Source organism: Nuphar pumila, chromosome 11 (genome assembly GCF_984573655.1).
Source record: "Nuphar pumila chromosome 11, dmNupPumi1.hap1.1, whole genome shotgun sequence".
NCBI lineage: Eukaryota > Viridiplantae > Streptophyta > Magnoliopsida > Nymphaeales > Nymphaeaceae > Nuphar > Nuphar pumila.
This window is the reverse complement of record NC_143259.1, coordinates 103,876,636-103,948,724: the sequence shown is the minus strand read 5'-3', so window position 1 is coordinate 103,948,724 and position 72,089 is coordinate 103,876,636. Positions and strand designations below refer to the sequence as shown.

Below are 72,089 nucleotides of genomic sequence, written 5' to 3'. Positions count from 1 at the left end.
AAAAGGAGAGGGGCTGCAGCCAATTGGCTGAGCCTCAAGGGGCAACACAGCCAGGTCTAGTCCAAGTGGGTCCAAGCCCTGTTGGGCTCACCCATACCCTGGTCTGAACCGGGGTGGTTCGGACCAGGTGGGTGCCAAAACGTGGGGTTCGGCTGGAACACCCCTGAACTGGGACAACCCAGGTGTTCCAGCTAACCAGAAGCCAAGACCATAAGGTCTGAGCTGACCTTGGTCTGAACCCAGAAGGTTCAGACTAGGTGCTGCCACAAGGTGCAGCACGGTCCAATGGCTGCACTCGATCCATGCCTGGTCACCCGGATGCAACACTAAGGTGGGTGCACGACTGGTGCACTGCGCCATGCCCGCATGGTCTAGTCCTTGAGGGACCAGACCCAGTTGGATCAGAGGTGTCCCTGGTCTGAACCAAGGGGGTTCAAACCAGAGTTGTAGGCCACGGTATGCGCTCAAGGTATGCGCCAACCTAAAAACCTGGGTGCAGCCTGCACCCGGTTGCTTACCTTTGCAAGTCAACCAAGAGGGGGTGCCCTAACCGAGTCCCTGCTCGGTTAGGAACACCCTGACAGGTCTGAACTCAGAGTGGTTCAGACCAGCCAGGCAAGAGCAGAAGAGGGCCACAGCAGGCCCCGGGCTGGGGTGCTGCGGCGGCTCGGTCAAGGGCGCAACAAGAGGGAGAGCACGAAAGCCCTGGGGTGACCATCTCTAGGTCAGCCTGGGTCATGGCTGCAGTAGGTGCAACTGCTGCAACAAAGGGCGTGGTGACTCAGTACATGAAGAAGGTGAAGGACAGCCTAGGCTGCAAGGTAGCCCAGTCCAGCCATGCGTTCATCCAACCGAATACCTTCAAAATGCGAAATACGGGAAACAAAACATCAAAAGGAAAATAACGAAAGAAAAAAGGAAATTATAAGAAGCATTTATAAATGGAAAAGAAGCACATTTATGGTTTCTAAACCACCACAAAACCCACTTGCATGCCATATATGCAAGTCGATTTTGGGGCTCTCATGTCCAAACTGATTGCTATTCTTAAAAAATGACAACGTAGGATAGCAAAACTCACCTTGGGATTCAGTTGAGGTAGAAGAAGGCTTGCTTGGGCTGGGGTTCCACCACACACTCACACACTCTCACCCTTAGAAAATTTGGTGAAGGGAGAGGGAGAGAAAGAGAGAAGAGAAAAAGTGGAGAAGGACAGAAGAGAAGAGTTTTTTCTCTCCTCCCTTTTCTCAAGCTCTTATTGAGTTGAGAGGGAGATAGAGGGCTGAGGTTTGGAGGGTGAGATGGTGGGTTCTCCAAGCTCATGCCCCCTCCTAATTCCCTCCTCCTTAGACTTTGAAAAGGCCCCTCCCTAAAATGCTAACCACCCTCTTTCAAGAGTACCAACTACTCTCCTCAAAATCCTTTTTGATTTTGGGGCCCATGTCTTTAGCTTTTTGACTTTTCAAAATCACCTTTTTTTTTAATTAACATTATTTTTTTGAAGTAGCATGGGCTGAACCCATGCTGACGTTGGCCTCATGCCAACTACTCCCAAATTCCTAAAAACAACCCCCTTTTCAAGATTTTTGAAAACCTCCCATTAATTTTATAAAAATTCCATTTTGACTCTTTTCGACAACCTCACCATTTTTCATTTCATTTTTCTTTTTGAAGTTATGTTTTAAATCTTTGAATGTATCATTTCTAATTTGTTATTTATTTTTTATTTTTTTAAATTACACTTAAGGCTTAAATGCATTTTCTAAGTTCCTATTATTCATAAATATTTTTTTTTTAAAAAGAAAACTCTTTTAATAAATTAAAATCCTAAAAGATTTCAAGGGTTTAAACTCAGTTGAATATATATATACGTATATATATATATATCCATTTGCTCTATGATTACACACTCGTATATATATATATATATTTACAAATATACATATATATAAATATATATATGCATATACATACACACACATATACCTATACGTATATATATACACATGTACGTGTATAGAGGCTCATACATATACTTTGAAATTCCTTTATAATTTGAATATTTTTCTCAGAAAATTCATGGGTCTTACACAATTGTTCCCGCGTCAGTCAAATCCAGTCGACCCTATTTCTCTGAGTCTAACCTGAGCTCACCCGGACTTCAAGTAGCGCGGTTCCAGTTTAAATCCATTTCCCACAATCTAGGAGTCCATTTTAGCTCATTTCAGCTTATTTCAGCTGAAATTAAGCGAAGTCCAGTTAGTTGAGCTAGTGTTTGTGTTTTAGTTTTAGTTCATCTCAATATTACTGATCTTTGTTCCAGCTCAAACCCAGTTCTTGTTCATAACTCACTTCACTCTAGTGATCATTTCTCACCATTTCTCTAAGAAATGATGTCATTTCTCAATCGTTCAGTCTAAGAGTTTAGTTGAGCCAGTGTCTTGTCCATTCATTTGAGTTTTAAAACCCTAGAACTCAGTTCATTCTAGTTCAAACCAGTTAAAACCCTAGTTTTCAGTGTCACTCTTAGCCCTGTAGGGACACAAACTATTTCTTGAATCATTTTGTTTATTTTTATCAATTTTATCACTTTTTAAACTGATACAACTGTCGATCGGGGTCCAGTACCTGAAATCCTTTTTTTCAGGGTTTTCATTTCACATGACATTCCATGTCATATCTCATTCTTTCTTATCATTTCTTATCATTTCATTGCGTTTCATCTCATTTTTGAGATCCAACACTTTGATTTTTCTAAACATCTAATCCAGATTTGATTTTAAAACCTTTCTTTCAAAAGTAATTTTAAAAATCTAGGTTTTTAAATTGACATTTGCCATTTGGCTAACCCCCAGAGCTTCATTTCAAAAGCATTTCTTCAGAAAAATAATCTGGATTCATTCCAAACCAATTTACAATCTATTTTGAACCTCAGATGAGACCCACCCAGGTGGTGTCACTTCTGAATCAATGATCTCTTTCAAAATTTGCACAATTCTAATTATTTCAGAGTCCTAGTCGGATTAGGACTCTGTCTTTTTACCCTTTTGAGCCTTTTTCAAAATTTCATTTCTATTTTGAATTAGTAGTAGTCTTATCCCTTATCCATTTCTGTCATTCTAGCCAAAATCCCAGAGTCTCAGTCGGATTAAGACTCTTTCTCAGAGTTTCAGTCAGATCAGGACTCTGCTTTTCATTGCCATTTTCACTTGTTTTTAACAAAAGTTGTCAAAATCTTTTATTTTGGTCAAAATTCTAGAGTTTTAGTCGGACTAGGACTCTGCCTCAGAGTTTTAGTCGGATCAAGACTCTATCTTTTACCTTTATTTTTACTTGTTTTCGAAGAAACCTTTCAAAACCTTTCATTTTGGCCAAAATTCTAGAGTTTCAGTTGGACTAGGACTCTATCCCAGAGTTTCAGTCGGACTAGGACTCTATCCCTATCCCGATGTTATCTTTTACTCATGTTTCTTACTTGTTTTTGAAAACCTTCTCATCTGACTTTTAAAGAGTCAAAATCTTAGAGTCTCAATCGAACTAGGACTCTTCTTCAGAGTTTCAGCCGGATTAGGACTCTATATATCTTTCGTTGCTGTTTTCACCTATTTTTGCGAAAATCTTCTAAATTTTTTTGAAAGAAGTAAAAAACTTAGAGTTTTAGTTGAATCGGGTCTCTATTAAAAGAGTCCCAGTTAGATCAAGACTCTGACTTCAATTTTGATGGAATCTTTCAAAAATATCTTTATTTATCCTTTCAGAAACCAAATTTCAAAATTGTTACAATTTTCCCACAGAGTTTCAAAATTCTGGGACTCTATCATAAAGTCTCAGTTGATTAGGACTCTGACTCCGGCCCCATATTTTTGCTCATCTTCATTAGTTTAAGAACAACTCTTTCAAAATCTTATTATTTTCCTTCAAAACCCCCCAAAAAATAAAGAGTTTCAAAATTTCAGGACTCTGTCCCAGAGTCCTAATCGAATCAAGACCCTATCTAGATTTCATTTTTTACTTTATCTTCACTTATTTTCAAAACTCATTTTTTAAAATATCATCATTTACTTCCCAGAAAACAAAAAATTCTCAGAATTCTTATCGAATTAGGACTCTTCTTCAGAGTTCTAGTCAGATCAGGACTCTGAACCTGACTTCAATTTCTATCTTATTTTCACCTGTTTTCTAAAACCCCCTCATTTGTTTTCTCAAAAAACCCAAAACTTTAAGAGTTTTAGTCGAATTAGGACTCTGTTCCATAGTCCTAGTTGGATCAGGACTCTAATTCTGATTTTAGTTTTCATCTTGTTCTCATCTATTTGCGAAAAGTTTTTAAAACCTTCTTGTTTGTTCAAAATTCTGAGAGTTCTAGTCAAATTAGGACTCTATCCCCAGAGTTCCAGTTGGATCAGAACTCTGTTCTGATTTCACCGCTTGTTGTTATTTTCACTGGTTTTCAAAATTTCTTTCATCTGTTTTTTAGAAATGCCAAAAACCTAGAGTTTCAGTCCGATCAGGACTTTGTCTCAGAGTCGCAATCCGGTTAGGACTCTATTCTGATTATTGTTTATACCTTCATTTTCATTTTCTCTACTTGTCTTTCAAAAATTAGTCCATTTTGCAGAGTTCTAGTTGATTTAGGACTCTATTGTAGAGTTCCAGTTGATTTAGGACTCTATTGTAGAGTTCCAGTTGATTCAGGACTCTATTTTAGAGTTTCGGTTGAGTTAGGACTATAACCCTAACTACATTTTCTAACTTATTTTCACTAGTTTTGAGAAAATCCTTCAAAAACTTCTTCGTTTGGCTTTCAAAAATCTAAATTTTAGAGTTTTAGTTGGTTTAGGACTCTGGTCTAGAGTTTCAGTTCGCTTAAGACTCTATTTTTCAAAACCTCAGATTTTATTTCGGTGATTTTAACTTTGTTTTAAAACTCTTTCTAATCTTTATTTTAACTTTTTCAAGAACCTGGTGTGGGGACCAAACAGTTGGTGCCATATATAGAGGAATCCTGATCCATTCAGATATCTGATAGACTCGAAACCTCCAATTTCAAAACCAGCCTCATTCTAAACCCCCTTTTGAAAACTTGTATTTTCAAGTTTTAAAATCATTTTTTTGAAAAATCAAGTGGGGCCCACTCTTGGTGGCGCCACATTTGAAGAAGTTGGGGTTAGGTTAGGAGTCTAGAAGAGTCCAAACTTGATTTTAAAAGTTATATTTTTTACTTTAGGTTTTTAACCTTGATTTTAAAGTTTTAAGAATTAAGGTTTTTGAAAAGGACCAAGTGGCGCCACATCTGAAAGAGTTAGGGTTAGTTTAGGGTTAGTCCATGTCCTAATTAGGTTAAGAGTTTGAAATAAGCCCAAATTGATTTTAAAACTTCATTTTATTTTAGTGTTTTCAAAACATATTTTTAACTTTTAAATTCAAATCTTTAAGAACGAAATGTGGGCCCATAGGGTTGGCGCCACATTTGGATAGGTTTTAGGGTTTAATTAGGACTTTGATAGATTAGTTAGGGCTAGGGTTAGGTTAGAAATTTTTCAAAAAAATTGCCCCCTACATGTGTTTATCCAAACTAATTAGGAAAGTTTTCTTTCTTTCTTTCTAAAAATAGCTTTTGAAAATCTATTTAAAGGAGGCAAAAGGGGGGGTTGACCCCTATGCTTTCTCTTTCCCTTTCTTGCTGCCTCTCTCTCCTCCCAGCACCTTCTCCTTCCTCCATTGAATCTGCAGCCCCAAAAGTAAATTTCTTCCACTTTATTTCATTAATTTTATTAGTTTTTTTTTGCATTTTTCTATAGTTTTCACCATTATCGCCCCTTGTGTATTGAATTCAAGCTTAGATTTCGTTCAAGAACCGTAAAATTGATTCAAGAAAGCAATCCAATGTTGTTTAATGACATTTTCAATGATTCTAATTCATTGAAATCGTTTAAATTGTTGTTTTTTATATTTATGCCAAATAAAAGATGAGATTTGCCCGTTTAATGGGTCGAATCCCTCTTTTCGAAGGCTAAATCAAATCCAACCATGTATTTCCTGATTTTTTTTCTTTTTTATCATATTAATGTTTATTTTACTTATTCAAGCATCAAATCCAATTTTGTTGTGTTATTTACATATTTTTTTATTATTTTTCATATTTAGATTAGAGTTTTTAATGTTTTATCGAATATTCATGTATTTCAATCTCGGGCACGCAAAAATCATGTTATTTTATGTTTAAGTTTTTTTTAAAAAAATATATTTTTTTAGGGTTGGTTCACAGGTTTGTCAGTGATTTCCTGTAAAAAAATCAGATTATTTTGGGTTCTGGAACCCTGTCAAAAAAATAGAAAACCAAACCTTATTTTTCAAACTGTGAAATCGCTATGGAGATTCGGGAACAACTTGCAGAGACAATATCTCCCTCATCAAAGATCTGATGGATGATCCATAAGTTACAGTGATTTTATATTGATGTTTAGTATTTACTGTAAATTTTTTATATTTTATTCATCTGTTTGCTATTTTTCCTCTGTCAGAAAGTAAAATCGATTTCTCAGAGCTTGTTATACCTTGTTTAAACCTTGGATCGACTTGTGTCGATCATATCTCCTTAACCAAAGATTCGATCGATGATATGAAAAATATAAAATCTTTCTATGTGTATCTTCTATTCAATGCTAAAATTCTATAATTTTTTAATGTGATTTGTTATATTTCCTTGTACCTGAAACCGGATGCATGTATTTCAACTCATTATATATTCGTCAGAATTGAACATATATTGCCAGAGCTATATCTCCCTAACCGAAGATGATTTTTCTAATATATAAAAATGAAAATCTTTGTTTTTTTGTCTAATACCTCTTTGTAAAATTTTATGAATTTTTATGGTGATTTGATCCTTGATTCAAGTCTGACACTGTGACAGGTATGTGCCTACGGGCAAAATTGCATATTTTAGGGTTTTATTTAATTTTTATATTAAAATGATGTCAAAAATATTTTTTTATTCTATTTTAATTTTAGGGTTGTCATAAGTGTCCATGTCGATTTTTATTAAATTTTGAGTTCATTTGATATATTATTTGATTAAATCATGAAAACAAGATGCCCGCAGAGTCCCGATTTGAGTAAAATACTGTTAAAATTTGCTCTTTTTGTGATATTTTGAATTTTTATGCATGTTTTTCATATTTTTAGGGTTTGATCATGTTTATAATCATTCTAAGGTGCTTTACACCCGATTTGATGTTTATTTGACCCCATTTGAGCCCTAAATCCAAAATTTTACAAAAATCTTTTCTGAAAACCCTGATTTCAAGGCCATAGTGTTATTTTCAAGTGTATTTTTATCATTTTCTCCAGAATCCAAATTTTAAAGTTGTTTATTTTTATTATTTCTTCAATTTTACATCATATTTTGTTATGTTTATCTCAGAGAATCATGAAAAAGGCTTATTCTGGATAAATCCAGTAATTTCTGGATATTACTAGATAAACCCATAAAAGCCAACATATTTTCACTAACAAGTTTTTTAGTTTTGTAGGTACCTTCAAGAGTGTATTTTGTTTTATTTTCTTTTATTTTCTTATGAAAATTGTAATTATAAATTTGGAATAAGAGTTTAAATTCCTGCTTAGATTAGGGTTTGCATGTGCATATAGTTTAATTTTTTAATAAATGTTAATTGTGTGATGGATGATGATCCATGCATATTTCAATTTCACCATGGTCTACACGAATGGCATGTGCACTAGCTTTTAGGGAGTTAATAAACTCGATTGAGTTCGTATTTATGGCCATAGTCACAATACAAACAAAATCCAGATTTATCATCTTCTTTTAAGCCACAATTAGCCTACACTCTTAGGCTATTTTAAAAAACCATTGCATATTTCAAAGTTTTATAAATATTTTCTTCTTTTAGAATTAAATGAATTAGATTCAATCCATATCTGTGGCCATAGTCAGGGATATGAGAAAAATCTATTTTATTGAAATTCTATAAGGCACATAAACTTCCTTTTTCAAACAATTTTCTCAAAAGTTTTTCAGAAAATGTTTTCTTCAAAATTGCATTCATTCATCTAAGTTAGATCACATCATGAAAGGATTTTCATAGGTCCACACGCCCATCCCTTTTGATATATTTTTCAAATTCATCTCAGAAAAATCATTTTTCTCAAAGTTATTTGAATTTTCTCAGAAATCAATTTTCATAATACATCAAGATTTCTTCAGAAATCAATTTTCTTTTTTTCAGAAATATTCTCTCAACATCGTTCACATTTTTAAAGTATCCTTTTCCAAATATTTTCAATTATTCCAAGCAAACATCATGTTTTCCAATTTGCATTTTCTGAAATTCATAGCACATGCCTAATTCTTTATGCATTTAGAAATAGAACATCAATTTAGACAAGTTGAGCAAATCAAAGCACTTGATTGATCCTTGGTTCAATTACCCTTGGTTATGATGTCAGGAACGGTTGAACCTCGTAACGACAAACAAGTCCCATTATACGGAATTTTCTCATATTTTAAAACAGAGGCGAGTTATTTTCAAAATCATTTTCAAAGGTCTGTTTGACTTGCAAAAGTAAAATTTTGTAATGATAACATGTACATTCTCGCGACCACCATCTATGCGCGCGCACAAATTGTATGTCTTCCTTGGTGCAGTGCCGATGCTATTAGTTACTTTACGGTGTGACCTTAACATAGGAGTCATAAAAAAAGGGGCTAATTCATGGTTATGATTATTGATTAATCTGCGTACTATATATTTCCCATTCGGAAGTCTTCTTAACACTATTCTCGCTGGACAACCGCTTCTTGAATCTAACTTGCTCCTTGTTGGATTTCCACTTGACTTCTTCCAACCTTGCTTAGAACAAACATATGCCTTTCTTACCACGACACCCTGTGCATTTTTTGCCCAAGATTACCTTCTAACACTGAAGTCAAGTTTTAAGGCATAATCATTGTAAAATTTGTATGCAGCTTCCTTATTATTAAACTGCATTCCCTCTACATGAATAGAGTCAAGTGTACTATCATGTAGACTTGAGGTGCCTGCACCTTTGTCAAGTGCATTGTCATGATCGTCTACCTCATTATCGAATTGCATTTCGTCTGCTGGAATATTAAAGTCAAGAGTGAATCCAATGCCTGCACCCTTCTTATCATGTGCATCATTAGTGCACATATTCAATTCTTCAGGTGCATCGATAGTACGGATGTTCATTGCTCCATGACTTCCTAATGATTGAGATACATCATCTTCACTGCAACTAGTTGATATGCTCAACACTGTCATGAGCAAAATATCAATTTGCGTTAGCCAGCGCATACGTTTACTACGATTTATTCAAGATACATATAACAACGACTATCGATTAGTTAAGCATAATAGCTTATAAATCGATATTAACACACAAAATTATATCTCACAAATTGACACAAGAAAACACATAATATCTTACAAATCGATATACGACAATTCAGCATAATATATTACAAATCGGTATACGGTAATTCAACATAATATCTTATAAATCGATATATGGTAATTCAGTAAAATATATTACAAATCGATAGTAACAAACAAAACAATATCTCACAAATCGACAATAGAAAACACAAAATATCTAACAAATCGATATACGACAATTCAATATAATATATTACAAATTAATATTAACAAACAAAATAATATCTCACAAATCGATAATAGAAAACACATAATATCTTACAAATCGATATACGACAATTTAGCAAAATATATTACAAATCGATAGTAACAAACAAAACAATATCTCACAAATCGATAATAGAAAACACAAAATATCTTACAAATCGATATACGACAATTCAACATAATATATTACAAATCAATATTAACAAACAAAATAATATCTCAGAAATCGATAATAGAAAATACATAATATCTTACAAATCGCTATACGACAATTCAGCAAAATATATTACAAATCGATAGTAACAAACAATACAATATCTCACAAATCGATAATAGAAAACATAAAATATCTTATAACTCGATATACGGCAATTCAACATAATATATTACAAATCGATATTAACAAACAAAACAATATCTCACAAATCGACAATAGAAAACACATAATATCTTACTAATCGATATACTACAATTCAACAAAATATATTACAAATCAATAGTAACAAACAAAACAATATCTTACAAATCGACAGTAGAAAACACGTAATATCTTACAAATCGATATACGACAATTCAGCATAATATTTTACAAATCGATATTAACAAGCAAAACAATATCTCACAAATCGACAATAGAAAACACATAATATCTTATAAATCGACATACGACAATTCAATATAATATATTACAAGTCGATATTAACAAACAAAACAATATCTCACAAATCGTCACTAGAAAACACATAATAGCTTACAAATCGATATACAACAATTCAACATAATATATTACAAATTGATATCAACAAACAAAACAATATCTCACAAATCGACACTAGAAAACACATAATATCTTACAAATCGATATACGACAATTCAACATAATATATTACAAATCGATATTAACAAACAAAACAATATCTCACAAATCGATATACATGTTACTACAACCACGATTTGGTTACATTGCATATACTGAGTGAATGGACGATACCGGATGGGGTAGAGGCCCTTGCTTACATCTGTAACTAAACATTCTTGTCAGGAGATCCCACCACCTTACAAATATCTTCAAGTTTCCAAGTGTTGAAATGATATAATCTACCTGCAAAAACAAAACAATGCCTTAATGACACTCGTGATGACATATGTTCTTCAACAATAACATGATGACATGGAAATATACTCACGACGCTTTAATGGCATTTGTTGGAATGTTTGTGCGTCATTGCTTTTTTCCATACTGCCTAACGAAAACGAAGAAGAAGAGAAGACTAAAAAGAGATGGCCGACAAATCCCCCTTTGACGCCCACCAATGATCAAACCAGTCGTTCGATTTATAGTTATCTCCACGAGGTAGGAACGAACCAGGAAAAGTTTTCTATCTAATACAAAAGGCGGCCATGTGTTGTAGCACAAGCTAAAAACAAAGGCAGAATGTGCAAATCTATATACGGGGAGCGGAAGAACATTTTTGTTCAACACATATCTATCTTACGAGAGGACATTTTCGTCAAAAACATATCTACCTTTTTTATATGTTATTTTATTATAAAGTCATTGTGGGCAACATTGGCATATGAATTATCGTGGGTCCCAAGATATTCTTCCGTCCACACCGGAACACGCGAATTTGTGTTCCGGGGAGAACACACAACACCCTCCTGAATAAAGAGGTCATTTTTTATGTAGTGTTGCAGCTGCACTTCTGTTGACCATCCATCTCAACATTTCTCAAGATCAAAACCTTGCTCTTATTAAAAAATGCCAGAATGAATTGCTGTCTGGCAGGCTGCTGCTTGCTCACCATGCCACGATGTGGCATAGAGTGCAATGTCTTAAACAAATCAGTCATGTCATTACTCATTTTTTTTTTTATAATTACATGGAGAAACTGCCCTAGGATCAGCGCTGACTCTGCTTGCCATAGTTACTATCACTCTCCTGGCAGCGTAAAACTTCATGGGTTTATCCCTCACCCCCAAGGCGTCACCACACTTCAGCTTGTGCAAGGGATGACGCTTATGGGATTTGAACTTAGACCGCCTACTTAGCGGCCTAAGCCCATCCCACTATGCCAAACGCCTTTGGAGCCATGTCATTACTCAGGTTGAGTCATGACATGGTTACTGCAGTTATCAAATACACAACTGTTGATAACTGCACAAGTATTTGACAGTGGTGCAACTCCCCTGGCCTCTGCAGCATCGGTTGCATGGAAGCTTGATGCATTGCAACAGTGCCAGAAGGGTTCTAACCTGCAAAATACATGCATATGTAAATATGAGTATGCTCAATCTTTGATAGATAGAAAGCAGTCTGAGAAATACCGGTCATATTTTATAAATATCACCAAAACAAGAGATGCTTTTACTTCCGTTTAAATCAGTATGGCAATATTTATGTTTGTATTGGCATATTATTGGTAAGATATCGGTTATTTTTTTTGCGCATCATTTGATTTGATATTTTGTTGTGTCACCATCCTGGCCAGTCAGATACCATCCCAGCCATTTTCGGGCTGGAAAATGGCCAGCCTAATTTTTTATTTTTTTTTAAAGTTTTTGGTGACCAAAAAAACTGAATTTCACGTTTTTGGCCTTCCAACCAGATTGAGAACCAGGTTTTAGACAAAACCTGGGTTTCTCAAAACCCAAGTTTTGCCCGTCATCCAAACAACCCTTAGAAGGCATGGTTCACTTGTCATAACACAAAATTAGTGATATAATTTTGGGAAAGCATTCTTGCTTATTTTTGCATCGTACAAGAAAACCATCACAACTCAAAAGGGTTTAAAAAACATTTGTGAAAGCATTCCTACTACTTCAAAAGGGTTTAAAAAACCACCACACTCACCGCAAGTTCATTAGTACGCACTACAAGAAAATGGTGCATCATTGGCACAAAATGAGGGTGGCGCCAATAAAAATTGGCCTTCACTGATGCATTTTGCTGTTGTGCCAATAAAACGTTGATCATTGACGCAAATAGATTTGCGCCAATGAAAACGTTGTATTCTTGGTGAAAGTATTCATGCGTCGGGAAAGAGAACGTATCGATGACGCACTTCAGCACAATGCCAGTAAAAATTTTACTTACGGTGCAACACTGAACCCCGAAATTTTTAGCGCTCCTTCTCTCTCTCCCCACCCCTCTCTCTTTTTTCTTTCTTTTCCCTCTTTTCTTTTTCCCCTTCGCTTTCACCAAGGCTTCCCGATGGGCATTGCTCAAACCGAGGCTTCCCTATGGTGGTGTGTTTCTGGCGATCGATGAGCATCTGGGAAGGTGCTCTCTCTCTCTCTCTCTCTCTCTCTCTCTCTCTCTCTCTCTCTCTTCCCAACATGAAAAGAAAAAATCAGCCGCAGGGAAGACGGTCATTCTCTTTTGGTCTGCTGATAACTCCAACATCATTGTCGTTAAGCATGCGATCTTCTAGAGGAATCCCGTGACATTCCTCTCTTGTTTGGTACCTACTTTTCTGGAACAAAGGAACCCAATTTAATCAATTGGGGCTTCTTTACATAAACCCCATTTTGATTGGGAACCCTGAGTGGATTGATAAACTCAAGGAAACGCCATCCAACATTTTTGCTCAAAATATTGATTTCCCAAAAAAAGAAAAAAAATTGAGTTTTCTTGTTCAATCAACTGTAAAAGGTAGGTTTGGTACTGTTTACAGCTTTCAGTTTGATGTCAAAAGCATATTCTGTTAAATCCCAAGAAATATTTTCCCAACAATCTTCCTATCTAAATCGAGTGTCTTCACAATTTTATGGTTGATTGTTAAACTCGAGAAAGGGCAAAACATACTGCTTATTTTTTTTATTCAAAACCACACTGCATAAATGGGGATTACGCAGTTGGACATAATTTGATGACAGAAAATAACAACAAATTTGGAGCCCCTCTCTTAGATTTGCAAGTAGACTTAAATAGTTGAGGCAACTCTACCAACTATCCTAAACATTATAGTTGGTTTGCATATTTCTAGATGGGCTTCAATTTTTTTCAGAGCTATTGATGCGCTAGGTAAATAATGTCTAGAGCATGTAAAATAAATGGTTGAAAAAAAAAAGGGTGACCAATGGTGTTTGGGATGTCAGTCGTTGCATGGATGAATAGCATTAGAGAGACCCTTACGGTTCTGCCAAGGGTACCCTTGAATTGATCCACACTCGTGTGTGAGAGATGGGGCCCATTAGCTTATCTTTGCCATGTGCTAATGGTATGGTAGCATTTTGTCCAATTTGTTCTTCCTCATTGCTAGTTTACCATTGGTCAGCTAACCATTTCATTGGGTGCATATTCTTGATATATTGCTTGATTTGTTTGTTTAGTTAAGTTATTTGTTATTTTTTTTTATTGCAAAGTTTCGGTGGTCAAGAGAATGCCAATATTAGCATTTTTTCAGTTGTTGCAAAGGCTTCTCCAAGAGTTACATAATTGTTTCATCCCAATCGATTAAAAAGTTTCATCTTTTATATGGATCACAATAAAAAGCTCATGTGGAATGTTGTTATTAGATTCAACCCTTTCTATATTTGTTCGTTTTTATGGTACCATTAACCACATTGTGCATGTCGTCTACGTGGGGATTTCTTGAAAAACATTTATCATATATTTGTATACTTCAAAGCTTTTGGAAAATTACTTCAGTAAATCTAAAATTTTCTATAAGATGGCTGCCTTGTGATGGCTTAGGTATTTTTAGATCTTCTCTTTTGGAGTTAAGGTGGTGATGAATCTTCTTGAAAGAAATGTTTGTATGTGTACCTTTTATATATATATGGATATTGTTATATGTACATGTGGATGCTATTTGGCTTATGTGGCTGGATGAAATTGTATATGTGGATATTGAGTTCTTTTATGTACAGGTGGATGCTATTTGACTTATATGGGTGGATGAAACTGTATATGAGAGATGTTGTTTTTTGTACATGTGAATGCTATTTGGTTTATGTGGGTGGATGACGTTGTATGCTTTTGTTGATTTTTCTTTCTCTTTTAATTGTGGAAAGGGGATAAATAAAGAGCATATTGTTGAATACATGAAGGTCTCTTATTTTACGCACATTTATGATTTTCTATTCTAATTATATGATGTTTTGTTAGTACTGCACATTCATTGACTGTCATTGCTTTTCAGGTACAACATACTCTCTCTATATATATATATATACACACACATACATTCTTCTGCGTTGCTACATTCTTCTTCCATATTGCATTTACTCCAACTCAGTATAAATCTCACTTTATATTATTGGATTTCAGGCTTATGTAGTAGACCCTAGTACATAACTTTATATAGGTTATACCCTACTTGCATTAATTTATGAAAAAGCGGGTATGAGTGAAGTATTGAGTAGAATAATGTCTTATGTGGAAAACATTCAAATTAAATATGTATATTTTTGTACAATTATCGTCTTTGTTATTTTCTTTGGCAATTTTATGGTTTATGTGGTTAAGCATCTCTAAAAAGTCATGTCCAACATCACAATCTTTCTTTTATTTGTCTTTATTTTCTTCAGCTTGACAGGTTCCTGGTTAGGAGGATAGGAAGCAGCTTCAATGTTGTCATATTGAAGAGGTTGTTTATGAGCAAGGTCAATAGGTAGTTGCTGAGTGATGTGCCTTCAGTTGTTGAGTTGCACATTTCAGTTATTTGTTTGAGCCCCATGGTATGCTTACCAACTATTTGTGTGTGGGGGCACTTGTGTGTTGTTTTGCTGTCAGGTGTTAGTGGTGATTTTTGGGGGCTTTTAGGTGTTGTCAGCTATTGTTGATTTAGATTAGGCGGGTGCTATTGGTCCAACTGTGAGTTGAATTTGGCACATGTCATGGACGAGTTCTTTTTAAGGTATTTCCATGCATGTTATGGACTGAGTTTTTTCTACTTTTTATTGTTGCCTACCAACTTTTTACCCAAAACCGAATGTGTATTCTACCCTATTTTACACATATTTATATGTGTGCATGAGTGTCTTATAAGAAGGTGACAACAATGGATTTAGTCATATAACATATTTAGACATGTTTCATATAATGCTAAAAATCAAAGGTACACACTATTATGTGTCTTAACATTTTAGCTCTTTAATTGTTCAATCCAAGTTCTAGTCTGGGAAACATTTGCTCTTAAGCTTTTTTTTTATCTGACTGAATTGTTCTTTTTTTCGGGTAATTACTGCAGTTGGTGAAAGGATGGTGGTACAATATTTGAATTTAAAGGAATCAATAAAAATTTGTCACATCTGTGATGAAAATTCACAATCCTTTGTTTTACTGGAAGGTATAGCAAGTGATCTTGAAAATCATATCTTAATCAATCAAACTTTAAGCTTGATGCTTCAAGGTCACATCCTCATATTGAGTTTATAATATATGATTGTATGAGTTTACAATATATGAGCTGCCTAAGTGTGTTTTGATCAAATTAGTTAAACCTGTCTTTTTCTCTAATAAAAGATTACTAAGCCTTCAGTCTGATTTCAACAGACAAGTAGTTCTCTCTGCAATGACATATTACCTAAAAATGCTAAGTGGTATTAAAGTTTCTTAGTATAACAAGCTGTGTAAATCATGTAAATTTCTTTACGTGCTTTGTTGTTATTCACTACACTTAAAAAGGTTTATAAGCTTTCACCATCTACTAACAACATCAAGATATCCACACTGAGAATTGTATTTTCTGGAATGGACAATGTTTCCCTTATTTCCTTTTCTTCTAAAGATGATTTCATTTGAACTATTGGCTGTTAACATCTTAATTTCAAACTATCCTCATCATGATCTAGGCCTTTGCTTACCATACTCGATACCTTATTTCAAATTGTTGAGATGGTTCACTAGCTGCATATTATTTCACTGAGTCACTAAACATGGGCTGAATTTAGATATTTGATTTGGTTGATTGATCATTTGCTTGGGTTAGGATTTGAGCTTGGATCAGAGCCGATCTGTTTTCAACTTTGGAGGTTGGGTTCACTTAGAAGCAGAATCTGAGATAATCATGACAAGATGAGAAATTTATCATCATGGTAAGTGTTAAGTGGAAATGCAGTGATGTATGGCATCTTAAATAACTAGTATGGATGTGAAGCTCAGTCCTACTGCAGATTCAGTTAAAGTTTTTCTCACAAACTGATGTAAATGCTTTAGGGGTTGGTGGAATTCAATACTTTTAACTGTGGGGTTAGCATATGCAAAATATTTTTTTGACACCTTTTGCACAAAAATACAGTCACACAAGCTCGACAAAACATCTGTCATCACTATGATTTGGTATGATATATGAAACTATATCATAGTGTTTTAACTTAAACTAATTTTCTGTTGAATAAATCATTCTGCTTTTGCTGGTTCGGTTATAGAAGTTAATTTCATGAATAGTGTGTCGAAAAGTAAATATTTTAACTATGCCTAATTGTAATGCATAGTACTTTGTCATTTGGTTTGTACAATTATTTGGTGTATTAATTTCTTTTGGCATATGGGTTGAAAATTTGTTAAGCTTCTCTTTTACCATTTGTCATGTGCTTGATAACTAAGAACTAATCACTCGATGGATGTGAACATGTTCATTTGTGTTTGGTTTTTTTTCTTTAGCCTTATTATCATCTTTTCTTCATTAAGTGCACACCTAATATGATGCTAATGTTTAATGTTTTTCAATGTAGGTGGTTGCAGAATTAGCAAAGATGGTGAGATCCAAGATGGAGTCATGTTGCACCTGTGCATAGTGGAGGTGACCACCAATTTCATGGATGGACTGTTGGAATTGGAATTATTGTAGTTGAAATCCATCATATATGAGATGTATTTTTTTTTTGTCATTGGGCAAGCATTGTTGAATAAAGCTTGTAAACCAAACACAAACCTTGTAACTTGATGTATCATTGAAAAACTCCATGAATAAAGCTGAATCAAATTGTCAAATTCTAGTTCCAATTTTGATTTATACTAGTGTTAATAGGTGTATTATTATTATTCATTAGCAAGTGGTTCAATTGTAATTATGATCATTTGTATATTTAAACAATAGTAAAACAACTTTACCAGCGTAAACTTGCGTCAATGAAAATTAAGGTAAAGACAATGGCATAGACCTATACTGACACTAATTTGTGTCATAAAATGGCAATTTTGTCACACAATTGTGACAGTAAACCTACTTTAACTGGCATAAATTTGCATAAGAACAATTTTTTATCAACACATCTTTGCGTCAAAAAAGGAACATATTGGCACAAATATGCGCCAGTAAAAAGTTCACTAACTGGCACTTCCTTGCGCCAACAATTATCTACACTGACACAAACTTGGCATCAGAAAATGTGGGGAATCAAATTGGCTATAGCCATTACTGATGCATATCGAGCGTCAGGACAAAAATACTAACACAAAATTGCGCTAGTAATAAGAAATTCACTGGCCCAATTTTTGCGCCAATAATGGTCCTACACTGACATATTTGCTGCAGCAAAGAGTGAAAATGAGGTTGGCACTACCTTTTACTGGTGTACAGTGAGTGCCAAGAAAAACTATCATTGGCGCAAGAGTAGAGCAAAAAAAAAAGTGCCATCACTGGCACACGTTGCATACATCGTTGATTATTCAGGACGGTCAATACACCGGCGAGTTAATTTGTGCCAGTAATAGCTTTCACTAGCACAAATAGTGCGCTAGATAAGGGTTTTTTTTTCTTGTAGGGAGTGTAAAACCCCAAGTCCTTATTATCCAGAAAACACACCCAACTTTGGCCATGCAGCAAAGGATACACACCCATTGGATTCTACCTTGGTGACATTCATAAATTGCCTATACCAAATAAGCAAAGCGCTCGTAGGCAAAAGGGTTTAAATTTTGTTTGATATGTTTTGTGTGTTTTTGTGAGTGCAACCTTGTGTTTACGGCTTTGGTATTTTAAATTTTTAACTAGTATAGACACACAAGTATTTTCCCATAAGGGATGGGCACATTTGGTAGGGGAAACTTATGAATGTCACCAAGTTGATGGGATGTGACAAGTTCAAAACTCAACCATCTCTTGCTATAAAGGTCAAAATTGGGTATACTTTCAATGGACACGAGGGACCTCAAAAGTTCTACCCATAGTTATTGAAAGCTTCCTGCTAAATGGTAGGGGTGGCAATCGGGTCGGGTTGGCGGGTCAGCATACCTCAACCCGAACCCGACCCATTTATTAAACGGGTAACCCGACACGACCTGCCAACCCGCTTAATAAACGGGTTGGATCGGGTAAACGGGTTGGCGGGTTGACCCACCCGCCTAACCCGTTTATTAAACGGGTCAGCCGGGTTGGCATACTCCTAACGCGAACCCGACCCGTTTAATAAACGGGTTAGGCGGGTCGACCCGTTTATTAAACGGGTTCATTTTTGCCAAACCCGAACCCGCCTAAGAGGCAGGTTGGCGGGTCGTGTCAGGTTTTGACACCCCTACTAAATGGTTAGCATGGGTAAGCTCGCTTCTTAGGAAGCTCACTTTGAACATGAGAAACTCCTTGCTTTCTCAAAAGGAGGGAAAGTTTTGGAAAACCCGCTTTCTAAATATGGGAAACTCAACTCCCTTTAGTGGGAAGCTCATTTTCAAAAGCAAATTCATTTTGCTTCCTCAATGTTTCTCTCTCACTTCTCATTCACTTTTTCCTAACTTTATTTCATATTAAAAACAATATAATTTTTATAACAAGCTTAGGTATTGATTTTATATGGTTTTCTATTTGTGCTCATGTCATTTTCTATTTGCTTTCGTCTGCTTTTCATGTGTTTACATAAGCACTTCATAATCACATTTTGTTTACAATAGCTTCCCCACTTCTGCTTCACGCATAGCTTCTGGTATCCATTTCATTTCCTCGTAACTATGATTTTGCTAATCAGAGGCCTGCCAATGCGCAGTCAGTGATGACAGGATTTTTTCTTGGCCTAGCAAAAAAAATCTTATCTTTCATTCAGCGGGGTTTTAGTAAAATATATATTTTTAATCAATATATGTGATAAATTAAATAAAACTAATATACTAAGCTTTTATTAACTCAATTTTGACTTATTATTTTGATTTGATAGGAGTTTTAGTAGGGTATCGAGTGAAATAGACATTTGAGTCTGCAAATATAAACGTTACCAACTAGAATCCTTAGTCAGTCTATAAACTAGATAATGTTTGGTTAAGTGGATCGGACATCCCATCTGTAGGGCTTAATTTTCTTGATATTTTTGGTTTTTTTGGTGAATTAAGCATCACACATATGATTTATATATTTTGTTTTGTAGAAAAAAGATGAATTACATTAATGTGGCATTTAAGCAGTTTTTTCAAGAACTTCAAAAATAAATGACTCACAATATATAAGATTTCACAAATAAAAATTAGTATTTTCACGTTGAAAACAAAAAAAGAGATCGAGAGAGTGATCCCTAACGGAAAAACCATACTAAACACATCTATGAAGTCAGAATGAGTGGATAAAGCCTGCACCTATGATTTCTAGCTAGGTAGTATAGTTTTTTTTTGGATAATCCAAGGAAAAAGCCCCTCTATCACTGACCACGCATTGGCTGGTTGGTAAAACTTTTGAGGTCCCCCTGCCCACCGGAAAGTACAGCCAGTTTTGACCTTGTGGCAAAGGATGCTGCCTGTGGGTTTTGAACTTGTGATGTCCCGTCAAGTTTGGTGACATTCACAAGTCACCCTTGCCAGATGAGTGGAGCCTTTGTGGGCAGCTAGGTAGTAGTTAAGTCCACCTAACCTAATATTAGCACTTTGCTTTCAGCAGTTCCATCTTTTACTTGTGGGTTCAAAGTAGTCCTAGGCATCAAGCTATGCTACACCCCAAATATTATAAGGAAAAGCTAGAGCTTAAGCATCAGCTAATGGGCAAGTTTTGCTTGTCTCACCACCAGGGGGCGCTGCTTGTCTGGCAGGAGCAGTTAGTTAGTGTATGTTACCTTATGTGGGGGCATTGCAAGTTTGAATCCCAATGGTATATGATTAACTGGTAGGGGTCTGTCAGAAAAATTGCTTGTCACCTTGTCCAATAGGGTTATTGTTAAAATGTAAACTGTAATATATATATATATATATATATATATATATATATATTATATATTATATATATATATATTATTTAATATTATTATATTTTCTTTTATTATTTTTTTCCTATTTTTGTTTATTTTCTTTTTTAGCATCTAGTTCAATAGAAACTAGATATTTGATCCAGTCAAGTTCCTGTTGGAACTTGACTGTGCAAATAGCTGTTGGACTGTAGTCCAACAACTATAATAAATGTTGTTGGACTATAGTCCAACAGCTATAATAATAAATGTTGTTGGACTGTAGTCCAACAACTATATTAAGAGACGTTGGACTTCCAACGTCTCTTTTGGAGAGCTCAAAATGAGCTCTCCTCTCTTTTCCACTTTTTTGTATATATAGGGGTGAACCCCTTCAATGTAAACTACTATGCTTCTTAAGCATTTTGTTCATGAATAAAGTATTATTTATTTTTCAAGTGTTCTTCCTTTTATACCCTTTCAAGGGTCATACTTGTAGTGTCTCCAATAGACACTTGTTTGTGAGTTATTCGTGCATTTGTTGAAGACCACCATTTCATTACATGGTATCAGAGCAACGAAATCCTTAGATCTTGAAGTGCTTCCACCTCGATTTTCGTGCCACATTTACAAAAGGTGTTTCATCACCTTGTTCTTGGCTCAAGAAGATTTGTTTGAAGAAAGACGAACTTGTGCTACAAAAAAATTTGGTTTTGTATCCTCTCTTATTCATTTGTCTACTCTTTTTCTTTTCTTTTTATTTTTTTTTCTCTCTCTCTCTCCTCTTATTTATTCCTCTCTTACCCTTGTAAAAGATGGATGACAATGATAAGATCACCATCATTCCTATGAAGCTAAATGATACTAACTATGTAATGTGGGCTTCGATTATGAAGCACCACATTTGGGGAAAAGGTTTATGGGGTATAGTGGATGGTTCCGATTTAGAACCTAAACTATCTCTTACCAAGAAAGAGGGTGATAAAGAGGTTCCTCTAACGGAAGAAGAGAAGAGTAAGGCGTTAGCCACTTATGAAAAGAAATGGAAAGAATGGAGGATAGGGCATGCAAAAATTATGTCATGGCTCATCAATAGCATAGACATTAAAAAATGCTCTAGTCTAGCTAAGTTTGAGCATGCCGATAAGGCTTGGGAATACCTCAAAAACATGTATTCCCTTAAAGATATTGCACATGCATGCAATTTACAAGATAAAGTTCGGACAATGACTCAAAAAGATAAAACTATTCGAGAATATTATAATGAGTTGTCCGAACTTTGGGAAGAGTTGGCTCTTCTTAAGCCCAAATGGCATTGTGCCGAAGATATCGAGCTTCGCCAAAAGCAACTCGATATGGAACATTTCTATCAATTTGTGAATGGTCTAAGGCCGGAGTTTGAATAAACCAAATCGGCCCTTTTACATCGTGGAAAAATTTCTTCTATTGTTGATACTATAGAAGAGCTCACTATAGAGGAAAATAGACTTAAAAAAAGTACTCCAAAAGTTGATGATGACTCCGTTTTAGCTGTATCTAGACCATGGAATCATACTCGTACTTACAAGCCATCTCATTTTGGAAGGCAAAACGACGACTTTGATAAAAGAAAAGTTATTTGTCATCATTGTCATGAACCGGGGCACTATAGGCTTCAATGTCCAAAGTTAAAAAGAAGAGAAGAAAAAAGAGTTGCATCTGTTGAATCCGAGTCAAAAAATCAAGATGCACCTGTGTCTATGGCTCAATTGATGGAAATCCTTCAACCTCTTCTCAAAGGGGTATCCTCCTCAACCGAAGCCTCAACTGAAGCGGCAATTGCATCTTTCTCCGGTCCAGGTAACTTTCCTTGGCTTTTAGATTCTGGTGCTTCTTTTCATATGACCCAAAATGTTAATAGTCTATCTGAATGTCTTAAAAATAACTCAAGTGTGTCAAAGGTTTTTACAGCCGATGACACATCTCTTGAAGTAAAAGGAATAGGATGTTTTGAAAATCTTCAAAAATCCAAAAGATTTTTTATCCTAGAAGTTAGATATATCCCTAAACTTAATTTGAATCTCTTATCTGTCTCGCAAATATCTGATTATGGATGTAATGTCTCCTTCTCTTCTCATGGTTGTTGGGTACAGGATCGCCAGTCAAGGAAGCTGATTGGGGAAGGCCATAGAGAAGGAGGACTTTATTACATGGACTTTTTGGAATTACCCAAGAATGCATTTTGTTATAATATTCAGAAATTAGAATTGGATTTATGGCACAAAAGGCTTGGCCATCCTCATATGTCTAAAATTCAATATTTTCCAAGTTTGGAAAATTTTTGTAATTCTGAAAATTTTTCTTGTAAAGACTGCATTCTTGGCAAAATGAAAAGGTTACCATTTCTTAGTAGAACTTTTGTTTCTTCACGACCACTTGAGTTAATACATTCAGATGTTTGGGGCTCCGCACCAGTTATTTCCAAAGGTGGTTATACATATTATGTCATTTTTGTTGATGACTTTTCTAGACATACTTGGATTTATTTTCTTAAACATAAATCTGATGTCTTTGCTAACTTCCAAATATTTCATAAAATGGTTAAAAATAAGTTTCAAAATGATATTTCTGTTTTTCGCACTGATTCAAGGGGAGAATTTATGTCCAACGAATTCAAAGACTATCTCAATTTACATGGTATTACACATCAAAGATCATGTCCACACACTCCACAACAGAATGGCCTAGCCGAACGCAAACATCGGCACATTATGGAAACTACTAGGACATTGCTAATTGCAAATCAAGTTCCAAAAAGTTTTTGGGCTGAAGCGGTCCTAACTGCCACCTACCTCATTAATAGGATGTCATCTTCCTCATTAAAGAATACAACTCCAATAGAAAAGCTTGTTAATTTAACTCCAGATTATTCTAGATTAAGAGTCTTTGGATGCAAATGTTTTGTTTTCACCAACATAAATGACAAACTCTCTCCTCGTGCAATCCCATGTGCCTTTTTAGGATATGCTGATAATCAAAAAGGCTATAGGTGTTTCGATTTTCAAAATGACAAATTATATATGTCAAGAAATGTATCTTTTTTGGAAAAAAAAAAGCTTCTTTGAATTTGAAAAATCTAAGGATGTCACTGAATACTCGTTTTTAATTGATCCAACTTCAAAATCCAATGTTGGATGTGACCTTGACAATGATCAAAGTCCTATTGTTGTTGAAAATGATGATAATGAAAAGCAAATCCATAGGGATGTTAGTCTACAATATTCAAGACGTAGAGAGCAAAATTTTCCATGTGCATTACAAAAATACTCTGAAGTCTCACCTAGAAGAACGTCTAGAATCTCTAAACCTCTAGAAAAATATGTGTCTTATGAATCTTTTTCACCCACGTATAGGGCCGCCATTACATTAATACAATCATATGTTGAACCATCATTCTATTCTCAAGCCAAAAATCATATAGAATGGATAGAAGTCATGAAAATAGAATTGGATGCACTAGAAAAGGCCTATACTTGGACGATACAAGATATCCCTCCGGGTAAGAAACCTATAGGTTGTAGGTGGGTATACAAAGTCAAAACCAAAAGTGATGGGACCCTGGAAAGATATAAGGCCCGTTTAGTAGCAAAAGGATATGCCCAAGAGTATGACATCGATTATGAAAAAACATTTGCTCTTGTGGCCCGTATGACCACTGTTAGAACTTTAATAGCCTTGGCCTCCATTAGAACATGGCCTATCTTTCAATTAGATGTCAAAAATGCTTTCCTGAATGAGAATCTCGTTGAAGAAGTATACATGGAAGCCCCACCTGGTATTAGTATCCCTAAGGGTAAAGCTCTTTATCTAGAAAAAGCTCTTTATGGTCTTAAACAGGATCCAAAAGCCTGGTATGACCGATTTAGTCATGTTATGCTTGATATTGGTTTTCAACCTTGTTTAACTGACACTGCTTTGTTTGTTAAGAAATCTGATGCAGGCATCATTATTCTTCTTCTCTATGTGGACGATATGATCATCACCGGAGGCGACAAACAGGGAGTTGCAAATATCAAATCTCTTCTTAAAACTCACTTTGAAATGACTGACTTAGGTTTATTAAGATATTTTTTAGGCATTGAAGTTGCTTATTCCCCTCGGGGGTATTTGATATCTCAATTTAAATTTGCTCTTGATATTGTTTCAAGGTCTGGAATTACAGATGATAAGAAAGTAGACACTCCAGAAGTTGTCAATGTTAAAATGAAAATTGATGATGGAGAACTTCTTGATGATCCTACTGCTTATAGACAGCTTGTTGGAGCTCTTTCTTATCTTTCCATTACTAGGCCAGATATAACTCATGTGGTTCATACAGTCAGTCAGTTTCAGCATGCTCCCACCTCCGTGCACATGAGAGCAATTTTGTGTATTATTAGATACTTAAAATCCTCTCTTTCATGAGGACTCTTTTTGTCTGCTTCATCTTCATTAAATTTAATTACATATACTGATGCTGACTGGGGAGGTGATCCCAATAATAGACACTCAACTACTGGTTTTTGTGTGTTCCTAGGTGAAACCTTAATTTCCTGGAGGTGCAAGAAGCAGCAGAAAGTCACTCTTTCCTCCACCGAAGCTGAATACAGAGCCATGACAACCACCACTATGGAGGTTGTTTGGCTCAGACGATTGTTAGCGGATATGGGAGCTAAAGCAACGCAAGCTTCAAAGATGTGCTGTGACAACAAAAGTGCGATCTACATTGCAAGCAATCGGAAATTCCATGAGCGCACTAAACACATTGAAATGGACTGTCACTATGTCAGAGAGGAATATTTACATGGAACCATTGATCTGCCATATGTTACATCAGAATATCAATTAGCAGACTTCTTCACCAAGCCTCTCGCTGTTCCCTGATTTCACTTCCTCTTAGACAAACTTTCGTTCATTGTACCGTAAGTTTGAGGGGGAGTGTTAAAATGTAAACTGTAATATATATATATACATATATTATTTAATATTATTATATTTTCTTTTATTATTTTCTTTTTCTATTTTTGTTTATTTTCTTTTTTAGCATCTAGTTCAATAGAAACTAGATATTTGATCCAGTCAAGTTGTTGGAACTTGACTGTGCAAATAGTTGTTGGACTGTAGTCCAACAACTATAATAATAAATGTTGTTGGACTGTAGTCCAACAGCTATATTAAGAGACGTTGGACTTCCAACGTCTCTTTTGGAGAGCTCAAAATGAGCTCTCCTCTCTCTTCCACTTTTTTGTATATATAGGGGTGAACCCCTTCAATGTAAACTACTATGCTTCTTAAGCATTTTGTTCATGAATAATGTATTATTTATTTTTCAAGTGTTCTTCCTTTTATACCCTTTCAAGGGTCATGCTTGCAGTGTCTTCAATAGACACTTGTTTGTGAGTTATTCGTGCATTTGTTGAAGACCACCATTTCATTACAGGGTTATAATAGGCTGAAATACAATTATTTTTTTCCGTTCACAGCCAAAGCAAAACAGATCCAGTGACTGAGCTTGAGCAAAGTTGCAATAATGGGAAATGAAAACGGGAGTCATCTTGAAAAACAAAAACTAGAAATGAATCGAGAAGTGATTGGGAAAGTTTAAAGGATTAAGAACATAACAAATAAGTTATAAAACTTCCAAATGACAACTATTATCAATTCTCAAATTCATAACTATTGGATTTTTAGAAGAATTTGTATGAGAAATTCAGTTCTTATCAGTTTTCTAAAAAAAAATTTCAGGCACGGAGGCTTAGTGATGAGAGGGACTGACTGTAGGACTTGAGGTTTTATGACTTGGTGGCCCGGGTTCCTATGTGCATGGGATGGAATAGAGTTGATTTTTGAATTTTGAACTTTCTTGACTTATTTGATTAAATAAATGAAAATCAATTCATAGTTGTAAATTGACTCTATGTTTGGATGGTTGATGGAATGAGTATATTAAATCTATAATTCACTCCGGGTTCTTGAGAGGTTTTTCATAATTGTTTTAAAAAAACTAATAATAATTTTTTTTTGCATTTTTGAGGTTAAAATTGGGGTCGTTACATGACGACCGCCAACGACAGTGCTGACAGCCAATCTCTCTCTCTCTCTATTGGGGGCCATAGATTTGTTTTTTTTTGTCCACACTGTTGGGGGTTTCTCTATATCGCAGTGTGTCTGACACTTTGGGTGTTTTCACCATTTTGTGTACCGTGTTTATGTGTGCGCAGTGTGGGATTGTATGGGCAACAAAATAAACCCTCACATTTAGTGATTTTATAGGGATTGTGTGAGCAACAAAATAAACCCTCACGTTTAGTGGTTTTATACCTTTTTTCTTTGTAATACTTAAGTATGCAGCATGCAGCTATGAAGCTTTGAATTTTCCATATCTTCATTTCATTATTTTCTTATGTATGTGCAACGAAGCTTTTTTTTTTATGCAGATATTTTATAGTTTTTATTCTTTGATGCTTTGATTTAGTGAATTTGCTGCATGGAGTTTGATTATTTGCATTTATATGGTAGAAAACATAGTTTTATATTCAATATTTAAAGTATTATTTAAAAAAACATTAAAAATGTTAAGTCCTAACCTGTCTGAGTTACCCACAAGTCAAGGGTTAGGCAATCCGAGTCTGAGTCAGGAGTTTGCCAATTATGGTTTTGGTAAGTATGAACCCATGAAATATGACTGGACTAACTTGGTATATTGGGCAAAATTTATGCGGTTTAGAGGATTTAGGTATATTGGATATCTAGAAGGTAGGGGTGGCAAAACCTGAAGCGACCCTCCAACCCGCCTCTTAGGCGGGTTTGGGTTGGGCTTAAACTAACCTGTTTAATAAATGAGTCGACCCGCCTAACCCGTTTATTAAACGGGTCAGGTTCGTGTTAGGGGTATGCCAACCCGGATGACCCGTTTAATAAACGGGTTAGGCAGACGGGTCAACCCACCAACCCGACCCGCCAACCCACCAACCAACCCATTTACCCGACCCAACCCGTTTATTAAACGGGTTGGCGGGTCGTGTCAGGTTACCCGTTTAATAAATGGGTCGGGTTTGTGTTTTCCACATCCGACCCGTTTAATAAACGGATCGGGTTCGGGTTGAGGTATGCTTACCTGCCAACCCGTCGGGTCGACCCACCAACCCGATTGCCACCCCTACTAGAAGGTACCAAATCTAAGCCCAATAGGAGATCCTATGTGATGTTGAAATTCTTAAGTGGGAAAGGGATAATGCAAAGGTGAAATCGCTTCTAGGTTCGTAGAACCGCTCAGGGGATGAGAAAACACAACTAACCTATGGCATAAGGGTTTTCTTCTTTTTTTATAAAGACCATTGCAACCTTAGGGCCTGTCTGATGGCTTGTTCAGGATTGGATGAAATAAACAAACAAAATGGGACAGAACTCTCGTTATGTAACAACTGTACTTTACTAACGGGAAATCTGATTTTGTTTGCACTGCGGTTCTACGAACCATTTCTTGGTGACCTTAGAAATGATAAATCTGACTCTTCCGCACCACCATCCCGTTCTCATCGCAAGTACAAGATGGCTGCTTTCGACCCAGCAAAGATCTCTCGCCGAGAGCATCCTTTTGTTGAGAAGCCTGTCTGATCTGAGCGTCTTCAAAAACGTCAGACAACAGATGTTTCTCCTCATTCCTCGTCTAATATAGTCACTTCCAAAGCGGATTCCAAGTAGAACAGTAGCTTAACATCAAGCATAGATGGCGACAGTGGTTCAACAGCTCTGACAGAGGCCAAGGTGACGACCAAGAATCAGGTTTTTTCTTCCAAATCTTATGAAAGTAGGATCGGGGCCTGTCGGCATATTGCCGTTGTGCTTTGCAACTATCGGCCAAATGTGGCTTTCTTCCTTGAAACCAAGATTTCTAAGGAGGGCCTTGATTTTATTAAACTGAGTTTCCCCACGTACAATATCGTTGGAAATTTTGAAGCGTCTTCGGCAGGTCGCATTTTATGTTTATGGAAGCTGCTATAGATTTGTGTCGAGGTGATGTGGTGTTTAGATCAGACTCTATCAGTAATGGTGGAAGATGGATTAGACATCCTCCTCATCTCTGTAATCTTTGGTCATAATTCATATCTTGACAGTAGGTCCCTCTGGCATGAGCTTCTAAACCACTTGGTGCATGTCCTGGCTGAAATGTCATTATTAGAGTGACGGACGGGGCTCATCTTTTCATGTAGGTGCAGATTAATTTAATTAGTTTTTAGACTCTGCTGGCCTCATGGAGATTAGTGAAAACCCAAACAAGCAGGTCCCAACTTTCGTGCGAGCAAACTAGATATCGTTGTTTTATAAATGATCATTGGCTTTTTAGATTTCCTACCACTGCCTTGTCTCTTCTTCCTAAATCTGTCTCTAACCACATTGACCGAAGCAGGTTATATGTCCCCCCCGAACAGGGCAGTTAGCAACATCTCATGATCGGGGGTCTCAAAGAGCACCACGTATGTAAGCATGTGCGTCTCGTATCCCCATGTTTGCCACTATTAATTAGCGTTGGAGTTTGATGCGATTGCAAAGACTTAAGTACCCTCTCCTCCATTGATGCAAAAAAAATGACGGTTCTTGAAAAGGAGTGGTTGTAAAGACTTAAGTGTCCCGAAGATGATTATTTAAGACCCAGTCTCTGCACTGCAGGATTATCCGAGAAAGAAATCTCCCCTGGAGGAGGCCATGAACATCAACCCTCTTACTCTCTCTCTCTCCCTTCTATTTCTGCTTCTGTGCACATCCATTAGAAGATCATACATTGCTCCATCAAGCACCGACTGACCTGCACATTGACTGTTGTGGAGCCTGATTCAAAGTTTTTACCCTTACAAGAGGAGGGTTTGGGGGCTCATCCCAGCGTGGGTAGCATCATTCAACTTGAAGAGTTGTGGAGTCTGATTTAGAGTTTTTACCCTTACAGAAAGGGGGGTCTGAGAGCTCCTCCCAGTGTGGGTAGCATCATTCAACTTGAAGAGTTATGGAGTCTGATTCAGAGCTTTTACCCTTACAGAAGGGGGTCTGAGGGCTCCTCCCAGCGTGTTCATGGCCTTTTGCCTTTACAGGAGGGGGGTCCGGGGGCTCATCAACCCTCTAACTCTCTCTCTCTCCCTTCTATTTCTGCTTCTGTGTACATCCATCAGAAGATCCTACAATGCTCCATCAAGCACCGACTGACCTGCACATTGACTGTTGTGGGTCCTTACTGATGAGCTGCCTCTAAATTTATTCGACTCTGGGTCCTTACTGCACTTGAAGTTGAGTCGTTGTATTTTTTGTTATTCGGTGGGTGGTGAGGCCCTCCTCTACTTTCTCAAGACTCTTAGCTTGGGCAATCTTTCTTTTGATGATTGTGGTTGTAATCATCAAAAGAAAGATTGCCCAAGCTAAGAGTCATGAGAGAGTAGAGGAGGGCCTCACCACCCACCGAATAACAAAAAATACAACGACTCAACTTCAAGTGCAGTAATGACCCAGAGTCGAATAAATTTAGAGGCAGCTCATCAGTAAGGACCCACAACAGTCAATGTGCAGGTCAGTCGGTGCTTGAAGGAGCAATGTAGGATCTTCTGATGGATGTGCACAGAAGCAGAAATAGAAGGGAGAGAGGGAGAGTTAGAGGGTTGAGATTCCACCAGTAAGATCGGTAGTCCTTCTTGCTGCTAACTCTTTACATTTGCAGGTTGTTTCTTCAAATGATTATAATAATGACAAATATGCGAAGGAGTTCAGTATCAGTGTTTCTAATACGCTTGCTACTTGTCCTGCTCGGGTTTTGCCAACTCCTCGTGTGAGTTGATCATATGTAATGAACAAAACAATAAATTACATATGATCAACTCACACGAGGAGTTGGCAAAACCGGAGCAGGACAAGTAGCAAGCGCATTAGAAACACTGATACTGAACTCCTTCGCATATTTGTCATTATTATAATCATTTGAAGAAACAACCTGCAAATGTAAAGAGTTAGCAGCAAGAAGGACTACGGATCTTACTGGTGGAATCTCAGTAATCCAATCGAGATGAGCATGAGGGCCAGATTTTGCTTACTAAGAAGCACTTAAGCAGCAAGCAACAAACACAAACAATCAAAGCAAGAAAGAGATGCTTCAAACATTGCAATAAAAACAGATTCAACTAAAGCTGACATTATGATAAATAACCTTTGAAATGTTGTTTTGCCTATCAGTGGGACGTTGACATGTTGCTCTGAGCATAGCTGTTTGGAAGGGTGAAGCCCAACTGTTGCAGCCAATCGTTGGAGAGGTGGAAGAAGAAGAGGAGGTTGCGGTGTTTGAGACGTCGATGGAAATGCCACCCCTCGAAGCCGAAATCAAGTCCGGCAGGGCAGATTGGTCCGGAAATTGCAGGTTAGAAGGTTCAATGAGGCCGCTGCCCGGGCTGTCCGACTGGTTCCGACGACTGGAACCCAAGTTCGGAGGAGGTTGGAACAAGGTTGGGATCTACGGGGCTTTGAAGGCATCCTTAGGGAACATAAAGTGCCAGGCCAACGTGATAAGGGCTCTGTTTGAAGCATGGTGCTGGGAGACCAACACCTTTGTGTTTCCGTGGGGAGAGATGACGATCACCTTGGAAGATTTGGCGATGATGGGACTCCCATTGCTTGGAGAGCTCGCTCGAGAGGACCCCAACAATTTCTAAAGCAACAGTGCAGAATCCGGCAAGGCTTGGGCAATCTTTCTTTTGATGATTGTGGTTGTAATGTATCGTTGAAGTTAAAATGGGGAATGAACTGACAATAGAAATCGCTAAAAATTTACAGAAATAAACTAGACTCAATAACGAAGACACCACTTTTTACGGATTTGGAATATGACCTCCGGTTAGGGAGATATGGCCCTGACAAGTTGGTCCTAATTCGGGTCGGGATTTACAGCGATTTGCTTACTGAATAACACTACAAATCGCTATAGCGATTTGCGGAAGACACTACAAATCGCTATAGCGATTTGCGGAATTATTTACAGAGCCGGTACTGAGATCTCATGTTCGGGGGTTCCAAACCGCGCCACGTATAAGATGCAGACCGGCATGTATCCTCATGTGGGTCGTCATCATATTGCATCGTAATTTGGTGCCGCAGCAAAGACTCAAGTAACCTTTACCGCCATTCGCTTCCTCTTCCTCGGACGGACATAAATGCCCTCCTTCTAGAAAACTGAATCGTCGGTTCGTGAAAATGACAAAACTGCCCTCCATCGATATCGCAGGAAAACGTTCTGCAGGTGGTTGTAATGTATCGTTGAAGTTAAAATGGGGAATGAAATGACAATAGATATCGCTGAAAATTTACAGAAATAAATGCCCTCCTTCTAGAAAACTGAATCGTCGGTTCCTCTTCCTCGGACGGACATAAATGCCCTCCTTCTAGAAAACTGAATCGTCGGTTCGTGAAAATGACAAAACTGCCCTCCATCGATATCGCGGGAAAACGTTCCGCAGAGTTTGCGTATGTAGCAAGCGTTATGTTGTATGATACAAATAGTTCAAAAAAATCCTTTTCCGCTCTAAGCACTCTACCGGAGATTCTTTGCTTTCATCTCGAGTTGCCGGAGCATCCTTTCCTTTTTACCAGAGCATCTGTTTCCGTCTTACGCGCAGTCGCAGCATCGTTGCCACCTTCTGTTGTGTATTAGTTGTTATTGTTGCTTACTCTACAGTTGGAATATCCAAATTCCCATCGTTTCGGTGAGTTTCGTGTAAGTTTTCTTTCTTCAATCTGAAGATTGGTTCTTAAACAATGATTTGTATTATGAACCCAAATATTCCGACGATTTCTAATGATGATGATCGTGTATTGTGTTGTGCAGGTTAGCAATGTCTGTGCCTCATCAGATTAGAGATACCCCGTCGTTCTATGAGTTGTCTATTAGAGAAGTGATCCGCCAGTCTCATCTATCTAAAGTTTTTGAAAGATACCAAAATATACTTAAGATTGAGAACGATGAAGACAGGGAAAAAGCTTTGGAATCGTATTTTGCGGAGGATTATCCATCAGATATCGAGGCTGCGGACCAAAGGAAGAACTCTGAAGAACGGAAGATGCAGAACAAGGATGACGAAGAGAAGGCAAAGGCAAGAAATATTGCTGAGAATTTGAGAAGAAGACTGAGGATTGACGCACAGGCGAGGGAAAAGAGGAAGAAGAATGCGGAGGAGTGGGAAAGGGATGTTAGCAATATGATGGCGGAGGCTCATAGGAGAAACTTGGAGAGTAGAGTAATGCGACAGAAGGAGGCGGATGAGAGGCAAAGGCAAATGAATAAGGAGGAAGAGAAGGAACAGAATATTCCTCAGTTTGAGGAAGAAAAGGAAAGGCGAAGGAGGGAGTTGGAGTTCGAGGAAGCTAAGGAAATGCAAAGGCAGCAGAAGGAGAATGAGGAAAAGAAGGAAAGGCAACGGAAGGAGATGGAGGAGGAGGTAGAGAAGGAAAGAGAAAGGAAGAAGCATGAGGAAGAATTGCAGGAAAGAAGGAAACAACAACTGCAAGAGAAAGAAAGGCGGCGGAAGGAGAAGGAAGAAGAAAAGGAAAGGGAAAGGAAGAAGCAGGTGGAAGAACTGCTGCAAAGAAGGAAACAAGAAATCGAGGAGAAAGAAAGGCGACTGAAGGAGAAGGAGGAGGAAGAAAAGGAAAGGGAAAGGAAGAAGCAGGAGGAAGAGGCGAAAAGGGAGAGACAAAGGAAGCAGAAGGAGGAGGAGAAAAGACAGAGAGAAAGGAAGGAGGAGATAAAGGAGAGAGAAAGGAAGGAGAAGGAGGAGGATGCGAAAAAGGAGAGAGAAAGGATGCAGGAGGAGAAAAGGGAGAGAGAAAGGAAGGAGGAGGAGAAAAGGCAGAGAGAAAGGAAGCAGAAGGAGGAGGATGAGAAAAGGGAGAGAGAAAGGAAGGAGAAAGAGGAGGAGGAGGAGGAGAAAAGGGAGAGAGAAAGGAAGGAGAAGGAGGAGGAGGAGAAAAGGGAGAGAGAAAGGAAGCAGAAGGAGGAGGAGATAAAGGAGAGAGAAAGGAAGGAGAAGGAGGAGGATGCGAAAAAGGAGAGAGAAAGGATGCAGGAGGAGAAAAGGGAGAGAGAAAGGAAGGAGAAGGAGGAGGAGAAAAGGCAAAGAGAAAGGAAGCAGAAGAAGGAGGAGGAGAAAAGGCAAAGAGAAAGGAAGCAGAAGGAGGAGGAGGAGAAAAGGGAGAGAGAAAGGAAGGAGAAGGAGGAGGAGGAGGAGGAGAAAAGGGAGAGAGAAAGGAAGCAGAAGGAGGAGGAGATAAAGGAGAGAGAAAGGAAGGAGAAGGAGGAGGATGCGAAAAAGGAGAGAGAAAGGATACAGGAGGAGAAAAGGGAGAGAGAAAGGAAGGAGGAGGAGAAAAGGCAGAGAGAAAGGAAGCAGAAGGAGGAGGATGAGAAAAGGCAGAGAGAAAGGAAGGAGGAGGAGGAGAAAAGGGAGAGAGAAAGGAAGCAGAAGGAGGAGGAGGACAAAAGGGAGAGAGAAAGGAAGGAGGAGGAGGAGGAGAAAAGGGAGAGAGAAAGAAAGGAGAAGGAGGAGGAGAAACGCGAGAGAGAAAGGAATCAGAAGGAGCAGGCGGAAAAGGAGAGAGAAAGGAAGCAGAAGGAGAAGGAGGAGAATAGGGACAGAGAAAGGAAGCAGAAGGTGGATGAGAAAAGGAAGGCGAGAGAAAGGAAGGCGACAGTGGAGCCGGTAGAGATGGAGATTGAAAGTCAGTTCGAGGCAGTGGACCCACCAGAAAGTCCCAGGTTGGAGCGAGAACAGCAGAAAATAGCGACCAAGGTAAATATATCCGTCCTGTCTGCGAAGATTTAATAATATGTTTATCGATTTTGGTATAGCGATTACTGTGTTAGGTATTGATATTTATAGCGATTACTGCGATAGTATGTCTGCAACCGATATTATTTATAGCGGTTAGTAGAATAGTATTTATAAGTACAAATGGAAGTAATTTATAATTTGTAGGAATAATATGTTATTTTGTGTTACAGGGAGGTCACAGGAGAAGTAGAGCACCACGTGAAAAGCTCGGAGGTCGTTGTCAATGGCCTGTAGTTCTGTCTTGGTATGGTCAACTGAGTGCATATCAGAAGGACCGACTACGAAATATGCACTTCGGTGGCCTTTTGGACCAGCAATATTTTGAAACTTGCTGGAATACCATGACTCACCCGGTAAATAAGTGGAATGATAAGACTAACACATTCCAGTTTGATTCTTTTGAGATCACCATGACTCTAGAAGATGTGGCGAGGATCACTGGCCTTAAGTGCGCTGGCAGTGCTGTCCTATTACGACATTCAAACTATAACGCAAGGGAAAACTGCACTGCCCTTCTAGGAATGTCGATGGACGAATGGAGTCAATGTATTTCTGGTGGAGGCCACTCCGCTACTTGTGCATCTGAAACAGCTGACCAAGAGTTGCGCGGCTTCCTTCTATATTTTTTTGCTCTTACATTATTTTCCGATTGTTCTGGTTCGAGACTAAGTTCCATGTGGCTGCAGTACCTGGCAGACTTAGACGAAGTCGACAACTATGCCTGGGGTGCCGCTATGCTCGCACACCTGTACAGTCAACTCCACCGTGCGAGTAATGGTACGAAAACAGTTGGCGGATTTTGGCCATTTGTTCAGGTATTTGTTGATTACATACTTAGTATTTGTAGACAAATCTCATTGCAGTCTGTGGCGTTGCTAATAATATTTTTTTTGTTAGGCCTGGGCGTTGGAACATATTATCCCATTGCGTCTACGGTGTGGCCCTCCGATTTGTGGTTTTCCAAAGATCGGTCGCTGGGCCAGAATAAACGTCGCAGTTTATAATGCTAAGTCTATTTTAGATGGGCTGCAATTAAACGAGGTAAATGTTCTAAAATTGTTTACAATCGCGTCAGCATTTACCATTTAGTATTATAAGTCGTTGTAATGTTCAACATTCTTAAGTATACATCGCTGCAGGATTGTCTTCCGTAGTGCATATCGTTGTTTCCATATCATGCGTAAATAAATTTTAATATATTTGTCATTCGTTATTAAAAAGAATTACCAATGTACAGGTTTTGTGGAGACCTTATGTAGATGGGGAGGACGATGATGAAGACGTTGTTGCGGAGGCTGCCAGATTGTCTGGCCGCGATTTGTGGCTATTCTGCAATTTTGAAGCCGAGATGCAGCAAGGTAGTCGAGTTCTCCTACAATCTGGCTTGGGGCAGTCTATCCCAAATAAGCCTTTGGAGGTGAGAAGGAAGATGAATAATGGTGGGGGCAGGCACGTGAATTGGAGTGATCGGTACAGGGATGAATTATTTAATTGGAACTCAGGTGGTGTTTGTGCCGTACCGTATGATCATGAAGGACGACAATTTGATCCCTTCTATTTCGAAAGCTATTGGGAACCAATGCGGCGAAATCGGAAGATTGAGAAAATTGTCAACCCATGCCTCCCAACTATCCCTTCTCATGTTGTAGCCCAGCCTCTACAACCAAAACGTCGCCTCGATCAGGTTAATACGACTAGTCCATCAGTAACAAATCACGAGGAAGACCGAACTCTTGCTCCAAAAGAGAAGACTGTCTCTGCCGCAAGGTTCGAACTTATTGAGAGGGAGAATAAGAAATTAAGGACAGAAGTAAGCACTATGGGGACCCAATTGAATACAGTGTGGACATGATGACCAGTCTTCTTAGGCAAGGTTTCGCAACGTGGAGGCCACCTAGGATAGACGGTCCACCAATAAAAAGTGAGAGACAAGTCTATGAAATTTCATCAGATTCGTCCAGTGACTCAGAATAAATCCTAGATTTTATTTTTTATCACGCTATACATTTGTTGTAATTGTATAATGAGTTGCGGTAACGTGAAATTCTTTTACTTTTTAATTCTTTATTATTACATCTTTCCGACTTTGGGTCTCGGTAATAAATAAACTTTTCTCTATGGGAGGATTAGTAGGTTGATAAGAAGGATGGTTGTCTTCATCTATATTTTCTTTTTTACTAAACTAATTGAGTTCATCATCACTAAAAATATCATCATTTCTAGATAGTAACTTAAACAAGAAAGAGTAATCCATATTCTCTTTATGGGATTCATCCTTCTCAAAACCACTAATGTTATCTAAGAAAGTCACATTCCTAGAAACGTATAGTTTGTCGTTCTTAACATCATAGCATCTAAATCTTTTTTGAGTTTCAGAATATCCAAGAAATGCATTAGGAATGACTTTTGGTGAGAGTTTGTCATTTTTGTCGGTAAGGACAAAACATTTACATCCAAAGATTCTTAACCTATTTTAGTCGGGTTCCTTTTGGTATAAAATTTTAAAAGCTGAAGTTTTGTTTAGATTTTTTGAAGAAAAGTGATTTATAAGATAAACGGATGTAAGAGCCGCCTCGGCCCAAAAACTTTTTGGAATGTTTTGAGAAATGAGTAAAGTTCTAGTTGTTTCAATAATATACCTGTGTTTTCTTTCAGCTAGACTGTTTTGTTGTGATATTTTTGGACAAGATCTATGATGAACTATTCTATGGTTTTCAAGATAGTTTTTAAAACCATTTGAAAGATACTCTCCTCCGGAATCAACTCTAAAGTTTTTTAAATTATCATTAAATTGATTTTTAATCATCATATGATATGTCTTAAACGATGCAAAGACTTCATGCTTATGTTTAAGGTATTATATCCAACAAAATCTTGAATAATCATAAAAAAAATAACATAGTAAGCTAATCCTCCCTTAGATACTACGGGTGTCTTCACCTCGAAAGAATAGCGCACAAAGTATTGGCGAAGACAAATACAGCGATTGTTTGTCATCGCTGATTACAGCGATGCAAATAATCAATAGATAAGGAAAGGATTTGTTGTCATCGCCAGATACTTCGTGCTTTGAGTCGGAGAGCGATCTGTGGCATCGCAGCATAAATCCGAGTGCACAAGTTCAAAAGATTTGTTTGTAAACGTAGATCTTTGTTCAAAAGTCAAGCTTCTCATTTTTTCAAAAATGCAATGATTATAATTGAAATTACTATTACAGAGATCTTTGTCTTGGCAATCGATGTATTTGTCTTCGCCTCGAAAGAATAGCGCGCAAAGTATTGGCGAAGACAAATACAACGATTGTTTGCCATCGCTGATTACAGCGATGCAAATTATCAATAGATAAGGAAAGCATTTGTTGCCATCGCTGGATACTTCGTGCTTTGAGTCGGAGAGCGATCTGTGACATCGCAGCATAGTGATTTGTGGGTATTGTTCGAATGTCAAATCACACGTGGAAAACATATTTTTGAATATTTAAAACTTAATGAGCGGCATGGAAAGACATATTTTTGAATGCTTCGAACGCAAACATTTAATTTGGCGGCGGTTATCAAAAAAAGGCGGCATGCGAAAAGCCGAACGCAAGGATTGTTCAAGTGTGCTGCGATGTGTGGCATCGCAGCGTAGGACTGTCAATCACTGTGCTGCGATGCCACAGATCGCTATTCAACGATAACCACAAATCGCCATACACCTCCAGTGAACTTCTTCTCCAGCAAATCTTTCGCGTTCCCGACACCTCCACTTGCCTTTTGAAATCATTATTGTCAGTTCTCTATTTGAAAGCATTAGCTCACATATATGCATGATTGAATCACTATGAAGTTTTTTTGACAAACTTAGAACATATATATGCTTGATTAAATCGCTATGAATTTTTTTTGACAACCTTAGAAGACATATATGCTTGATTGAATCACTATGATTTTTTTTGACAACATTAGAACAAATATATGCAAGATTGAATCACTAGAATTTTTTTGACAACCGTAGAACACATATATGCATGATTCAATCACTATAATTTTTTTTTACAAACTTAGAACACATATATGCATAATTAAATCACTATAACATTTTTCTACAGCGGTAAAACACATATATGCATGATTGAATCACTATAATTTTTTTTTCAAAAGCTTAGAACATATTTATGCATGATTGAATCACTATTATTTTTTTTTACAACCTCAGAACACATATATTCAATATTGAACCACTATGATATTTTTTTGACAGCCTTATAACACTTTTTTGCATGATTGAATCACTATGATTTTTTTTTATGAGAGCCTTAGAATACATATATGCAAGATTGAGTCACTATGAAATTTTTTTGGTAGCCTTAGAACACATATATGCATGATTGAATCACTATGATTTTTTTTCACAACCTTAGAACACATATATTTAATCACAAATATATGCATGATTCAATGTCTAAGATAATTTTTTTGACAGCGGTAAAACACATATATGCATGAGTGAATCACTATAATGTTTTTTGACAAGCTTAGAACACATATATTCATGATTGAATCAATATAAAAAAATATTGACAGCGTTAGAACACATATATGCATGATTGAGTCACTATAAAATTATTTGGCAACATTACAACCCATATATGCATGATTGAATCAACATAATTTTTTTTTGACCGACTTACAACACATATATGCATGATTGAATCACTATGAGTTTTTTTTACAACCTACGAACATATATATGCAAGATTGAATCACTATGATTTTTTTTAGGGCCTTAGAATACATATGTGCAAGTTTGAAATTTTTTTGAAAGCCTTGGAACACATATATGCATGATCGAATCACTAAAAAAAAATTTAACAGCCTTAGAACACATATATGCATGATTAAATCACTATGAATTTTTTTTGTCAAACTTAGAACACATATATGCATGATTGATTCTAAATGAACTTTTTTTTACAGCCTTAGAGCACATATGCATGATTGAATCACTATGAATTTTTTGTCAAACTTAGAACACATATATGCATGATTGATTCTAAATGAACTTTTTTTTACAGCCTTAGAACACATATGCATGATTGAATCACTATGAATTTTTTGTCAAACTTAGAACACATATATGCATGATTGATTCTAAATGAATTTTTTTTTACAGCCTTAGAACACATATGCATGATTGAATCACTATGAATTTTTTGTCAAACTTAGAACACATATATGCATGTTTGATTCTTAATGAACTTTTTTTTATAACCTCAGAACACATATGCATGATTGAATCATAGTGAATTTTTTTTTAGAGCCTTATAACACATATATGCTTCATTGCATCACTGTGATTTTTTTTGGGCAGCCTTAGAACATATGTATGCATGATTGAATTTTTTTTGATAGCCTTTGAAAAAATATATGCATGATTGGATCACTATGAATTTTTTTTTACAACCTTAGGAAACATATATGCATGATTGAATCACTATAATTTTTTGGACAACCTTACAACACATATATGAGTGATTGAATCACTATGAAGTTTTGTTGACAGCCTTAGAACATATATATGGCAGATTGAAAATTTTTTTACAGCCTTAGAACACATATATGCATGATTGAATCACTATGATTTTTTTTTGGACAACCTTAGAACACATATATGCATGATTGAATCACCATGAATTTTTTTTATAGCATTATAACACATATATGCATGATTGAATCACTATAATTTTTTTTGGCAACCTTAGAACACATATATGCATGATTGAATCACTATAAAAAAAAATCACAATCTTAGAACACAAATATGCATGATTGTGTCACTATAAAATTTTTTTGACAGCCTTAGAACACATATATGTATGATTGAATAACTATATTTTTTTTACAAAAAAGCCGTATTTATATTTTTTTTAAACGCAATCAATTAATTAGCTTCGTGCTTTGAGTCGGAGAGCGATCTGTGGCATCGCAGCATAGTGATTTGTGGGTATTGTTCGAATGTCTAATCAAACGTGGAAAACGTATTCTTGAATATTTAAAACCTAATGAGCGGCATGGAAAGACGTATTTTTGAATACTTCGAACGAAAGCATTTAATTTGGCGCGGTTATCAAAAAAAGGCGGCATGCGAAAAGCCGTATTTATATTTTTTTTAAACGCAATCAATTAATTAGCGTGCTGTTTTCAACAAATGGCTGCACGTTAAAGGACTTTACCTTTGGATGGCGTTTCAGTATCTCCGTTGCAAAGGTGCCATCGTCCAGGCATGGCGCCGAAGAAGGGGACAATCGGAGCAGTACGACCAGCCATGGCGGACAAGAAGAGGACTAGTGGAGCAATACGACCCGGCACGACGCCAAAGACGATGGGAGCCCTGCGACCGGGCACGGCGCCAACGGAGAGGACGATGGTAGCAAAACGACCAGGCACGGCGCCAGAGGAGTGGACGAGGGGAGAAAAACGACCAGGCACGAAGCAAACGGATAGGAGGATGGGAGCTAAACGACCAGGCACGTTGCCAATGGAGTGGACGATGGCAGCAAAACGGCCACGCACGACTCTGAACAAGAAGACAACCACATCCACAGTACCAGGACTAGCGCTTAAGAGGTATATTCTTTGAAACGCCTGAGCGGTTTAGTAAACATTTGGCTTTTCATGTCGTATTTGGACTAGTGTTGTTTACTGTAGACAATAATTTCAATGTCCAATCCTGAATACCACGCTCATGGTGCATTCAGTGCAACATCCACAGTCTCGGGTGGGCGGCAACGCCCTGACGAGTTTGTAGATGACATCGAGCAGATGCAAGATGAATTTGCAGATGGGAACACTATCAGTAATTTTGTAAGTATTTGTCCACTATCAATTTCTAGGTCATCAGTTTGCATGTTCTGAAGTTCGTAACTTTGTGCAACTAGACAATGTATGATTTTGTCAATTACATTCAGAGCAACCCAACGAGCAATACAGTACGCATCATCAGCCTGTATTTCATGGTATGTCTGTGCCGCTGTTGTTCTGTTTGCTTTCATGACGTACTCACGTTTCTTGGTGGTTAAACCTTGCTATTTCGTGCAACAGATGTACGTCCGGCGAAAGCCATATGGCATAGGATTCGACGATACACTACCTTGTTGGAACAGCGATGATGAGTGCATAGACATTTCGAAATTTGGAAAGGTAAGTGAACAAACCTCTTATCCAAGGTTTATTCGTAACATCCCCATCACGATAAGTCTCTGGAACGAAAAATGATTTTATCGATTCGCAGATTTTACTCCCTACACTCTGGCAACATCCAGACCATTGGGTCCTATACGAGATGAATTTTCAGCTAAAACAACTATGGTGCTACAACTCATTGGACTGCCACAGTGGCGTAGAACGCGATGCTATGCATTTGGTAAGCTTGTACCCAAAGGTGAAGTAGCTATTCGAGGTGGACCGGACTGTAATATATTATCCCTTTTTCACAGGCAGGATTCCTTAACGGGCAAATGGGTGTCGACATTGGTGAGTGGATGTTGCTCTATGCTGACGATGCTCCGTTACAAAGTAATGAGGTCGATTGTGGCATATTCGTAATGAAGCATATTGAAGCAATATACAATGGAGAACAACCTTGTTTCCACGTTGTATGAGCTTCGTATCCGATGTTATTGGGTATTCCTGTTATATATTGGATTTCACATTACCTGTTTTGTTGCAGGAACATATTTCGGTAATACGCGACGAAATATTCGGAAAATTGATTGAGTTTAAAATGAACGGCAGACAGAATAGTATAAAGTGAAACCTATCGATTGCTCTGTCTGTACAACCTAACGAGGCCCTCCATCACCATTCTCGCCGTCCTCCTAGACAGTAACCCAGTGGTGCAGTTGCGCTGAGGGTGGCCAGCAGGAGCTCCGCCAAGTCATGTAGTGTATAACTGTAATGTTTCAAGGTGTTAGTGGGTATCTAAATTTTTGTCATGTAGTGTAAAAGAGGGTCGACCCCTATATGTTGTAACCTTTTCAGGGTTTTGCGCTAATGAAGCTTAAGTTGTCTTCCCTCTCTATTCTCCTCTCTTCTCCTTTTGTTCTTGCTGGTTTCCCGATTTCAATATGGTATCAGAGCTCTATTGAAAATGAAAGGGTGCTTTGTTGAAGATCGGTGAGAGGAAGAAGATTCATCTGCATCGGTCGTGCTGGGACCCACCTCAGCTTGTGTTCTCCACAGGTGACGTCCGTACCAACCTTGAAGTCTTGAACTTTTGGTCGATTGATGTTGGATTCCATTAGCTCTTGATTTTTGTGATTGAATGAATCAAGAATTTTAATGGTCGGATGAAATCTCAATTTTTAGTGGATTTAATTGTATTTTCTGAAAAAAAAACTGATGAACAGTACCCTGAATGCAAAAAGTTTGTGATTGTGATGCTATCGGTGGGTTTTGTTTGCCCAAATCAATTGTAATCTGGTCATTTTTTGGTGTGTGATAGATTGGGACTGATTTGAAGGGCTATTTGGGTGTTTGGATGCAATTTTGATGATAGATTTGGGTTCCTAGTTCAGGCGGTAACCCATTTTCTGTAGTTTTTCTCTGTTTCGACCAACATATTGTGTTGGGTTGCTGGTGCTTTCGACCAGCATAAGTACGACCAGCATATTTTTCTCTGGCGAAAGATATTTCTAAATATCGCATTACGTGAACTTATCAATAAGAAAGGTTTGTTGTTAGAAATCGCTGTATTGATGAACCGACAGTAATGTACACCTAAGGCGATTTCTTTAGACGTACTTGTGGATTTATTTGAGACCCAAAGATTCGGTTAAATCGCATTGACTACCATTCAGAATAGGCCTCTGGCATGACATTGTTTTCTTTAATGCGGAGTGCTTTTTTATTTAAGATTTGCTTTTGGTTTAATGAAACTGACGTATATATTGGAAAACTGACGGAGGGTGATAGGACGTTTCATTAATATTTGAATGACACAACACACAGTTCCACTTTGCTTCGCGAATAAGGAACCGACATAATCGACAATTCCTGCATACACGACTTATTCTTCAATCGAGTGCATAGGCAGCTTCGACGCAGTTGTCGTATCCGTCTATACCTTTTTCATAGGTCTGTAAGATCATAATTGAAGAAACCGTCGTTTAAAATTCAAGCAATTTTCAAATGCTGGCACAGGTTTTCATGGTCGTAGCAGTGTAGTTTGACGTTAGACCACCAAGCGTATCGCTTTGTACTATTCGTAAAATAAGAACGCGGCATTAAAGCGATGTTTAAGCATACAAGATTTCATAGCGATGTTGAATATTATCATTTCGAACATTAGAAGTCTTTGTTCATTGCACACATCGCAGTCTGACCCTGTGACTGTCAATCACGCGGGTTGAGCGCACATCTTTTATCAATTACAAGCCTTTTAGACCTCGCCTCCGTCAGTTTCTCCTCCGAAATTAGAAAGGACGTCAACTTTTTGCAGAGTTCTTCGCGGAATCCCGGTATATCAACCTGCATAAACAGATTGTAAACTAGAAGCAATAGACATGCCCTTAATTGCCAATAATAAAGGCCAAGGAATGGCATACAGCGTTGAAACAGGGTTCTGCACCATTGTATATCGCTTTAATGTACTTCATTACAAATACGCCGCAATCAACGCCATTATCTTGTAAAGGAGCATAGTATGTCGTGCGATAGATCCACTCGCTGATATCGACTCCCAAAATGGCTATGAGGAAACCGATCTGAGAATAATGCGACCGAAAGTAAATTCATGACCCCAGTACACTACACGATACTCATATAGATGGAATCTTACGAGATGGGAAATGTCTAGCCGTAAACCACTGTCAACTTCCAACGAATTGTAACACCATAGTTGTTTTTCGCGTAAATCCATCACGTATAAGACCCAATGCTTTTCAGACTGCCACAGTGTAGGAATCAGTATCTGCAAATAGATCGAAAAAATGTTGTTACCACTGTCAAGCTGTAATATTGCACTGTAGGTTTGTTTGCTTACCTTTTCACTTGTCATAAGGTCTCTGCAGTGATTACCGTTAACCCAATAAGGTTTGCCGTCTTGAAATCCACTGGAGTATGGCAAACGGCGTAATATAGTCTGCAAACCGAAAGAAACATTGTTAACACCAACGTTAACATACGAATCAATTGGACTAAATCAATAATGAAAAGCAACATAAAATACAACCGATATACCATGAAATATGGGCTGACGACGCTCACAGTCTGGCTTGGTGCGTTGCTTTTAATATAATTTATGAAATCGGATATAGTATGTTTGCAGCAAATATGGTGTTGTATTGATCATATGTACACATGGCTTACGTTTATAGACAACTACTACTAGTTTAATACTAACAAAATTACTGATCATGTTGCATTGTGCGAATTCACTGCGCATTCGGTTGATGTCCTCCAGGAGTGATTGACTAAGTTTTCGCCCAACTTCGTCGGTGGATGTTCGACTGAAATGAATGCGGACATTGCAACGACCGATATTTAAATTACATTATATAGTACATAAAAACAAATCGCAAAAAATGCATGAAAGAGACGGATTTTGCTGAACATGTAGACTATGTGTAGACAATATACCCATGATTCGCCATTGTTGGTCGTGTAGCTGTCTTCGTCTGCCTCAACGACTATAATTTTCTATGTTCGATGGCGAATCTCCAGGTTTATGAAGGAATCGTCGGTTTGGTTGTTGCTGGTTCACGAAGTAGAAGAAAAACACACCTTCCAGTGCTTGTGCGACTATTTATGACCTAAAAGATGTACTGCTCAACCAACATGATCAATGACTATTGTACGACAACTCAAACATTTATGGGTATCCGTTGGAAAATACACATTGAGTAGCCTTTTATTTATAATATATGGATACAACTTTTCACAGGAGAACTGACAATAACGATTTCAAAAGGCAAGTGAAGGTGTCGGGAACGCGAAAGATTTGCTGGAGAAGAAGTTCACTGGAGGTGTATGGCGATTTGTGGTTATCGTTGAATAGCGATCTGTGGCATCGCAGCACAGCGATTGACAGTCCTACGCTGCGCTGCCACACATCGCAGCACACTTGAACAATCCTTCGCATCACGCTAAGATTGACAGTCCAACAATAATCAACAACGTTCTACGCTGCGATGCCACATATCGCTATCCACGTGTGATTAGACATTCGAACAATACCCAAAAATCACCATGCTGCGATGCCACAGATCGCTCTCTGACTCAAAGCACGAAGCTAATTAATTGATTGCGTTTAAAAAAAATATAAATACGGCTTTTCGCATGCCATCTTTTTTTTATAACCGCCGCCAAATTAAATGCTTGCGTTCGAAGCATTCAAAAATACGTCTTTTCATGCCGCTCATTAAGTTTTAAATATTCAAAAATACGTTTTCCATGTGTGATTTGACATTCAAACAATACCCACAAATCACTATGCTGCGATGCCACAGATCGCTCTCCGACTCAAAGCACGAAGTATCCAGCGATGGCAACGAATCCTTTCCTTATCTATTGATAATTTGCATCGCTGTAATCGTTGTATTTGTCTTCGCCAATACTTTGCACGCTATTCTTTCGAGGCGAAGACAAATACAGCGATTGCGAAGACAAAGATCTCTGTAATAGTAATTTCAATTGTAATCATTGCATTTTTGGAAAAATGAGAAGCTTGACTTTCGAACAAAGATCTACGTTTACAAACAAATTTTTTGAACTTGTGCACTCGGATTTATGCTGCGATGCCACAGATCGCTCTCCGACTCAAAGCACGAAGTATCCAGCGATGGCAACAAATCCTTTCCTTATCTATCGATTATTTGTATCGCTGTAATCAGCGATGGCAAACAATCGCTGTATTTGTCTTCGCCAATACTTTGTGCGCTATTCTTTCGAGGCGAAGACAAATACAGCAATTGCGAAGACAAAGATCTCTGTAATAGTAATTTCAATTGTAATCATTGCATTTTTGGAAAAATGAGAAGCTTGACTTTCGAACAAAGATCTACGTGTACAAACAAATCTTTTGAACTTGTGCACTCGGATTTATGCTGCGATGCCACAGATCGCTCTCCGACTCAAAGCACGAAGTATCCAGCGATGGCAACAAATCCTTTCCTTATCTATTGATTATTTGCATCGCTGTAATCAGCGATGGCAAACAATCGTTGTATTTGTCTTCGCCAATACTTTGCACGCTATTCTTTCGAGGCGAAGACACCCGTAGTATCTAAGGGAGGATTTGCTTACTATGTTATTTTTTTTATGATTATTCAAGATTTCGTTGGATATACTACCTTAAACATAAGCATGAAGTCTTTGCATCGCTTAAGACATATCATATGATGATTAAAAATCAATTTAATGATAATTTAAAAATCTTTAGAGTTGATTCCGGAGGAGATTATCTTTCAAATGATTTTAAAACTATCTTGAAAACCATAGAATAGTTCATCATAGATCTTGTCCAAAAACACCACAACAAAACTGTCTAGCTGAAAGAAAACATAGGTATATTATTGAAACAACTAGAACAACTAGAAGCAAAAACCCGCTATCTATCGATTTGAACAAATTCAACCACGAACCGCAAGTCGTCAATGACAAACGACTATAAACTCTTCAAAAACCCGGCATTGTGGAGATCGGGTCATGCAAAGAGGCATGCCAACTAAGTTAATAGCCCACACGAGATTCCTGTGTCCCAAACCTATCTGTCGACTGCATCGTAGCCTGTCATGAAAGAGAAAATATTAGACACTGAATTAAGTTTCACAAGAAATGCCTACCTCCTCGCAACATCGATAACATACCAAAAGCCTTGTAAAACTGTAGCGATCGTTGCCGGAAATCTGGTTGGGAGGAATGTAGGTTTGAACGTTTGCCGGTACTTCTGCAGGGTATTGTTGCATGATGGACATTACACGAGTTAGCTATTTGACAAGCTTCACGCAATGGGGAGCAATATAATGTTTTACATACCTGTTCATTCGAAGGGCTTTGTTGTTTTTTATTACAGGTTGGTTGTTTCTTAGTCCTTTTCTTGCCAACTAATTCTAGTGCACCCTTTGCCCTCTGACGACTGCGATCAGAGGTAGGTTTTCTTTTGATACCCTTTGCTTCATGAATATGTCCATCATAATCAACAACGTTCACTACTGACTTGTTGAAGATAATGTTTACGCTTCGGCGCAACTTCTCGAGAGTGTCAAGCGAGACATGATTTTGACCTACGTTGTTCGATCCCATTATCTTCGGCTGGTATTCATTCGCTGCAAAAGACTTAATGTGAATTAACTCCACGTTTTCAAGTAACTCCGTTGCAGCTTTTCTCGCACATGCATAGCCTTCTTCGCTTCTCGATGCCAAATCAGCAACATGCATGAATGACCTACACAGTTGTTGGTAACGGGAGGCTATGTGGCACTTCTCGTCAACACCAGATTTACTCGCATTGTCCATAACGAGCATTTCAATCTTCGCGCATCTCGTCCATCTTCGCATTACATAAGACTCAGGTATTTCTTGTATCTTCTCTTGATTGAGTGCCTTTAATGCATGACAGCATAGGATACCTTTGAATTCATACATTTTGCACGAACATTCTACCCTTTCGTTGTTGACATTGTACGTGACATGCGCTTCTTGCCTTTCCTGATGCTTTTCGCCCTGACAAAAAATATGGTATTTGTCCATATTCTCGGTTTGCACCAGTTCTTCTATTCTGCAATTCATGACATGCAACACCTCTTTCTTGATCCATTCAAATACAGTTAGTGTATACAGAGCTGCAGGTCGCATTAATATTTTCATGCCAAAAGTTAGAGGTCGTGTATTGAAGCATTTCACGTCTTGTTCAAGCTCATTCTGTCTTAGACCGTCTACAAATAATTCATATTGTTCCATGAAATGAAACATTGTTAAACATGAATACAGGGTTTTCTTCAGCGTGGCATGCATAGATTCGGCTCTTTGTGTGCTTATCATACCTGCACAAAAGTATTGTCTTCCATATGCCAATGCCCACTTCTCTTTTTCTGCATATAAATTTTGTAACCACAGACAGTCAGCAAGGTCGTATGTCTTAATCATTTTGTCCCAATCCGACTTAAAGGTGACCTCGTCTACGCTATAAAGTACACACCTTGTAAAATGTTTGTCAAACCCTGTATTCTGATTAAATATGTGTCCTATGTTCTTTGATGCATTTTGAAAGATATGCCACAAACACAGGCGATGATGTGCATCTAGCCACACATGAAGCACTGCAGCCGCAATTGCGTGATCACCATCTGTAAGTACAGTTTCAGGATGCTTCCCGTTCATTGCCTGTGTAAATACTCTGAACAACCACTCAAAGGTTTCCTTGGTCTGGTCATACACAAAAGCATCGCCTAATATACAACTCTGTGCGTGATGGTTCACTCCCACAAACTGCGCAAATGGCCACTGTTCAGTGTTAATCTTTACTGTAGTATCAAACACAAGCACATCATTGAAGCATTCATAATCTAATCTAGACCTTGAATCTGACCAAAACATATTCACGGCATATCCATCTGCGTCCACTTGCATTGCACTAAAGAAACCATGTTCATTGCTTGATTTATTCTGTAAGTAACGAACCAAACAACATATTTCTCCGTTCTTCATGTTATCTGTCCTCTTCCTGCTCAAGTGGTTTCTAAGATCCAAAGGTGTGAATGGCACATTTTCGCGACCACCATCTATGCGGGTAAACAAATTGTATGTCTTCCTTGGTGCAATGCCGGCGCTATCGGCTATTTCAGCCATTGCAGCATAAGCTACAGTTACTTTACGATGTGACCTTAGCATAGGAGTCATAAATGATGCAGATAAATCATGATTATGATCACTGATTAAAGTACGCACGACAAATTTCCCATTCGGATGTCTTCTCAAAACCAATCTCGCCTGACATCCACATCTTGATTCTGGCGTGCTCCTAGTTAGATTTCCCATTGATTTCTTCCAACCTTGCTTGGAACAGACATATGTCTTTCTAACCAAGACACCCTGTGCATTTTTTGACCAAGAAAACCTTCTCACACTAAAGCCAACTTTAAGGCATAATCATTATAAAATTTATATGCATCTTCTTCGTTATTAAAATGCATTCATTCTACAGGAACATAGTCAAGTGCAATTCCATGTACATTCCCAGTTCCTACGGTTTTATTAAGTGTACTGACATCAAAATCAGGATCATTACTGAATTGCATTTCTTCTCCTGGAACATTGAAGTCAGGTGTACTTCCGTGTACATTCTCGGTGCATACACTTTTATTATGTGCGCTGTCATGGTAGTCTACCTCATCATTGAATTGCATTTCTTCCACTGGAACATTCAAGTCAATAGTGGGTCTAATGCCTGCACCTTTCTTTTCATGTGCATCGTTAGTGTAGATGTTCAATTCTTCAGTTGGGTCATAAGTATAGATATTCAATTCTCCAGATCTTTCTATTGATTGAGCTACATCGTCTTTATTACAACCTGATGATAAGCTCAATAATGTTTTAAGCAATATATCAATTTGTGTTTGCAGTAACATGGCAAACAAGTCGATATTATCTCACAAAAATGAGAGTCTGTTACTAATACAGCGATTTGAGATACAATGCATATGATGAGTGAATGTAGGATACCTGATGGGGTAGAGGCCCTTCCTAGCATCTGCAAACAAGCATTCCTGTCAACAGGTCCCAGCGTCTTACAAATATCGATAAGTTTTCAACCTTCGTAAGAACAAGATCTACCTGCAATAACCAAACAAAGCCTTAATGACACACAAGACGACATGCCTTCTTCATCGATAGCATGATGCTGGGAAGCTACTCACGCCGCCTTGATGGAACTGGTTGGAATGTTTGTGCATCATTGCTTTCTTCCTTAATGCCTAACAACAACGACAAATAAAAGAAGACAGTGGAATGTTTTGTAAGCAATATATCGATTTCCGTTAGCAAGCGGCATAGGTTTACTACGATTTAATCAGGATGCATATAAGAACGGATACCACTAGAGTTACGCAAGTCAAAGAAACGATTTAATGAATGAAAGTATCAAAGCAAGTGCGGTTTGATGTTTGCTTGTGCTGAGCATCGACGTGTCGCTTACCATGCCAATAAAATAAACATGTCGTACATGTGTGTTGACGATAACGCTCTCATAATATCCACGAGGCTCTAAAGCGAGTTCAATAGAAGTCGTTGAGAGAGCAACGATATGCATGCAAAAATCGCCCCGCCATGCATGTCAAGATGTGTTTCTGCACCCAAACGTTTTCAAAGTCTGTGTACAAATATCTTACAAATACATATTACAAAACATATAATATCTTACAAAACGATATGTATAGCGATTTGTCAGATATTGAAAATCGATACGGCAGTTCAGTTTTTATAACTTATAACTCGACGATACAAAAACATACTATCTAAAAGGTCGATAAATATATTGCACAATAAATTACAAATCGATAAGGAAGAACTTGAACATAATAGCAAACAAATGGATATTAACTAACAAAAATGTATCTCACAAAAACGAGAGTCTGTTACTAATACAGCAGTTTGAGATACAATGCATATGATGAGTGATTGTAGGATACCTGATGGGGTAGAGGCCCTTCCTAGAATCTGCAAACAAGCGTTCTTGTCAACAGGTCACAGCGTCTTACAAATATCGATAAGTTTTCAACCTTCGTAATAACAAGATCTACCTGCAATAACCAAACAATGCCTTAATGGCACACAAGACGACGTGCCTTCTTCATCGATAGCATGATGAGATGAAAAGCTACTCACTGTGCCTTGATGGCACTGGTTGGAATGTTTGTGAATCATTGCTTTCTTCCATGATGCCTAACGACAGCAGTAATGAAGAGAAGACACTGGAATGTTTTGTAACACTGGATCGTTGATAATGGGAGCACTGTTACAGCAGATGGCGCAGGCGAACGTCTCCACTTTAAATGGTTAACATCAAACTTTCTGGAATTTCTGCTTTTTTGTCCTTTTCCCCACCCGTCGTTTCACAACTTTTGAATGGAGGATATTTTTGTCATTTCCTCAAACCGTCATTTCAGGGCAAGAAAAGCAAGTAAGGGTGATTAAATCTTTGCAACAGCACCAGAGTCCGATGCAAAGCTATGTCAACATACACGGGAATATGAGCCCCATGTGCATGAATACATGGCGCTCATTCGATCCCCCGAACACGGACGTGGGATTCAGTGAATCATCGGGGGCGAACATACACAACCCTTCTTGTGGAGAGGGTTGTGTATGTTCGCCCCGATGATTCACTGAATCCCACGTCTGTGTTCGGGGCTTTGAATGAGCACCACGTATACAAGCACATGGGGCTCGTATTCCCGTGTATGTTGACATAACTTTGCATCGGACTCTGGTGTTGTTGCAAAGACTTAAGTACCCTTTCTTGCTATTCTTCTCATAAAGTGATGGTTTGAGAAAATGACAAAAATGCCCTTCATTCAAAAAAGAAAAAACAAACAGTTCAAAAAAAGGACAAACATGTCCTCCATCCAGAAAGTTGAGGATGATGTTGACTCTTCAAAGTCTTCTTCTTTTTCTGTTCAAAAAAAGGACAAACATGTCTTCTTCTTTCTCCGTAAAACACTGTAAAACCCTCTCTCTCTCTAGAGAAGAAATCAAGGGAAACAAAGAGTTCTTCCTGGAGAAGGCCATGAACATCAACCCTCTCACTCTCTCTCCCTTCTCTCTCTACTTCTGTGCACATCCAACAGACGATCCTACATTGCTCCATCGTCATCTTCTTCTTCTTCCTTCTTCGTAAAACACTGTAAAACCCTCTCTTTCTCTAGAGAAGAAATCAAGGGAGGTAAAGGGTTCCTCCTGGAGAAAGCCATGAACACCAACCCTCTCACTCTCTCTCCCTTCTCTCTTTACTTATGTGTCTGATTTAGAGTTTTTGCCCTTACAGGAGGGGGGTCCGGGGGCTCCCCCCCCGGATCCAACGAAACGCTATAGTGATTTGCAGAAGACACTATAAATCGCTATAGCGATTTGCGGAAGACACTACAAATCGCAAATCGCTATAGCGATTTGTAGGGTCTTCCGTGAATCGCTATAGCGATTTGTAGATTCTTTCGCATTTCCGCAAATCGCTATAGCGATTTATAGTGTCTTCCGTGAATCGCTATAGTGATTTATAGATTCTTTCGCAAATCGCTATAGCGATTTGTAGTGTTTCCGCAAATCGCTATAGCGATTTGTAATGTTATTCAGTAAGCAAATCGTTGTAAATCGCTACCAGAATTAGGACCAACTTGTCAGGGCCATATCTCCCTAACCAGAGGTCATGTTCCAAATCCGTAAAAAATGGGATCTTCGTTATTGAGTCTAGTTTATTTCTGTAAATTTTCAGCAAATTTTATTGTCATTTCATTCCCCATTTTAACTTCAACGATACATTACAACCACAATCATCAAAAGAAAGATTGCCCAGGCTAAGAGTCACCGTTCTCGCCCTCCTCCTCGACAGCAACCCAGTCGGTGCAGTCACACTAAGGATGGCCAGCAGAAGCTCCACCATGTCGTCTTCCTCTCCCTAGCGAGGAGGTCTCAGCGGAGCCGTCGTTCCGGTGACGGGTGTTCATCTCGTTCCGGTGACGGGTGTTCTACGAAATGTAAATCCCCCCTCCTGTAAGGGCAAAAGGCCATGAACACGCTGGGAGGAGCCCTCAGACCCCCCTTCTGTAAGGGTAAAAGCTCTGAATCAAACTCCATAACTCTTCAAGTTGAATGATGCTACCCACACTGGTGATGCTACCCACGCTGGGAGGAGCCCCCAGACCCTCTTTCTGTGCAGGTCAGTCGGTGCTTGATGGAGCAATGTATGATCTTCTAATGGATGTGCACAGAAGCAGAAATAGAAGGGAGAGAGAGAAAGTAAGAGGGTTGATGTTCATGGCCTCCTCCAGGGGAGATTTCTTTCTCGGATAATCCTGCAGTGCAGAGACTGGGTCTTAAATAATCATCTTCGGGGCACTTAAGTCTTTACAACCACTCCTTTTCAAGAACCGTCATTTTTTTTTGCACCAATGGAGGAGAGGGTACTTAAGTCTTTGCAATCGCATCAAACTCCAACGCTAATTAATGCTGACAAACATGGGGATACGAGACGCACATGCTTACATACGTGGTGCTCTTTGGGACCCCCGATCATGAGATGTAGCTAACTGCCCTGTTCGGGGGGGGGAACATATAATCTGCTTCGCTTCTTGTGGTACCCAAGGCCCTCGACCCTTTAAATACTTTTCTTCCTAGGCCAACATCCCTAGTTGTGAGGAGGTGGTCAGAGGAGCATGAAACACGGATATTCGAGGCTGCCCCATGTTTACAGTAGTGTCCAAGCTTGGGATGGCTCATTGAAAGAATAGAAGAATAGTGTCCCTAACGCCAATTGAAAGAATGAAAGAAGCATATAGTGGGTGATCTGAATAACAGAAAGGAGCAAATCAAGTTTGCCATTGAGGAACTTCAGCCTCGTATCATGGTTGTCCAATGGCTATTGACTGTGAACTCCAGCTTCAGGACGAACTGTCAGATATCTTAAATATCCCCCTCCTTTCCCCATTTCCACTATCTTTCAATCTCCAAGCAGCCATACTACACTTGTGGGCGTTTGATAAAGGTTTTGGGAGGATTTTTTTTGGGTTTCCAAAACCTCTCTACTACACTTGTGGGTTTTTTTGAAGATGCTTTCTTAAGTTTTTTTTCCCAAGAACCTATCTTTCTTAGAATCTTTATTTCAAGATTCACTATTCTTGTTGGAAAGTCCCCTTTCTCATAAGAATCCATTTGATCCAAGCCTAGAAACTCTGCTGGAATCCTTCTTGATCCTAGATGGAACGTGGAAGCACTATTGAAATCACTCCAAGAACGGGTTAGGGTTTTCCCAAAACCCGAGTAAGTTCTCTCTCCAACATCCTCATTTTGTTTTCTCTATATTTTGAATTCTTTTCCATCTTTACATTTTTTTTTAATCTTGCCTGAATATTTGTTTTCTCTAAAGCATAAACATATTTTTCTTGTCTTGGGTTGTGCTTGGGTGGGTCTACCATCCAAACTTACCTCACATGTTCACTAAGCAAAACTTAAAAAAGAACTTTCGAGGGAATGACATGATCGGTACCTAATGGGCAGATTCCTTCTCCTTTTAAAAATGAAAGCGAGTTTACAAAATGTTTAAAAAAAAAATAAAAAATCATTTTCCCTTTTGTTGGTAGATTTTTCCACCAACAATACTAGTATATAAGTCTCACTATATATATATATGTGTGTGTTTTGAAAAAATATAATTGTTTTATATTTTTTCACCTATATATATATAATCTTCTGGATGTGATCTACATATTTGGTTTAGTAAAAAATTGGCCCCTGAATTATGTTTTTCTTATATGCATGTCAATTTTCTTTTAGGGTTAAAAAATCAATAGCATATACTAATTCAAAATTTTAACCCTCAAAATTCATATTTTTATGTTGAAAAGTACAATCGAAGGGTTGATTTCTACTATCTTACGTTGAACACATTGAAATTTAGACAAAATTAAAATTGTGATGTTGAGATCTTGGGCAGGTAATGTTCAGTAGCTACACTACAAGAAATTCCATCATTACTGGCACAAAATTTGTCAGGAAAAACTTTTACTGGCGTTTCGATACGTCAATAAGTATGCCATACTAGGTTTTGTCAGTAAATCCTTTACTGGTGCTACCTTGTAGTGCCAGTAAAGGCATCTCTTTACTGACGCTAATATTGCGTCAATAAAGAGATTTTCCTTTTATTTATTTTCTGCCAGAGAAAAAAACATTTTTTGGCTCAAAAATTGCACCAATGAATATGTTATTTCGGGTGCATTGTTTTCGCCAGTAAATCAAACGTTACTGGCGCAAAAACAATAGCGCCAGTAAATGATTATGTTTAAAAAAAATAAAACAAAGTTTCGACTTTACAAAAAAAAACGCTAAAAATCATCAAGAACAAAAAGAATTCAGAAGAACAAGGCAGTGATGTGCATGGAACTGTAAAACTCATAGTGATTAGCATAACTAACATTCTCTCAAGAAGATTTCTAATTCTATGACTTAACTATTTTGCTGACCAGTGTCCTTGCCTTTTCTGCATGTTTCAGATTATTATGTGCTCCCCTACCAGCACTGTACCCATTTTGATCCTGTTAATGATTTTTCAAGTTACTGATAGAACAACACGGAAGGAATTACATATCTACCAAATGCTCAAACTATTCATGGATCCTTGCACCAACCATTAACAATAAAAAATATCATAATGTAACAGGAACAAAAAACTAAATTATGCCGATTCAGGACAACTCCTAGCATGACAATCTCAAAAAAATAAGACATACTTAACATTCACTACATCAGGAGAGTATAATCAGATAATCGTACCTCTTGGAATTATAAATCATGCCGACAGAACATGTGATTTCTTATAGCTTCACATGTTTCAAAGGACTGCGGACAATTTGACTTGATCTTTTAAAGATATTCAGTATACCAAGATGATGAAGGTGATCAACACTACCTTAATTGAAGTTGGCATTGATTTCTTCCAGTGCCCTGATAAAACCCCACAGAACAAAAATACAGGTATAGTTCAGGTTATGCAAAGGTAGAGCCTAAAAATATGGTCTACTAGCGACCTATAAATTAGTCACATACAAAAAAAACAAAGATAGATTGATTATAAACAAATCGAGCAACCTTGCTGACAGAGATTCTGGAATACTTGGTTCCAAAGATAGATTTAAAGCTATCTCGTTGTCTCCCACCATAGTCATCATTTTGACAATTTCATCATCTGAAATGAATGAAACAAGAAGAGAATGATCAGTTATTTCATTTCTGAACACAGAGCAATTATTGTTATTATTATTGTAGCTTTATGAGACCAAAAACATACAAGAATGCTAAATGCATTTTCATCTCAAGTTGAAGTTAATGTGAAATGCATCAATAGACCGAGATGATACATAGATCTCGAGATATGATACACTCAAGTCGAAGTTAATGTAGAGCCTACCTATTGCACAAAATTTCAATCATTGCAAACTGAAAACTTAAAGTGTCACTAACCAAAATTCAGTACAACTGTTCAGAAGAAGCATATATTCATTTTCAGCCATCTCTAATGTTCCAGCAGATCACCACTCCGCCAAGGTATCGAATGCTAAATGCATTTTCATCTCGAACATCAGTTTCTGAACTACTTATGAAGACCTTACTTTTCCCTTCCTTTCCGGACCTGTTGCCTTGCTGGTTTTTGTTAATTTTTCTTTCAGGTTAAGTAGTCACAGAAGACTTTGAAGCCTGCCTACCCTTTTTCCTACTTTGCTTTGATCTGATTTTTGCCTTTGCAGTAGTACCCTTGCTTTGAGCAGGAGCAGCTTCAAGCTTCAATGGTTTGGTCAACATGCACACAATCAGTTTGCTCATGAAGTGAGAGTGTAGAGATAATGTACGCGATCAATGACTGATCTTTCTTTTCCCAGTTGAGATATTCTGCATTTTTGACATACACAATTGAGATTGCCCCTTTATCATTCTTCTCTTCTCGCACAACGAATTTCAGTGGAGCTGAAGCGGTTCCATCCAGATGACTTAAGAGACCTTGATTCCTTATAAAAGGAATTATCTATCTTTTTCAAATCAAAAAGTTTGAGGTAGTCAATTTTTCAGAAACAAGAGGACTGAGAAAACTCAAAGAGAGACCAGAGTGAGAAGAATGAGAGGAGTCCATAGCTTAAAAGTTAACAAGGTATTCACACAAGAAGCCGGACAAGACTATGATGAGACCTTTAGTCCACTGGTGAGAATGAGAATGATTCAAATCATTCTTTCCTTAGTTGTTGAACATGGATGGACACCGAGTCAGTCTGATGTTAAGAATGCATTTTTGCATGAAGATTTGAAGGAGAAAGTTTACATGAAACAACCACATAGATATTATGAGGAAAATTGTAAGACAAATGTATGCAGACTAAAAATGATTATCTATGGTCTAAAGCAAGCATCTCACTCTTGGTTTGACAGCTTCTCTCTTGAGATTCAGAAGCATGTCTTTGCTCACTCCCTACTAGATCACTCATCGTTCATCTTTAGAGGGCAAAATGTGATCACCTTATTGCTAATTTATGTTGATGACATTGTCATCACAAGAAACTCTGAGGATCATATCAAAGAAGTAAAAAAACTTACTAAGTCAGAGATTCAAAATGAAAGACCTTGGGGCCCTGCGTTATTTTCTTAGAGTTGAAGTTGATAGCCGAGTTGATGGGTTGACTCTTACCCAATACAAGTATATGATGGACGTTCTAACCAAAGCAGGTATGAAGGATTGTAAACCTCTAGGGAATCCAAGAATTCTTCACCAAAAACTGAGTGCCCATGATGGAGACTTGTGTGAGGATCCCACCAGGTACCGCAACCTAATAGAGATGTTACAGTATCTCACATTCACTCGACCTTATATTGTTTATTCAGTCAATTAGGTGTCCCAATTCATGCATGAACCGCGTACTGAGCATATAGAGGTTGTTAAAAGGATACTCAGATATCTAAAAAGCACAGTTGGGGATGGATTGATATACTCTCCAAAACCATCTGGCAAGGACATGCACGAGATTACTGTATATTGTGATGTGGATTGGGCAAGGGATCCAGATAAACGAAGATCTACATCAAGATATTGCGTCTTTATTGAAAGAAACTTAGTATCCTGGAGCAGTAGAAAACGAAAGGCCATTGCTAGATCAAGTACTGAGGCTGAGTACATATCTATGGTTGCCGCTACTGCTGAAGTCACATGGGTCCAACATTTGCTAACTGAAGTGGGAGAAGTGATATCTTGGTCTATCTTGTTGTGCGACAATCAAAGTGCTTTCAACATGTCATTCAATCCGATTCATCACATTCGTGCCAAGCACATTGAGATAGATCAACATTTTGTGAGACAAAAGGTTGAAGAAAATGAGACCGAGCTCAAATTTGTTAACACTGAAAAACAAGTTGCAGACATATTCACAAAAGGCTACTAAGGATTATTTTTGGACACTTAAAGGCAAGTTGTTCATGGTTCAAAACCATGATCAACTTGAGGAGGGGTGAATAAGTCTATTTGTTTGTGTATTCTTTACTTTGTTATTTTGTATTTCGGGTTTGGATAATATATCAGACCCGACCCATACTGTAAACGAAGGATATATACACACGTTTTAGGTCACGATTTCATTATTGAAAATCGTGACAACTGCAACTCCTCCTTTCTCTTTCATCTCGCTTTTCACGTGTGACAAATCCTAGTGAAATCTATTAGTGAATACATGAAATTTACAATTGGTTGAGTTATTCATATCCAAATCCAGGAAGCTTCAATAGTTTGGTCAACATGCACACATCTCTTTGGATATTTATTCATATCCAAATCCATCTCTCAAAATAATTCAGGCTACAACACAATAAAAGGTCTACTAGACCTGTTTGCATCTCTCAAAAAACTGAATCTAACAGGAAAGGAGTCTACTTGCCAATGGCAAGTCAACAGCCAAACTGATTTTGAGTTAAAAGGCACTAAGTCCACTGAACTAATGCTAAAAGGCCTGACTGATAAAACTGTTTAGCAAGAAATCTACCTTGAGGAACAAGTTTATAGAAAGACCACTAATTCAACTGAAATAAGATCAAAAATCTATATCGGGACTACAAGCAATGAGAACAAAACACAGTTAGGAAACTAGACAAAAAAACACTTAAAACACCCTAACAAGTTCATATTGGGACTAAGCATGCAATGAGAACCAGCTTGTTGACATTGGTTAAATTAGAACTAACTCTTCTTAAGAGATGCAGTTCCAAACACCCTAAATTTGGGGACTCGGTGAACTTAGATCAAGTCATATTAGTATCTTAATTGCTTCAACTACTGATTACAACCATAAGTTACCTGCTCAAGGCTTCCATAATCCGTAGTTTTTTGCTGGAGTTCAAAGAAGTACAGATATAACTCAAATGTCATGGCATAAGATTTCATCCATCACTTTTATTCACAAAAGATGTCACCTGGTAACCCAAACTAATCACATACTTATCAGATTGCTTGTCTGCTCTTATGTCGGTTCGATGCTTTGTCAAATTGTAGTGTTATGTTCAGATCAGGTTATAGTACAACAAATTACAACCTACCTATTAAACAAGGGCTGGGACATTGCAACTTAATAATATAACTGAATTGCCACAAATAAATGCAATTAATAACCACCCATACTAACTTAGGTACCGATTAAATCTTTCCTAATCTGACATTAATTTGAGCTACAATTGCTGTATGGATTACAAACGCATGGTGGTGGATGACCCTTCCTTGAACTGACAGGATTCTTAGAACTGGATTTTCTAACACATCCACAAAGAAATGAATGAGTCTTAATTACAGAAAATACAAAAAAAATTGCTAGCGATTTACAAAGAAAATAGATTGACAATGATTCTGGTGAAGAAAAACCCTACAAAGATTATTGATTATGGTTTCTCCCCAAAGACAGAGGGGGCGAAGGGCGACACACAGAGAGAGAGAGAGAGACGGGGATGAGGGCCGCATCTCTCGAACCTTCATTTTATTGTATTTTTTAAATATCAATTTACTGGCGCAATTTTGTTTTGTACCAGTAAAAATGTTTACTTCACTGGCGCGACTATTTATCATGCCAGTAAACGTATTACACAATATATCTCCCAGTATAACGTACCTCTTTACTGATGGAGCTTGTTGCGCGCCAGTAAAATGGTAATTTCTTGTTGTGCTAAATTAACACCATGGCCAGCGAAAGAATTATTTTATGACACAAAATATAGATTATTATGGGTCATACTGGGTATTCAAATATTCAATGTAAAGGGAACTTGTTTAAAGTTGCTTATAAGCAGAAGAGGTCCAGTCACTGGAATGAGATGGGCCCAGAAAGGAGGAGTTTCATTTATAATTCAAAAAGGATTCATGTATAATATTTATTCTTCAAATGAATTGTTCCATTTGCATATTTCGCACACTCCAATTATTGAATTGATGATTCAATCAATCTTTCTTAAGTGAAAGAGAGTATATCTTGATTGGAGGAGATGCAGTGCTACTTGTTACTTGTTAGACATAACGGGTCATATGATATACTCTCTTTCACTTAAGAAAACAAGGTTAAGTATTGCAAATTACTTTGATGTGGAAACATGATAATGGGCTTATTGTCATGATATTTCTATTTATTATACTTTGTCCATAGATTGGAAGCCTCTTGTAGGAAGATAAAATGATAAAAGGAAATTTATTACGAATGGAGCGGATCTTTGAATGATAAACATGTATCTAAAGGATTCACTAGAAAAAATTCCAGAGGATCAGATTTGGTCAAAAAACCTAACCTATGAGTTTCAACTAGGGGGTTTGGAACCCATGAGGGCGTATACATATATTGTTTTATTTAACAATAAACTGGTTATGTTGACATTAACAATATTCATATGATTAAAATAACCAAAGTAAAAGTAATGACATTTAAAAAAATATATTGCTACTTTTGATGGTGCAACAAATCTTTTTTATTGTTTTGAAAGAAATAAAAAGTCAATCACATCACTCAAAAAGTAACAAAACATATTTTCAAAATCTAAAGTTGAAAAGAAAAAGTCTTGTTTTGGAATCACTTATTTTTGAATCATTAGGTTTAGACATTACTTCGGTGATCTTTAATTTTTTGGCTCTATTTAATACTTTGTTGGAACCTAAATTTACTTAAGTCAATTGGGTTTTGTTCCTTGAGCAATATGTAAGTAGGACTACCTACACTAGACTTTCATAGCCAACTTGTCCCATTGTGCTCTGCAAGTCTTTGAAAGATCAAAGGTATTGAATTGATGCAATTATTTAGGTGACTCGGTCAAGGCTTGGTCCACTTTGAAAGTTGCTAACATTTTATTGATTTTAGTCTCAAGTAGTTTGGACTTGCTACCATAACCTTTGGGCCCAATCCAAATAAATAATAGATTCTGTTTTTTATGGGCTCCTTTGGCACTAAGCAAAAGAAATAATGAAGTCATGCAATTATAATACAGATATAATAGACTTCAAAAAGTGGGAGGAGAATTCCTATAACTTTTAGGGAAACTAATAAAAAAGAAAAGAATGAAACTGCTTGGATGGATGGACTTAATTAATTATATAGTGAAGAGGAAAAGAAAGCGATTGTAAGTACGACAGGCATAACACTAGGTCTCTGATCGCAAGAGTGATTCTGGGTCCACATAGAAAAAAAAAAGTTCTTATGAAAAAGTTGAGAGAGAGATGTCATTCTCCTAGATTCTCTACATTAGTGGGACTTAACTCTTTTTCTAAATTGTAATTGGTTGTATTTTTCTCACTCAAAGTTGGATTGAATGGTGGCATGAACTGAAAGAGTATGCCCAGGTTTGTGATCAAGGATGTTGATGGGTTGGCGTTTACCTGACCCAACTCGGGTCTGATAATGAGGACACGGACCCAGTCACATGGGATTGATAAACTTTATTAGGCCAGGTCGGTTGAGCCTAGTACGGTCTTGACTTGACCTGATTTCGATATGTCCAAAATGATCTTACCCAGTCAGGCTACTTTTGGACAGATATGGTTGGTTCATACCCTTCATATCTCTCTCTCAAACTTTCGTATCATTCTCTTTGCTTTCCTTGTTAGTTTTTTATATCAATTGCCTTTCCATTCCCCTTTCCACATCTCTCTCTCTCTCTCTCTCTCCTAAACCAGGGTAGTTTTTTTTTTTTTTGTTGGGACCCAATTGAGAGCCAATGAGTAGGGATGGCAATGGATTGAGGCAGGTGCAGGGGACAAGGTCTTCATCCCCACAATATCAAAATATTGACATCCATCCCTGTGATGAAGGAGACTTTGAACCTCTACCCCTGTTCCATCTCAAATTTATCATCCCCGCCCTTACCCTCATCCTGTTCCCATTCTCGTTCTCGCATCTCACCAAATTTACCGTCTTCGTCTTATATTATTGCGTTAAGGAGAAAAGTAGAGGTCGAACCACTGAAAGGGTCGAATTGTCACGCAAAGCGATATAGAGCTTTGAGAGGAGTCTGAAAGGGTCGACGTCCGAAAGAAAAGAAAAAATAATCATTTTAGGCTTTAGGGTTAGAAATTCAATATTAAGAATATATATATATATAAGATTGTTGAAAAAAAATCTCTCTATTAAAAATATATGAAAAAATTTCAAATACCCCTCCAAATGTTTCGGCCTAATTCATTAGCATACCAAACTTTTTAGACTTTACAAAGTATTACTTATGATGATACTTGAAATGTTGATCTTCCTAAGGTGAATCACAACTAACCACTATACCATATGTTTTGAAAAACAATTATATATTTAGATTGTGATAAATATTGAATACAAACTAAATGCATTTTCATTTGACCAAAAAGCCGATGTGGTTATATATAGTTGACAAAATTTTTACTAATTCAAGAATCAAGATTAATTAACTATTACTATAATAGTAACTATGTGAGTTTTAAGGTTTTTATTTAAATCTGACAACTTGATCTACTTAATTTGGAGTCTATATAGATTTGGAAAAAGTGGTAGTTGCATAATACTTTTTGAGCCTATCACGTGCCTATCACCACTAAATAAGGGTTTTGGGTTGTTTTTTTAAAATCTAACATTGCAAATGTGTTTGGCATGGTTGATTTGCTAGAAAATGACACTTGGATCATGTTTTTTGATAAAAACATGAATTTTTAAGCATTAATTACTTTTGAAAATTGTAGATCATTGATTTTTGAATCTTATAAAAAGGTAACTATGTGTCATAATGAGAAGATTCAAGAGTCTATTTTATAAAACTAAGCATGTAGATCACATTTGTATGATCCGATTTTAATAAATCGAGTAAATTGGCTTATCACAATCTATATATATACTTTTTTTTCAGAAAATAATCAACAACAAGCTTTGCGGTGGAGTGGTTAGAGTTGTTGTTTATGTTAGGGAGGTCAACTGTTTAAGTATCGTTTTGGTAAATACATTCAATTGACAACCCTAAATATTTTATTTTTCTAGTTACAAATGAGTTAGGATAACCCAAGAACAACCCATCCTTAGTATACAACAGGGATCATTTAATTAACTCAAGTAAAAACTTTGGTGAACATTTGCAAAATCTGAAACATTTTGTGTTAATGAATTAAGCTAAAACTTCTGAGGAGTATTCCAAAATTTCTCAATATATATATATATATATATATAATTTTATGAAATAACTAAAAGTATTTTAGTTATTTTACTAACGAAGATAGGGAATGAGATAAGGCCAAGCGGGGCAGAAGGTGTAAGTTCATTCCTGAGTTTTTATTTTCACCTTGATTCTCAGTTCATTCTCCTTTTTATTTTCACCTTCATCCCAAAATTCATTCTCCGTTTCATGCCCTCCTCTGCCCCTTTCAAACGGTTCCTGCTTTCCCGAGACCAAGGAATCTGTTAAAAATGTATGGTTCGAAAGTGTACGAAAAGTTAACGACTGGTGACTCCCCAACTTGGTCCCTCTTCTCTCTGAGTAACTTCTTGCCTTTCTCTCTCTCACTTTCAGTTTTCCCACGACCTTTCCAGTTACCTTCTCACGTACCCTCTACCTTAACCGCAAAATATGCTCATGGTTCCCTTTCTCTTTCTCATTTTATTTTCTTTCTCTTTCTCATTCAACTTAGAAACCATAATGGCCTCGTTTGATTGGACTTGACTTCAGCCAAGTTGATGTAACATAGAAGGCTCAAGCAACATATTTTGAGAAAAGATTCACGGGAGAAATGACCTAAGTGGCTCATGGTCAAGCAACTTAGTTGCAGTATGGTATGTTGACCCCCAAGATGATTGTTAGCTACATTGCGTGTTCGGTGGGGGGGGGGGGGTCTCAATGAGAGTCACGTATGTAAGCACATGAGACCCATATCTCCATGTTTGCTAGCATCAGTTAGCGTCGGAGTCTGTTGCGGTTGCAAAGACTTAAGTACCCTTTCTTGCTATTTTCGCCATAAAATGACAGTTCGAGAAAATAACAAAAATGTTTTTCGTTTAAAAAAAAAGAAATGACAGTTCGAAAAGAGAACAAAAATAGCCTATATTCAGAAAGTCGAGGATGATGTTAACTCTTCAAAGTCCAAACAACGAAACAAAAACGCTCTTTCTTTCTTTTCCGTTTGAACTTTTTGTCATCATCATCTTCTTCTTCCTTCTCCGTGAAACACTGTATTAAGGGAGACAAAGAGTCGACGATCCGATAGTGATCATCGTCCTCTTTCTGCTAGCAGTGGCCAAAATGTTGCCCTCGTCCAACAGACAACCGATTATGGCGGCCCCTCCATCGCCTTCGAGGAATACCTACAATGGAATCTTTCTCCAGTACACCTAGAACAGTCTTTCAAAGTACAATCCGTCTATCCCTACGTCGACAATACTTCCTATTAGGGCTATGCCTTACAGGCCACCCTGACGTTGCTCAACACTGGCGTTCACACCTTCAAGTATTGATGGGCATTCGTCGGGTTCTGGCACCGCGAGGTCCTCATCTCGACCTCCGGTTCCGTGCTCTCCAACATGACCTGCCTCCCCACCAAATCAATGGCAAATCGCTATGCGATTTTCGTAAATCGCTAAATTCGGTAGCGATTTACGAAAATCGTGTAGCAAAAAAAAATGAAAAATCGCTAAATTGAGTAGCGATTTACGAAAATCGTGTAGCAAAAAAAATGAAAAATAGCTAAATCGAGTAGTGATTTACGAAAATCGCGTAGCAAAAAAAAATAGAAAATCACTGGAAAGGTTATTACGAAAACCACGAGCCAGAAACAACCGAAGGAAATATATGAGTGTCACGATCAAACAAAACGCTTTATTTCTCTTTTTTGACAGTTACAAGAGGGGGAAAAAATAATTTATACAAGGCCCAAAAAAAAATTTGTTCTAAGGGGCGCTGCCCCTCAGAGACCCCCGTCAAGGGCGGCTCCCCTGGATCCCCGCTCGCTGACCGCGCAGCATGACCCACGCTAGGGGGAGCCCCCGAACCCTCCTCCTGTAAGAGCAAAAACTCTGAATGAGGCTCCACAACTCATCAAGTTGAACCATGCTACAATGTATAATCGTCCGCTGGATATGCAGAGAGGCAGTGTTGAGATCAGTCGTCTGCTGGATGTGTATAGAGGCAGAAAGAGAAGGAAAAAAGTGAGAGAGGGTGATTGTTCATGGCCTTCTTCAGAAGAGATTCCTTTCTCGGATAATCCTACAGTATAGGAACTGAGTCTTAAATAACCATTTTCGAAATACTTAAGTTTTTACAACCCTTTTTTTTTTAGAATCATCGTTTTATGGCATCAATGGAGAAAAAAATACTTAAGTCTTTGCAATAACACGCTAACTAATGCAAGGATACGAGTTGCACGTGCCTAGGTAAGTAGCGCTCATTGAGACCCCCAAACACCCAATGTAGCTAACGACCGTCTTAAGGAGAAGATATACCCTACTTCGTTAAAAAACAAACTTGGGTGCGTCCAAACTGCAAACTTAGTGAAAGTTGTTGGTTTTTTTGTAATATTATTTTATTTTTAATTGGTTGTCATTAGTATTGAACCCAAACCACAAGGACAATTTGGTTTAATTAATTAGATAGACGTGAGTAGTTGGACTTGTACCAAGCGGTTACCGCGTAAAATGATTGCTATTTAACGCCTCCTCACTCGTTTGCTTCCTCCCCTCGTCGCATTCCAGAGAGAGGAGGGAGAGAAAGAGAGATGGAGGGTCAGTCAAGGGGAAGGGGAAGGGGAAGAGGAGGAAGTGGTGGAGATTTCAATGGTGGTAGAGGAGGAAGAGGTGGAGACTTCAGTGGTGGAAGAGGAGGAGGGGATTCTGGTAGTGGGGTATGGGGAAGAGGTGCGGGTTTCATTGGTGGAAGAGGAGGAGGGAATTCTGGTAGTGGGGTATGGGGAAGAGGTGCGGGTTTCATTGGTGGAAGAGGAGGAGGGTATTCTGGTAGTGGGGCATGGGGAAGAGGTGGAGATTTCTTTGGTGAAAGTGGAGGAGGGAACTCTGGTGGTGGGGCATGGGCAAGAGGTGGAGATTTCATTGGTGGAAGTGGACGTGGAGGAGGTGGTAACTCTGGTGGTGGGGCATGGGGAAGAGGTGGCGATTTCATTGGTGGAAGAGGAGGAGAAGGACGCTCCAGTGGTGGAGCATGGGTAAGAGGAGGAGGAATAAGAGGATGGGTTCCTCAGGAGGCTCCCAACATTCAAAGAGATCCCCCATCAAATGCCGTCCTTGATCGAGGAGTACCACCACCCACTTACACCCCTGGTCTCTCTCTCTCTCTCTCTCATGGGTGATGGCATGCTGCCCACAACTTGGAGTGTCCTGGGAACTGTCAATGGTAACTCCCCACAAATTTTGCCTTCGATTATGTTTTGTGGGGAGGTAAACCATTGACTCTTGTGGCAAAGAAGAGCCCTTATAAGAGCAAGAAATCCAAACCCCCAATTAACCAATTGGGGATTGCATACATGATACATCCCATCTGTTTATGCAAGTAAACCTTGGAAGCCTTTAGTTGCCCTTCATCTGAATAATGGTTGATGACCAACCTGACGTTGATAGTTATGTAACCAACCACCCTGTTCTTCTCTGTTTCTATCTCACTTCCTTGGCACTAACTTGCACTTCTTATTGAATATTAATCAAATAGTTAGTTCCCCACTTACAAACTAATCAATTACCAATAGATTGAAGGGTTTCCTCTCTTTTGCAGAGCCCCCAACTTCTCAATTGCCGACCTTGCAGTTATCTGAACAAACCACCGGGGTTTCAAACCGAAAGCCAGTGGATAGGCCGGACTCTGGTGGAACTGCCGGTTCGCGAGAGATACGGCTCTTTGCCAATCACTTCCTGGTCAAGTTTGATCCCAGACGTACTATCTATCAATATGATGTCACTATAGCCCCTGTAAAGGAGAATGCAGGGGAAGGATCATCAAGCTCGGCATCAAATACCGACCTTAAGGCCAGGGTTAGCAAATCTGATGCCCGCCTGATCGCAAAGAAGGTTTTTTCGGACAATCCGCAACTTTTTTCGACTATAAAAGTTGGTTATGACGGCGAGAAGAGCATGTACACTGTAAATCAATTGCAGGAAGGCTCGTACACTGTTAAGGTATCAAAGGGAGAAGACAGTCATATCCGCGAGTACAAATGCACCTTAAAATTAGCAGCCAAGATCGATCTCTTCCACCTCCACAACTACTTAGCAAAATCGACAGTAACCACGATCGAGAACGTGATTCACGCGCTCGAAGTGGTTATGAAGGAGTACCCTGCAAATTGCCGGATAGCTCATGGCCGGAACTTCTACTCTGTGAACCAAGTTGTTGATCTGGGGTTTGGGGTTGCAGCATTGCAGGGGTTCTTTCAGAGCCTCCGACCGACCGTCCAAGGCCTAGCTCTCAATGTAGATCTCTCGGCGATGGCATTCTACAAGAGCATTCCTGTTCTAATGTTCCTTGTGGAGCATGCAGGCTTGAAAATCCATAATACAAATGCTGGCATGGATGGCAGGGAAAGAAAGACATGGGAACTAATGCTGAAAAGGCTGAAGGTGAGAATTACTCATAGGAAGACTACAGAGGTCTTCACCATTTTTGGGTTATCAAAGAAGTCAGCTAGGGAGGAAACATTTGAGCTCATGGATAAGAGAGGCAAATCTAGCAGGAAGAGGACCGCCACCAAGATGACGACAATAGAGAAGTATTTCCTAGATCAGTATAAGAAGCAGTTGGAGTACTGGTACCTCCCTTGTTTGAATTTGAGCAAGAAGTCTCCTAACTATGTGCCTATGGAGTTCTGTGAGTTGGCAGAGGGACAGAGGGTTTCAATGGAGAATTTGCCAACGGATGCTCTCAAGGCGCTGAGAGGTCTGACAAACATAGCTCCCTGGGAAAGACGCAGGTCCATCGAGCAAATCGTTCAGGCACGAGATGGGCCATGGGGGTAAACTTTCTAACTTACACTCTTTGATGCAACTATGTGTTTCTCTAAGTTCACTCTTCCATGCAACTATGTGTGTTCTCTATTATCTATCTGTCGTGCAATTATGTGGGTTCTGCTCAAGCCACTTGCTTAACAAACACACCTTAATACCAATTCATGATGACACATAAACATCTATATGACCAGGTTGTCCAGTCAATAGGCTTGGAGTAAGCTTCTGGCTTTGGGCACAAGCATGAGGCTTAGACCTGGTTATTGGTCTTTCCTCATGCCCCAATTGGACTTGCCTCATGCTTAGCAGATGCCTTAAAACTTTAGAAAATGGAGATTTCACCAGGTCTGGTTGTTGCTATCTGTACACAGACCTGGACCTCAAATACCATCCCGTCTTGGGTCAGACTTGTTGACAGGACTACTGACTACTTTTGTCTCATACATGGACGACCCAAATCAGTGTAGCCTCATGAGCCCCATCTAGCTCCAATTCGACAGAAAATGAGATCTGATGAGTAGTCTGCAAACCTCAATCTGGTGCCTAACTCAAAATGATGATCTGATTCAGACTTTGTTACATATAAAAGAATATGATCTAAGGGTCCATTCCTACTATTTTGGCCTTGCTGAACACATCTATGGGGTTAGATTTGCTCAATACCTCCTCCTCATATGAGTTCCAACTAGGGGATTCCTTACCTACGAGGGTAGCAAATGCTTTCCCTATATATTGAACAACAGTGAGACTTGAGAACTACATTGCAAACCATATTCCAACAATATTGTAAACTTTTCAAATATGATCAGATGTGGATAGTACAGAATCCTAGATGATTGGGCACAACCTGATTTTATGGAAAGTTGATCCAATCTGTTATTTGCCTTTATGCTATATATGTTTAGTTGATTTCCAAAGGTAATTAGATTCATAGAGGCCCAATAAACAAGATTGATTCTTTGTTTGTTGATTAATGATAGTCCCAGAAATCCTCGTCTCGCCAGTTCATTATGGTTCCTAGCATATGGTTAATGTATCAAATGTATATACACAAGCAAAGAATTAATATGGATCAAGTGGCCCAGATTCTTTTCAATAGCTCATTTTCGATCTATGATTCTCTGAGCCGCCCCAGCCTCATGATAATCACTTGAAAATGCTGGCTTTTTCATCATATAAATAGTTAGTAGACACACTATGCAATGTGGAGTACCTGACATAGTATTTTTAGTGTTTAATAGAAAACTATCAAGTTCATTTAGTCGATCCATCACTTTTCTGTTTTGCAGAGGAGAAGTGACCCAACACTTTGGCTTAACAGGTAGCACAAAGCTAACAGAGGTCCAAGGCCGGGTTCTCAACCCCCCTGACTTGAAGGCTGGGCCTCGAGATAAAAGGGTGAACTTGGATGCAAACTGTCAGTGGAACCTATTACATTATCATCTATATGATCCCAAGCCGATAAACTGCTGGGCTATAGTCAGCTTCGTGCCACCAAACCAGACCAGAAACACCAGAGAGATATCTCAATTTGCTCAAGCATTTGTGGGTAGATGCCATGAAATAGGTGTCAACATTGCACCAAATCCAGTGGACCTTCGGTGTGTAGACATAAATTTGTTATCTGACCAGGTCCAACTTCCAAGGCTTCTCACTGAAATTGCAGCAACTGCAGCTACTAAGTCTGGTAACCGGTTGCAGGTTTTGATTTGTCCCATAGCCTATAAGCACTCGGGCTACAAAATTCTTAAACTCATCAGTGAGACTGATGTTGGTATTATGACCCAGTGTTGCCTTAGGAAAAACATTGAAAGGCCAAACTCACAGTACCTTGCAAACCTTGCTCTCAAGATCAATGCCAAAATTGGTGGTAGCAATGTGGCCCTCTGCAATATTCCAAGGCCACTGTGTCTTGGCAAAGGAGATGTACATGTCATGTTCATGGGTGCAGATGTCAACCATCCAAGCCCCGGTGACAGGGTCAGCCCTTCCATTGCTGCGGTTGTGGCCACCATGAATTGGCCGACAGCTAACATCTATGAGGCCAAGATGAGATCTCAAGATAACCGGAAAGAAAAGATTGTGAATCTTGGTGAGATGTGCATAGAGCTTGTTCAGATGTACCGTCAGAAAAATGGAAAATTTCCAGAAAAGATTGTGTTTTCCAGAGACGGCGTCAGCGAGGGACAATTCAACATGGTGCGCAATGAGGAGTTGGATGCAATCAAGCAGGCATTTTCAAGTATTGGGCATAATCCTTGTATCACTCTTCTTGTTGCGCAGAAACGGCACCGCACACGGCTTTTTCCTGCAGATCGTCAGGGCGCAACAAAGCAAGGAAATGTTCCTCCAGGGACCATTGTTGACAGAAAGATTGTTCATGTGAGGGAGTTTGATTTCTTCCTTTGCAGCCACTATGGGCTGCTAGGTACAAGCAAGCCTACACTTTACCATGTGCTGTGGGACGAAAACAAATTCTCTTCTGACGAGTTGCAGGAACTGGTCTACAATCTGTGCTTCACATTTGCTAGGTGCACAAAACCAGTTTCATTGGTACCACCAGTTTACTATGCGGATCTAGTGGCATACAGAGGCCGGCTATACTATGACGGTTGGCTGGAAGCCCATTCGTCGTCATCATCTTCTTCTTCTTCATCTTTTGGTTATAACCATGAGATGTTCCCCAAGCTGCACAACAACGTAATACATAACATGTTCTTCGGGTGATATAGGAGTTGCATTCCAAGTTTACTTCCTAGTATCAGGTTATCCTTTTAACTGCAGCAGATGATCTCACTCTTTGTCACAGTTGTCATTTTCTTATACTAGCTAATAGTATACGTTTTCTTATACCGCAATGTTTTGTAGGTCATGGTTACTTTTGCTTGTGTAATTGGGAAAGTCCAAGCTAGTCACTTGTACATGTCATTTTGTATAAAGCAAGGTGCTGTAGACAGTGACTCTGGACTTTTTTCCTAATCTATTGTTTTTTGGAGAATTTAAGACTGGTGTGATGTAAATTTTAGTGGACTGTTTTTCCTTTTTCTGTTAGACTTTGCTTAGAAACTTCATGCATCAATGTTTTTTCTTGTTCTTGCAAACTAATTCAAGCCATAGATCATGTTTCTTTCATGTGAGTTTGTGTCACATAAGGTAGTTCCACGCAGAAGATCAAGCAGAACCACCTTCCATGGGTTAAGAATCGGAATCCCTGAACCATGGGAAGCTTTACCCTGGAAAATTGTGGGA

The 72,089-nt window shown here is 38.2% G+C and overlaps 1 protein-coding gene across 1 annotated transcript; it reads left to right on the top strand.

Annotated features, from left to right (window-relative positions):
- The first annotated feature begins 66,607 nt into the window (after positions 1-66,607).
- Positions 66,608-71,889, top strand: LOC149822662 (protein argonaute 2-like). The gene is made up of 3 exons (XM_089980337.1): positions 66,608-67,166; positions 67,615-68,848; positions 70,130-71,889. Exons 1-3 carry the CDS (start codon positions 66,608-66,610, stop codon positions 71,565-71,567), a joined length of 3,231 nt encoding a protein of 1,076 aa, XP_089836463.1. The 3' UTR covers positions 71,568-71,889.
- The last annotated feature ends 200 nt before the right edge of the window (positions 71,890-72,089 follow it).

Bases quoted from the DNA above. Each gene is read 5' to 3' on its own strand.
- LOC149822662 (XM_089980337.1), top strand. From the start codon at position 66,608: ATGGAGGGTCAGTCAAGGGGAAGGGGAAGGGGAAGAGGAGGAAGTGGT. The intron at 67,167-67,614 runs GTCTCTCTCTCT...TCTCTTTTGCAG, and splicing joins ACCACCCACTTACACCCCTG to AGCCCCCAACTTCTCAATTG. The intron at 68,849-70,129 runs GTAAACTTTCTA...TCTGTTTTGCAG, and splicing joins GCACGAGATGGGCCATGGGG to AGGAGAAGTGACCCAACACT.